At 43.1% G+C, this 72,089-nt stretch overlaps 1 protein-coding gene and 1 non-coding gene across 4 annotated transcripts; both read left to right on the plus strand.

Moving 5' to 3' along the window:
- Positions 1-16,929: 16,929 nt before the first annotated feature.
- HAUS6 (HAUS augmin like complex subunit 6) lies at positions 16,930-48,090 on the plus strand. Of its 3 annotated transcripts, none has more exons than XM_063455229.1 (17): positions 16,930-17,436; positions 18,686-18,781; positions 19,616-19,694; positions 19,806-19,932; positions 20,918-21,110; positions 21,444-21,506; positions 21,610-21,658; positions 21,769-21,942; positions 22,114-22,307; positions 22,916-23,033; positions 23,258-23,351; positions 23,647-23,746; positions 24,157-24,220; positions 33,354-33,530; positions 38,534-38,669; positions 45,494-46,450; positions 46,751-48,090. In XM_063455229.1, the coding sequence occupies exons 1-17, from the start codon at positions 17,297-17,299 to the stop codon at positions 46,837-46,839; spliced, it is 2,850 nt and encodes a 949-aa protein (XP_063311299.1). In that variant the 5' UTR covers positions 16,930-17,296; the 3' UTR covers positions 46,840-48,090. The 3 variants fall into 3 exon arrangements, with proteins under 3 accessions (XP_063311299.1, XP_063311300.1, XP_063311301.1); XM_063455230.1 differs by having other exon boundaries at positions 23,650-23,746; XM_063455231.1 differs by having other exon boundaries at positions 20,963-21,110.
- LOC134613182 (small Cajal body-specific RNA 8) lies at positions 22,496-22,624 on the plus strand. Its single transcript, XR_010091205.1, has one exon. It is a non-coding gene; the product is annotated as a small Cajal body-specific RNA 8 (non-coding RNA).
- Positions 48,091-72,089: the final 23,999 nt, after the last annotated feature.

The raw sequence follows: 72,089 nt of genomic DNA on the forward strand, positions 1-72,089 counted from the left end.
GAGGGGGGTAATGTGAGAGTGAGGGGGGTAATGTGAGAGTGAGGGGGTAATGTGAGAGTGAGGGGGTAATGTGGGAGTGAGGGGGGTAATGTGAGAGTGAGAGGGGGTAATGTGAGAGTGAGAGGGGGTAATGTGAGAGTGAGTAATGTGAGAGTGAGGGGGGTAATGTGAGAGTGAGGGGGTAATGTGAGAGTGAGGGGGTTAATGTGAGAGGGAGTAATGTGAGAGTGAGAGGGGGTAATGTGAGAGTGAGAGGGGGTAATGTGAGATTGAGAGGGGGGTAATGTGAGAGTGAGAGGGGGGTAATGTGAGAGTGAGAGGGGGTAATGTGAGGGGGTAATGTGAGAGTGAGAGGGGGTAATGTGAGGGGGTAATGTGAGAGTGAGAGGGGGTAATGTGAGAGTGAGAGGGGGTAATGTGAGAGTGAGAGGGGGTAATGTGAGAGTGAGAGGGGGTAATGTGAGGGTGAGAGGGGGTAATGTGAGGGTGAGAGGGGGGTAATGTGAGGGTGAGAGGGGGGTAATGTGAGAGTGGGGGGGGGTAATGTGAGAGTGGGGGGGTAATGTGGGGGGGGTAATGTGAGAGTGGGGGGGTAATGTGAGAGTGGGGGGGCTAATGTGAGAGTGGGGGGGCTAATGTGAGAGTGGGGGGCTAATGTGAGAGTGAGAGGGGGTAATGTGAGAGTGAGAGGGGGTAATGTGAGAGTGAGAAGGGGGTAATGTGAGAGTGAGAAGGGGGTAATGTGAGAGTGAGAAGGGGGTGATGTGAGAAGGAGGGGGTGATGTGAGAAGGAGGGGGTGATGGTGAGTGGGGGGAAGCTGAGGGTGGTGACGGAGGGTTATGCTGAGGGTGGTGATGCTGAGGGTGGTGGGGGGTAATGCTGAGGGTGGTGAGGGGTGATGCTGAGGGTGGTGGGGGGTGATGCTGAGGGTGGTGGGGGGTGATGCTGAGGGTGGTGGGGGTGATGCTGAGGGGGGTGATGCTGAAGGTGGTGGGGGGAGTAATGCTGAGGGGTGGTGAAGCTGAGGGTGGTGGGGGGTTATGGGGGATGGTGAGGCTGAGGGTGGTGGGGGGTGATGGTGGTGGGGGTGATGGTGGTGGGGGTGAGGCTGGTGGGGGTGATGGTAGTGGGGGGTGAAGCGGAGGGTGGGGTTGATGGTGGTGGGGGTGAGGCTGAGGGTGGGGAGATGGTGGTGGGGGTGAGGCTGAGGGTGGGGTGATGGTGGTGGGGTGAGGCTGAGGGTGGTGGGGGTGATGGTGGTGGGGGTGAGGCTGAGGGTGGTGGGGTTGATGGTGGTGGGGGGTGAAGCTGAGGTTGGTGGGGGTGAGGCTGAGGGTGGTGGGGGTGATGGTGGTGGGTGGTGAAGCTGAGGTTGGTGGGGGGTGAGGCTGAGGGTGGTGGGGGGTGATGCTGAGGGTGGTGGGGGTGATGGTGGTGGGGGTGAGGCTGAGGGTGGTGGGGTTGATGGTGGTGGGGGGTGAAGCTGAGGTTGGTGGGGGTGAGGCTGAGGGTGGTGGGGTGATGGTGGTGGGGGGTGAGGCTGAGGGTGGTGGGGTTGATGGTGGTGGGGGGTGAAGCTGAGGGGGGTGGGGGTGAGGCTGAGGGTGGTGGGGGTGAGGCTGGTGGGGGGTGAAGCTGAGGGTGTTGGGGGTGATGGTGGGGGGTGAGGCTGAGGGTGGTGGGGGGTGAGCCTGAGTGTGGTGGGGGGTGATGGGGAGGGAGAGCCTACCTTTCCCTGGTGGTCCAGTGGGCTCCCTGGTGGTCCGGTGGCCACTGCTCCCGGTCTGCAGCTCCACAGAGCTGCAGACCGTGTAATCTCGCGAGATTTCAGAGCGTTGCCGTGGTAACCCGCGGCAACGCTCTGATTGGCCAATTCTCGCGAGTCACATGGTCTGCAGCTCTGCACACTGCGGAGCTGCAGACCAGTGTCTGCGGTGGCCGGCCTGGCAGCCAGGAGGGGCCTCGCACCCGGCGGCATACCGGGCAAGCCGCCGGGCCCCCTCCTGGTGTCAGGTCCTCGGTCAGTGAACGAGGACCTGACACACTCTGCCAACAGGCGGTTTAGGCGGCCGCGAGGCCCCAGCCAGCGCGAGGCCTTAGGCGGCCGCCTAAACCGCCTAATTAGAGAGCCGCCTCTGCGGGAGGTGGTCGCCCATACATGATTTCAAAAGGAGAGAGGCCCATCCTTCTGGTAGGGGTACTGCGGATTCGCAATAAAGCTATGGGTAAGAGAACGTTCCACTTAAGTTGGGTTTCCTGACACATTTTAGCCAACTGATTCTTAATAGTTCTATTCATTCTCTCTACCTTACCAGAACTCTGGGGTCTATATGCTGTATGAAGCCTCCACTTTATACCAAGCATATGAGTCAGTTGTTGTAGGCACTGATGAACAAAAGCTGGACCATTGTCCGATCCTATAGAACAGGGTAGTCCATATCGGGGTATTATTTCTCGTAGCAGGAATCTCACAACTTCTCCTGCTTTCTCTGTACGAGTAGGACATGCTTCTACCCAGCCTGAATAGGTGCACACAATTACCAGCAGGTAACGATGTCCACCCGATTTAGGCATCACTGTAAAGTCAATTTGTAAATCGGACATGGGGAGTCCCCCCATAAACTGGACTCCTGGTGGCTTTACTGGTCCTTGTCTTGCATTATTTTTAGCACACGTTACACATCTTCGTACAATGGCCTGAGTCAAGTTGGACAATCTTGGTATGTAGAAATGTTTTCTGAGAGATTCTTCTGTGCTGTCTCTCCCAGAATGTGTCCCGTTGTGATAATTTTGGACAATTTCTACCGCTAGTGATGCTGGTATGACTATTCTTCCATCTTCTAGCTGATACCACTTGTTCTCCAAATACTTTCCTGGTTCAGTCTTTAACCACTCCTCTTCTTGAGCTGTATAAACTGGAGTCCATTGGGACAGTGGAGTTGGTATAAGAGCAGCTATATGCCCCACATATTCCTGTCTTCCTGATTCAGCAGCACGCTTAGCTGCACTATCTGCCATCCGATTTCCTTTGGTTACATCACCATCTCCTCTCAGATGCGCTCGACAATGTATGATACCGACTTCTTTCGGCTCCCACACTGCTTCCAATAGTTGTAGGATTTCAGCTGCGTACTTGATTTCTTTGCCTTCTGAATTCAGTAGTCCTCTTTCTTTATACAAAGCTCCGTGGGCATGAGTGGTTAAAAACGCATATTTGGAGTCCGTGTAGATGTTCACTCTTAAACCTTCAGCCAATTGTAACGCTCGTGTCAGTGCTATCAATTCTGCCTTTTGTGCTGGTGTTCCTTTCGCCAGTGGCCGAGCTTCTATCACCTTGTCTATTGTTGTCACTGCATATCCTGCATAGCGGATCCCTTCTTTCACATAACTACTGCCGTCGGTATAATATTGAACATCGGGGTTCTGGATGGGGAAATCACAAAGATCTGGTCTACTTGAGAATACTTCATCCATTACTTCCAAACAATCATGTTGACTTTCAGTAGGTTGTGGCAAAAGGGTAGCTGGATTTAAGGTGTTTACAGTCTCTAAATGCACTCTTGGGTTTTCACACAACATTGCTTGATACTTGGTCATACGGCTGTTACTAAACCAATGATTTCCTTTGTAATCCAACAACGTCTGTACTGCATGTGGGACTCGTACATAAAGTTCTTGACCCAGAGTGAGTTTATCGGCTTCAGCTACTAGCAGGGCGGCTGCAGCTACGGCTCTTAGACAAGGTGGAAGTCCGCTGGCCACTGCATCCAATTGCTTAGACATGTAGGCAACAGGTCTTTGCCATGATCCCAAGTACTGTGTCAATACTCCCACAGCCATTCTTCTTTGCTCATGTACATACAGGTAGAATGGTCGTGTGTGATCAGGTAGACCAAATGCTGGGGCACTCATCAAAGCCCTCTTCACATCTTCAAATGCCGTTTACTGTTCTTGGGTCCACAAGAAGGGGTCGTGCTCTGTACCTTTGATAGCTGCGTACAGAGGTTTTGCCAGTATCGCGTAGCTGGGAATCCATATCCTACAGAAGCCTGCTGCCCCCAAGAATTCTCGCACTTGTCTTCTATTCTTGGGTATCGGTATTTGGCACACAGCTTCTTTTCTCTCTGGCCCCATAATTCTTTGACCTTCAGAGATATGGAATCCCAGATATTTGACAGTTCGCAAACACAACTGAGCCTTCTTTCTAGACACCTTGTATCCTGCCTTCCAGAGAATGTGTAGTAGATCGTGCGTTGCTTGCTGACATATTTCTTTTGTAACTGCTGCTATCAACAAGTCATCTACATACTGTAACAATACACACTCTCCTGGGATGGACTCGAAATCCAGTAGATCTTGACTTAGAGCTGAACCAAATAGGGTAGGTGAATTTTTAAACCCTTGGGGCAGTCTTGTCCAGGTCATTTGGCGTTTTGAGCCCGTTACAGCGTTCTCCCATTGGAAAGCGAAAATACATTGACTTTCTGCGGCAATTCGGAGGCAAAAGAAGGCGTCTTTGAGGTCTAAGACTGTAAAGTAAGTAGCCCCGCCCGGAATTAAAGCAAGCAGGTTATATGGATTGGGTACAACTGGATGTATACTAACAACCGCATCATTGACTGCTCTCAAGTCCTGCACAGGTCGATACTCATCTGTACCGGGCTTTTGAACAGGCAGCAATGGGGTGTTCCAGGGGGAAGTACAGAATTTTACGATACCATACCGTATGAACTTATCCAGATAAGATTGGATGTTCTTCTTAGCCTTCTGCGGGATGTGGTATTGTCTTAGGCTTACTGGATAAACCCCAAGTTTTAGTTCAATTTTAATAGGTGGAATATTGCGGGCCAGTCCTGGTGGGTTGTTCTCTGCCCAAACTCCTGGTATGTTGAATAATGACTCATCACTCCTAGGGTTTTGGCTAGTCAACGCTGTATAAAGTCGCCACTCTTCTTCCTTTGGTACGGATAATGTCATAATACCTGAAGGTCCATTAAACTTTAAGGATGTTGTTCCATTTGGTAGGAACGTAATCTGCGCTTGTAACTTAGATAGCATATCACGTCCCAGCAATTGGACTGGACATTCAGGCATATAAAGGAATTGATGTTTTACTACGTGGCCTCCCAATGTACAGAGTCGACTTTTAAGAACCGTTTTTTCAGCACTTCTTCCAGTTGCTCCTATTACAGTAATAGTCCTTCCAGATGGAGGAGCAACTAGATTAGTCACCACTGAATGTTCCGCACCAGTGTCGATCATGAACCCACTCCTTTTTCCCCCTATTGATACATCGACCATAGGCTCCGCTCGACCAAGGGGGATGGAGCCCGGTCGGTATCAATAGTCCTCCATGACCGTGTCAGCCAATCCTACAAAGTCCCTGCCTTCTCTATCGCGGGACCTTTGCGCTGCTGGGATATACCTATCTTCCCTAACACTTCCTCTGTTCCCATTGCTCCCTCTATTACCATTACTCCCTCCGGGGCCTCCTCTACCTCTCGCTCTGCCTCTAAAGTTTCCGTAACCTGCCCTGGGTTGGTCTCTCTCGTACTGCTCTCTTTGTGGACATTCGTTCCTCCAATGCCCTTCTTCCTTGCAATACGCGCACTGATTCCTACTCAAGGGCTCCCTACTCCATCTACTATCGCCTCTATCTGGGCCCCGTCTATCTACGCCTGCGATCGCTACCGCTAGCATGTCTGCCTTTCTACGCATCTTGCGCTCTTCCTCTTTCTTTTTTTTTTTTTTTTATATTCTTTATTTTTCTTTGCAAGACAGCAGATACATATCATACATAAAAGCAACAACACAGAACGGAAATACGGTATGATGGTGTGCAACTATGTAATGTTAATGGTATTCCATGATAACCTCTTTCGTGACGACGCACTGTGCATGTGTGTCACATTCCAATGTCCATGCTCGTCCAATATGGTGTTGCCCATAATTTCCAGTCCTGATAAAGCGATCTTAAGTATCGCTGTACATCTCGCAAAGTGTTTTTAGTTTTTTTAAATCTTAAAACAACAAGATATAACAAGGAACTATCGTAATGTAGTCACAATACTATGCAACTAAGGGAGTTATGAATAATCGCATTTGCATCTCTAGCTGTGCGGCAAGCCCCCCATAACCCCGGCGGCTGCAAGTAAACCCTTATGCTGGTCTCATAAGATAGTTCAAAATATCGTGATTTCAAAGGTAGGAAAGAAGGTAAGTTTCCTCGAAGATTCGAGGAAAAGGAGATATGCAGATATAAAGAGGGGAGAAAAAGGAAAGGAGAAGGGGAAGGAAAAAAGGGAGGGAAGGCGAGTGGGGATGAGGCGGATTATGGGGAGGAGGTCGGTCCGAGCAGCACCTCTGTTCCAGTAGCGATAATAGGGAAGGGGGAGTGATCCCCCTCCACCAGCTATCTGTCCTAGGCGTCACTGTGAGCAATCGCTCTGCGACATAAGATACATGTGGGACGGTGGGAGTCCAAACCCCCCGACTTCGTTAGTGTGGCGGGGTTTTAATCAAGAACAATCTTGTCTGGTTACATCTCAGTCGTTAGCTATGCTGTTAACCCACGGGTCCCAGATCTTTTCGAATTTCCTGATAGTCCCCCTAACCTGAGCCGTCAGTTTATCCATCAGATATGTGTCCTTTATTTTATGTTTTGTGAATGCTAAGGTGGGGGTGTCGCTCTGTAGCCACGTTTGCGCTAAGGCTCGCCTTGCGGCTAGGGTTATTCTGTGGAGGAGGGTCTGTTCTGTTCGTGACCAATTCTCTAGGGATCTCGATAACAGGAATACCCACGGGTCTGGCTCCACCACCCTGTCAAATACATCTCCTAATAACGTCGCTATTTTCTTCCAGTATATCTGCACTATCGGGCATTCCCACCACATATGAATATACGTACCCTTCTGGCCGCAGCCTCTCCAGCATACGTCCGTCGGAACCTTTCCCATGCGGAAAAGTGTCGCCGGGGTGGCATACCATCGGAAAAGGGTCTTATACGATTGTTCTTGCAGGGTTACACACACTGAAGAGGCCGCGGCTGCTTCCCAAATTTCTTGCCACTCAGCTCCTTCTAACACTTCGTTTAAGTCCGCTTCCCATTGATCAGTGTATTTTATGGTCCCCCATTCCGAGGTGTGGGTACTCAGGTGTGCGTATATGCAGGAGATGAGTCCTCTCGGAAACTGTTCCCTGGAGCATATCTTCTCGAAGAACGTAAAGGGCATCTGTGCCGCTCGTTTGATCCTGGCAGCTCGGGCATAATCCCGAAGTTGAATATAACGGAAGTAGTCAAAGGGCTTCAGCGGGGTCCTGCCGTTCAAATCCTCGAAGGAGATCATAGACTGATTAACATATAGATGATGCAGTCTCTGCAGTCCCGCGGTTTCCAAGCCTTTAAAGTCTCGGGCCCGCATACCTGGAGGGAAATCTCTATTTCTCAAGTACGGAGTCATCGGGGATAAAGCGGCAGTCAGGTCATGCTTAAGGGCGTTCGTGTCCCAGACCTTCAAGGAGGTCTGAACCGCTTGGCACGGGACTCTGTCTAGGGGTCTAAATTCTTTTGGGGTCCATATGAGGAATTGGGGGAGGTCCGGGTTCAACAAAGAGGATTCTAAGTCCACCCACCGCCTCTCGTCAGGGGGTGTATGCCACAACGCAATCTGGGCTAATTGGGCCGCCACATAGTAATAATAAAGATTTGGCAGCCCCAGGCCCCCCCTCTCTTTCGCCCTGTAAAGTATATTTCGCGACGTCCTATGTTTCCTGTTGTGCCAGATAAACCTACCGATTGCCTGTTGGAGCGGCCCCAAGCTGGATTTGGTCAAGTGTATCGGGAGGGCTTGAAAGAGAAAAAGTATCCGAGGCAAGATATTCATTTTTACCGAATGAATCCTCCCGATCCACGAAATTGGTTTATCTACCCACACCTCCAGGTCACGCATTAATTGTCTAATTAGGGGCACGTAGTTCTGTTGGTGTAGCAGGGAGGGGTCGGCTGTTAGCCAGATGCCTAAGTATTTAATATGATCCCTCACCACTTGGACGTTAAATACTCTCCCGATGTGCGTAATCTCGGCATCGCTCATCCCTATGGGGAGTGCGGACGACTTGTGGAGGTTAACCTTGTAACCGGCCACCACGCCGTAATCTGCCAATATCCTCTGCAGGGCTGTCATTGACTTCAACGGAGCCGTCAATGACAGTAGTATGTCATCGGCGAAGCCCGAGATTACGTATTCCTGTCCCCGTATCGCGATGCCCTCGATCTCTGGGGTGGTGCGTATCTTTTGCATGAGAGGTTCCAATGATAGGACGAATAGCAGCGGCGACAGGGGACAGCCCTGTCTCGTGCCGTTGCTCAGCGGGAATGGGATCGACCTCGCTCCCGTTATCCTAACCTGTGCCCTGACATTAGTGTATAAGGCTTGTATTGTCGTGATAAAACGATCCGGCATCCCGAATTGACGCAGTGTTTCGAATAGGAACGGCCATTTAACTCTGTCGAACGCTTTTTCAGCGTCCAGTGATAGCATCAACGTCGGGATCTGTAGTCGAGCTTGTCTCTCTATGAGATCGATGTTTCGTCTCGTATTCTCGAACAACTGCCTCCCCGGCACGAAACCCACCTGGTCTGGATGGACCAGGCTAGTGAGGATCGGGTTCAATCTGATCGCTAACACCTTCGCTAGGATCTTGGAATCATGGTTAATTAAAGATATCGGGCGGAAATTCTCCGGGAGGGAGTCATCCTTTCCTGGTTTTGGCAGTAAGACAATATTCGCAAGGGACATATCTCGATCCGTGATCCCCCCGTCTTGGAGGTCATTAAACCATGACTCGAGGTGGGGTACCAGTTCTTCCCGGAAAGTCTTATAGTAGCTTCCGTCGAAGCCGTCCGGACCAGGTGCCTTATTGCTCTTCAGAGTTGATATCGCTGCGTCTATCTCCTCCGTCGATATCTGGCTACTAAGGGTGGTCGCATCGGCTTCGCTCAGTGTCGGGAGATGGATCCCCGATAGGAAACCACGAATCTCTTCCATACGTTTTTGAGGTTCTGTGTCTTCACCTCTGGAGTGGTTGTATAGGTCAGAGTAAAATTCTGAGAATATTTTGGCGATATCATTGGGATCCGTCCGGTATGCTCCCGCAGCATCTTTAATCCTTGTAATATGCGTGTTCCGCGGGCGCGGCCTGAGGGATCTTGCCAACAAGGTGTCCATTTTATTAGCCTTCTCATAAAAGGACCGCCGAGACCACAAGACAGCTCTCGTGGTATCCTCCATAAGTAAGTCGCGAATACTGTGCCTCAACTCTTGTACTGTGTCCAAGTTGGTCCGTGTGGGATCCGACTTGTGTCTCTGTTCCGCCGATCTCAGAGCGCTCAACTGCAATGCCAGCAATTGGGTTTTCCGGCGTTTCTTTAAGGTCGCTTCCCTGATGAGTATTCCCCGAATGACAGATTTATGTGCCGCCCATATTACGGCTTTAGATACCCCCGATGCGGCTTCTCTAAGGAAGTAGTCGGCCAGTTCCCTGCGTACAATTTCAACTATCTCCGGGTCCCTCAACAGGGAATTATTTAGTCTCCACGTCCATGGAGTTGCCGCGCTCAGTTTGTCCAGGGTAATGGAGACATCCGCGTGGTCCGACCAGGATATGGATCCCACCGTGGAGTCCACAATCCTAGAAACAGTCTGGGGGTTGACCAGGAACAAGTCGATCCTGGAATACGTGTTATGGGGCTGTGAATAAAACGTGTAGTCGTTCGTGTCCGGGTGCTGGGCTCTCCAGATGTCGATAAGGCCCGACTGTTGTATAAACGTATGAAGCAGCTTGTCCTGGCCTCCTCTTCTATGGGACCGTGGGAGTCCTCTGCATGGCCCCCTGTCTGCCGCCGGGGATGGGGCTGCATTAAAGTCTCCGCCCACTATCACCATACCATTCGGGAGTGTAGTGACAACTTTGGCGAGGTCTGCCCAAAACTCTTTGGAAGGGTCGTTAGGAGCGTAAACATTGGAGATGTGGATCGTGTGGGAGAACAGGGAACCTGACAGGTGTACGCTGCGTCCTGCTGGGTCTGTACTAACTCTATGGATGCTAATCGGGCATCTCCGATGCACTAGGATGGCGACGCCATTCCTCTTGTTGAGGGCTCTCGCTTCAAAGGTGGTGTTATAAGTGTGGTCTTTAAGTGCGAATTTGGCCGATCTGGGAAGATGTGTCTCCTGTATAAGAGCTATATCCGGGTCTAAACGTTTAAGTTCCCTAAATAAGAGCCGCCTTTTTTTGGGTGCGTTTAGGCCCTTTACATTAAGTGAAACCAGTTTAATGGGCATGTGTCAAACTATGGTGGACCGCTATGTATAGGCCGTGTCTCGTCCCCGTGTCTTGTCTATGATTTTGGACCGCCTCCTCCCGCCACCCCCTACGAGATAAAAGAGGGAGAAGGGGCAAGGGAGTGGAGAGTGGGGTAAAGGGAAAATAGAAGAGGGTTAGAGAAGGTGATAGAATAACTTTGTACAGAAATCGCCTGGTCTTACCCACAGCCAGGCCACGTTGGGGTAAATGTTCCATTCCCCCCAGCGCCTGGTAAGAAAGCCCTGGAGCAGAAGGGACATGGACCAGCCAATGCGGGCACTGTCCAGTGCCAGCTTGCATCTAAAGAGATAAACTCCTCACCCTGGGTGACAAGAGCCCATGCCCGAGGCCTCAGCCTGGCAAAAATGCAATTATTCATAAAAAACATATAAGATAGAGGCATATGACCCATAACCATGTGCGTTACTTTAAGGTATGCAGGAGAGGAAAATAAAGCATCAGTCATCCACATCTTTATACCAAACACATTCCAAACGCCACAACAGTATACATTTTTATAGCAGCGGAACGAGAAGGCCTGACATTCATGAAAACCGCTGCACATTTAAAGATTCGGTGCTTACAGCAGTACTCTAGACAAATCATGAGGCAGACATAATCTATAGCCGAAATGGGGAAAAAACATTCAGTGTTCAGTCCTGAAGGGACTGGACTAGATGGGAAATCACGTTATATTAATTGTGCTGCCAGTAATTCGCTAGCGTGGCGGAGGATCCACCGTTTAGGAGCGCAATCCCATGGAGCACAACCGAGCCGGCCAGTCATCCCCCACGCAAATTAGCATACGAGAAGCCTGCCGCCGGCTCAGCCGCCCAGGGAACAGCGCGTCCGGACACCAGCAGTAATACACACTTTGTTACGCATTCCCCTAGCGATCATTTTGAGGTCCCCGATCGGGGAGACAGACCTCTCGCGGCGGCGGTGGCAGCAGCGATTAAGCGATACAGGGGGACACGGTGATATCCGGAGACAGTGTATCTATACGTGATAGAGGGGAAACGCTTCAATCCCAAGTGCCCCGACCCCCCTGGACCGGCTTGCCCCTCAACCCTCCCCGTGACTCATAGGAAGCAGCTGCCCCCTAACGGACCCCCGTGTTAAAATTACAATCAGTATAATAAGGATCCGGGCCTGAAAAGCACCTCTTAGAAAACCGGCTCTAAGTTTGTTAGCCCGGGGTGTCAGGCCACTGCCCCCGCTCCCCGCTCCCCCACCCCCGGCCTGTGACCCCTTCGACTCGAATTCCACATGCCCCTTCCCCGAGAACCAAGCAGCGTTGGGAATACCCCAGCGCATCCCTTGAGGTTTGGGCCTGTTAAATGACCGCAAAAACTGCGTACTATCGAGCGTGAGAGCCCCAACTTCCGCTCGGTTGCTATCCTGCCCCCACCCGTCCGACGAAGGGAGAGGACAAGAGAATATACAAACCCAAAAAATACATACGTTAAACACGTTTAAACACTGAACAAGCATGAGCATAAACATGGTCGAAACATTGCAAGGGTGTAGAAACTTTGAAGTCTCAGTCTACTAACGACCCCCAGGCCTCCATACGTGGGGGCAGCCCGGCGGGAATAAAACCAGCGGGTGGAGGGGTCCCCCCACCGAGGCCTTCCCCCCCCCCCCCCCCCCCCAAAAAAGATGAAAAAGGTCGCTGCACCGGCCAGAGACCCTCCGACCCAAACAATGCCCCCCCGTGCAGGCAACCGGTAGCCTAAACTCTCACCCCTAACCCACCCAAAGACGGGCTCCGGCGGCCCTGGTGCGCCCCACCCATTTGCCAAGCGCCCCTCCTAAAAATAGCAAAAAAGGGGGAGAGAGTAAAAAAGAAAAAAAATATAAGTTGGCTCTCTACTCATTGGGGCCCCCCAGGCTTAGCCCGTCGCCCGCAAGAGCCCCCCCAACGGTCCTTCACCTACCCAGCCAATAATGCAGGCGGGATCTCACCGCCGACTGCTAACCCATCTGGCCTCGGTCGCCTGCCGAGTACCATTCTCGTGGGAGGGGTCGGAGCTCCTCTACCGCCGGGGGTAACGCCGCTGCCTCGAGGCCATCCTGGATCCCCACGCTCCGCAAGAAGGCAACCGGATCTCCTTCCGGGTACAGGGTTCTAGTGCGCCCGTCCCGGAATGCAAGTAGACGAAAAGGGAAGCCCCAAGCGTACCGCACTTTATTTTTCTGGAGGAGTTCTGTCACCGGCCGCCACCGCCTCCGTTTTTGCAGAGTCTCCGGTGTCAAATCCTGGTAAAGGGTAAGTTCAATACCGCCATGTCTGATGGGGGCCTCACGCCCGCGTCTCATAAGGGCTTCTTTCGTTTGAAAGAACATGAATTTAATGATAATGTCTCTGGGGCGTTTATCATCCGCACGTTGTTGCCTCAGTGCCCTATGTGCCCGCTCGATATGCCAGTGGGAGTCAGGGATCTCGGGGAGAAGCGGCCTCAGTATCTCCAGAACGACCTCCATGAGGGGGCCTTCACCCTCCTTCTCTGGCAGACCCCGCAGTCGAATATTGTTCCTGCGGGATCTGTTCCCCATGTCATCCAGGGCAGCTTCCGCCATAGACAGTCGCGAGGTCAGCGTGTTAATGTGAGCTGTAGCAGTGTTGTGAGCCAGGACCGTGGACTCAACCCGCGTTTCCAGCTCGGTCGTTCTCGCGCCCAGGGCGCATATTTCCGCTTTAATTTCTTTCGTGTTTCTGGCGATTTCGGTGGCTAGGTAGCTACGCACCTCCGCCAGATTTGCCAATATCTGTGCGGCACTAGTGTCTGAGACCTCCGACGTCGCCGCCATTCCAGGGCTGGAAGGTGAGTGGGACACTCGCGGGCTCACCCGTCCGCCATCTTGAGGCGTGGATCTCATGGCGCGGGAGGCCGCGAACATTTCAGAGACTGTGTTGCCCTGTTCCGTCTGCTTTTTGGGCTGTTTTTTCAGGGTCCGCTTCTCCATGTCCGTTTCCCCGGTAGCACCCCAGGTTTCTCTGTGAGTTTATGTGCTAAAATAAGCTATTGGCTGTGTGGTCCCAGCGGAGCTTCACATGGAGACGTCCATCTTGCTCCGGCTGTAAACCACGCCCCCCCTCTTTCTTACTTTCTGTTTCTCTATTCATATATACCTCATTCGCTACCTCCATTAGTTGGGTGATGGACATACCTGCAAACCCTTCTAACTTCTGTAGCTTGCGCTTAATATCTCCGTAAGCTTGGCTGACAAAGGCGGAGTTCACCATTCGGGAATTATCTGCGTCTTCCGGATTAAAGGGGGTATACAAGCGGTATGCCTCCAATAATCGGTCATAAAAGACACTGGGCGCTTCATCACTTTTCTGAATCACCTCAACTGTCTTCGACATATTAATGGCTTTCTTTCCTCCGGCTTTCATGCCAGCAATTATAGCGTCTCTATAGGCTCTGAGTTGAACCATATCAGCACCATTTACATTCCAATCGGGATCGGTGTTGGGATAATGTGTTGCGGCCCATGCTGATGGATTGGCTTGGTTTAAAGTACGGGCTTTATCCTCTAGCGCTTTAATGGCCGCTTGATTAATTCTTGTCCTTTCCTCATTGTTGAACAAAGTCATTAATAACTGCTGGCAATCAGCCCATGTCGGGTTATGTGTCTGTACTATTGAGGTGAACAGATCAGTCATAGCTTGTGGTTTCTCAGTATACGAGGAATTGTGGGTCTTCCAATTTAAGAGATCGGTTGTTGTGAACGGGACATATACAAAGACTGGGTCAGCATGTGCCATTTGGCCTGCGGCATCGATATAGGCTGACCCAGGATTCAGACGAAGAGGCATCTGATAGTGTTTTAATTGTTGGGTACCGGTCAGTTGTCGGGTTTGTATGGGGCTACGTGGAGGGGCGTCAGTCATAGGTTCCAGTCGGGGAGAAATAGGGTATGGGGATGTGGGAGCTTGGTTTTGGGAAAAGGTTGTAAATAAAACACTTCGAGTCAAGCTAGATGAAGCTTGACCGGAAGTCTGAAGTGGCGCCAAATCAGGATATTCGGATTTAATGGGGGTTGGTTCTGATTCCGGAAGGGGAGATTTAGTACGAGAGGGGGTGGATTCTGTACTGGAGGAGGAAGCGGAAGTGGATAAGGGCAATGAGGGAAGGGTTGCAGGACTTCCTGCATTTGCGTCACTTCCTCTTAACGGAAAGTAAGGGGGCGGCAAAGGGATCTCGGACTCAGGGGGCGTGTCCAAAATGGGCCTAACACCAGTCCTAGTGGACAAACAAGTCCTAGCTACCATGAGGCGACATTGCTCCTCGTGGCATGTCTGAAGCCATTTTGGCGAGTCATTTACGGCCTGTCTCCAACAATCAATATAAGGAAACTGGCCGTAAAGTTCAGGCCTACCCGATACAGCCACGTGTAAGCGCTGTACCAGAGTTGGATCCAAACTGCCACGTGGCGGCCATGTCGCAACCAAAGTAGGCCACTCCCTAGTACACAAAGTGACCAAACGTACAGGAGACATTTTAACCCCAAAATCACAAGTTTTGAATCCCTTTTTAAAATTCTTCACCATACAACCTAAGGGATCCGGAATCGTTGACTGCGACGCGCCCATACTTATCAATGGAACGTCGCTGACAACGAATACTATGCACGCGTACTATTCAACAGTCACACCCGTTTCCTCTGGCAACAGCACCACGTGGTACAGTTACCAAGTGAAACGTATACAATAACACAATAAACACTCAGGGAATTCCCGTACACACACAGCTGTTACACCAGTCACTAAATAATCAATATTATGCCCTTTGGCGAAACTATACAGTCACCCACGCTATAATTCTCTATATACGAATTACCCGTCTATAACACACCCCAGTAACATCGTCTTTTACAAATAGCGGTTACAGTACGGTTAGCATAGGTCAAAGCACAAGTTAAGGTCACAATACAATTATTAGTGGTTATGGTGTTAAACATGCAATGGACGACAATGATTAGTACTTATATACAGTGTCAGTAAATATACAGGGTTATGGTACCGTGCACTATAATACAGCAACACACTATTAACACTCTCGCTAGACGGCTGAGCTCGCGCTATCTAACAAGATATACACTTTACTAAACAATCTTTATCACATTTACAATTCCCAACTAAACTATTGGCCAGTACCTTGATGGACTACCTAAAACTATATACACCCGTTTTGGTTAGCCACACTGCCCAAGCACCACATATAGCGAGCTAGAGGACCGAATTTACACAGGCGCCTCTTAGTCGATTACTATCAAAAATCTAGTGGGTTCCAAATTTACACGCCTTCCCACTTAGCCAAGATAGGTTGAGAGCTAGCGAACCGAATTTACACAGGCGCCGCTTAGTCTCCCGGTCCCTCCGACCTAGCGAACGTAATATACACCCTAGAACGCTAGTCTAGACAAGACACCGGTGTCCGGCTAGGGCTATTTACACAGGACCCCGCCTGACTAACTAAATCAAACGGTCTGACTAAAGAGCGTTCGATTGAGCGGTGCGCCTTCGCTCCTTCCCTCCGACAGAGGGGGCAGATTCCATACACAAATAACCCCTTATGGGCCTACCGCACAATCGGTATACCCCTAGTGGGTCTGCCGTCTAAAACAGCAGTTGTCTTACCTCCTCGTTCCTGAACCTGAGTTCACACTCATCGACGGGGACACCCCAGCACTTCTCACGTAGAGGCCGATGATCTCCTGGACAACAGACCAGTGGCGCCGAGACGAAGGGAGGTCCACGCAGAAGTTCAGGGGTGCAGCCGTAGAGAACGTGGGCAAAGATAGACCGTCTCACGCCTCTGCCTCTCAGCTACCGTTGAACGATGAGCTTCCCGGCCAATGCACCAAATGATACCGGAGAAACTGACGGAAGCGAAGCACAGAGAGATGGACACAGGTTTCTTCAGGAAGGAAGAGATTCTTTATTGGATCACCGATCGGGACTCAGAGGGACTAGCGTCACCAAAATACCACAAGTTCTGAGCCCCGGACAATAGTGCAGGTTCCTTATATAGGCACATAACTCCTCCCATATTAAGCTCCACCCGCACATTCTCTTGACCAATCAATACAAATAAGAATTAACTTCCTGCTTGACCACATGGCTTGTCCAGCACAATGGAGGAGGGGAATACTACATCCTGTATTCTTGCACATGCTCCGTACACTACTGATCGTATCTTGCCTCGTGCAACCAACTGATCGATACGTCAGCATATGCACGTACACATGCCACGTGGTAATCTCGGCCTACTAAATTTATTTTTACCGAGATTCCACCACAATATTGTTTTTGTATTTTATTGTACCCTAATGTATCAATGCAATCTCAATGTATCTTTCCTGGTAAAATATTTTATAAATAAATATAAATAAATACATTAAATATTTTTTTTTCGCATTGTGCCTCCAGTAAAATGTCCGACACGTTACCAGGCTCCATTAGATTCTGGAGACATAACCAGAGCCGCGTTCCACCTCTAGCGTTTAGAACCTTCTGAATGCACGCGCCTTACACGGACTGCGCTGATAGGACAAAGCAAACAAGCTGTTTTGGCGGCTCCGGGTTAAAGATGGCGTCGCCCACCATATCCTCCTCTTCATCGGTCGCAACGGTAACATGAGCATAGCTGCTCACCTTTCAGGGGAAACCAGATCCAGGATCTAGACACCCTCGCAACCAGCTGCTACTACTGTAATCCTCACCGTGCCGGCTCCATCCGCTCGGTACCGGGGTTACCACAGCAGGCCGGGGCCGATAACCGGGCCTAAAGGGGGGAGTTGGGATCAGTCAATCGGTGGCCGGTATCAGTGAGTGGGTGGCCGGTAGCGGGCCCCGGCTAGCCGGTATCAGTGAGTGGGTAGCCGGTATCAGTGAGTTGGCGGTAGAAGGCGGCAGTCATGCAGAGCAGCTCGGCCCCTCGCCCTCAGCCCGGCTGGCACAAGGAGCACCTATGGCTGGCCCTGCAGGCTCTGGGCTTTGAGCCGGACTCGGAGGCGGCTTTGACTGGCAAGACCATGGCTCATGTAACGTTTGGAGTGTGAGTATGCTTTAGGGTCTCTTCGTATATATCTGTATAATATCTACAGTTTACCCGATATTTTCCTTTTATATCTAGCCCAGTATATAAATGTGCGTGTTTGTAATCATGTTGTTCGGTGGTATCTAACTGCAATGTAGACTGTAAGTATAACTTGGTGCATCTCCGTTGTATGAGAAGCTACGTATTACGTTCACTAAACAATTACTTTATAACATGTGACCGCGTATACCTTAAACTATAGTCTGTGTATACATACCGTATTAGACAATCATGCCATGTAACAAACCCTAATATTAAAGGTGAGCATTTTATAATTGTCTTCAGAGCCCTCAGATGGAACCCAGTACAGCTTTGTTAATAGCCACCAGCCTCCTTCATGTATGATAACCCCTTTAGGTTTGAGCCAATTGTACTGAAACAAAACCAAAAATCTGAGCTGTATACCTGTTCAACCATAATTTCCCCGTTCATATTAAAGGGACACCATAGTCACCACAATGACTTTAGCTTAATAAAGTAGGTTTGCTTTATAGATCATGCTCCTGCAGTCTCAATTCACTGCAATTTAGGAGTTAATTTTACAATGTTTATGCAGCCCTAGTCACAACTTCCTGTAAAGAGCCATCTAACGTTTACACTTCTGTTTAATTTAAAACTTTTTTATTTTATGCTGTTAAATTTGCTAGACCCTGCAGGAGCTCTGTATGTGATTAAACTTCAATTTACAGAGTAGGAAATACAAACTTTTTAAGTTATATCGAATTGAAAATGAACTATTTTTGTTTTAATGCACTGTTTCTGTCAGGGTAGGTGTGACTAGGGTTGCATAGAAAAGCTTGATTTAACGAGCTTTGCTTTCTTTGAGCTCCCCCTTTTTTTTTATTTTTTTTTTTTTTATTCTTGCATGCTTTCCTTGCATCCTGTACAATTGTCTTGCTTTTATTGCAATACCCATTATAGGATGCAATGGTCTGGAGAACCAAACAATCTATAATAGAAACAGATATTGTGTACTTTTTCCTGCTGAATCCACAAGGTATTGTATTTTCTAAGCTTTAGGAGCCTTCTGTATTTATTGAAGTGCTTCTTTAAATTCAATGATCTGCTTACACTTTTGAAAATCCAAATACAATGATGGTCTGCAACAATGAAGTATTGTCATTTTTAGTTATTCAGTAAATTAGTTTTGACTATTTCCACATCTGTGTGGCTTCATTTAACGTTTAATTTTTTTTCTGTTTACTAGGAGCATGTTTGACAAACCAAACAAGGATGCTTTTTATGTGGTTTTTCATTTTCTGTTTTCAAAGCTGGATAGTACTCGTTGTAAGGAAGCTTTCAGGTAAGATTGTTTATCCACATCTGAATATGTATTTTTGTGTTTTATTGGCGTCATGCTTGCTATGGAGATTTACTAATTCTTAAAGGACCACTATAGTGTCAGGAAAACAAAGCGGTTTTCCTGACACTATAGTGCCCTGAGGGTGCCCCCACCCACAGGGTCCCACTCCCATGGCGCAGAATGAGTTAAAACCCCTTCACTTTAATCCAGCACCGGGCTCCCTCTGCGCTGGTGACCTCTCCTCCCCGTCTGTCAGCTCCCCCATCCGACGTCAGTAGAGCCGAATGCGTGGCAAGTGTCGTGCGCATTCAAAGTGTCCATAGGAAATAATTTCTCAATGCTTTCCTATGGACTCAAAATTCGCATCCAGCGTCGCAAATGCCTCTAGCGGCTGTCCAGAAGACGGCCACTAGAGGCTGGATTAACCCCAAATGTAAAGAGAAACTGCTATGTTTACATCTGAAGGGTTAATACCTGAGGGACATTGCACCCATACCAGTTCATTGAGCTGAAGTGGTCTGGGTGACTATAGGGTTCCTTTAATGAAAATGTCAGAGTTCTTTGCTTTATACAGTATATTGAAAGAGGTTTTACTTTGAAAGTTCTCTGTAGATTCGTTTGGCTAACTATTTAAAGGGCACACCTCATAATACAGCCAAATATACACTTTAAATAAAATGAAAGACATGCTAAGAAAGACAAAGCAACAAGAAAACAATTTATTAAAGGTATTTTAGTTTTTTAAATCAGTATATACAGTTAAGCTGCATACTTATTAATCATAGTATTAATATTGGATGTCACTTGTATTGGTTTTTCTTTATTTTTTTCCAGATATTGTTGGCCCCCAGTGGATAAGAAACGGGATGCTGAATTCCGGAAAGTGTGCTGTGAGTGGCTGCGAAAGATTTCAGTAAGTGTTTAATGCCCCCCACTTATAGAATCTTGCATGATGTAAACATAGTTTCTTCCATCCTTAAAACTGTTATGGAAAATTATCTAATTTGTTTTGAACTTTCTGTAGGAAGATGCTGGTAATGGCTTTCCTCAAGTTGTGGCATCAATCTTTCTTTCACCTGGTGGGCCAAAGTTTGTGCATCTCTTGTACCACTTTGTACGATATGTTATGCTACAGCATATTAGAAAAGATGGTGAGTTTTATGAACTGCTCATTGCTCTATGAGCAAGTAAACAGCCTATTAGGCTTACAAAGTTTTTCATGAAACAGTTTGTGAAAAATGTTAGAGAAAACTATTGAGGCCATTTTGGTTAATAAAAGAGGTATTTGACTGAATTTACAATTTCCTCCTAACATATACATTTACAAGTTGCCTCTGAATCGATTTGCCTTGTATGAACCTCTAGTGCAAACTGATTTAAAGTAATTTTGTTTTGTAGTTTTTTTTTTTCTCCTGTATAGCTCACTGTCTGAATCTTACTGAGCAGAAAATACATAAAGAATGGAGGGACTTTTACTTATGTGTAGCAGTCAGGTTGACAAAATGACAATAGGCGGAGCTTAAAGTAAAGCTTGGTTTTATTTGCCAAGCAGATTTTAACCACCATGCATTGCTAATCAGTCCCACAGTGTATAAGCAGAAGGTCAAACTGTGTATTGTCACTCAGTATAAACTTTACTCATGCTCAATATAGTGGGTTTAAATGAAAATAGTATAAAATAAGGCAAGTCTTTTTTTTTTTTTTTATAGAAACACTCTACTAGCAGATAAAAACTTCTATTATGTTTATGTGCAAAAACATACATTTAAAATATCCAGTAAGCACCATAACCACTTTAGTTGCTGATCAAATTATACTGCATGAATCTGGTCTGTGAAGCATTCATCTTATGCTGCCAGTTCTATTTGAGATTTTTATTGGCAGGGTACTCTAGCTCTGACACCTGTAAATTGCTCGGCTAGAAGCTCAGGATCAAGTTGATATAGCTAGCAAACAATTTTGTGCACAAAAGCTTGGCGATCTCCCTGGAGAAGGGTCTAACGGAGCACAACTTTTCAGTGAGCTTGACACAGCCCAGTTAACAAAACAATGAGACGTCTAAATTATAAATGACTTACCGTGTGTATCTAGAAATATTTATCTACAGCTTGTTATACCTAGCATTCCTTTGTCTAGATCTTGTTCCAGTATATCTTAATAACCCTGACTATTCTATGGCAGGTTCTAATTCATATGTCACAGAAGCACTGCAAGTTAGGATTCAGGATCCTCAAAAAGCGTTGGCAAGAAACATGGGTGCACGTTACAGATACTTACAGGTTTTGCAGAGGGAGAACTTTGTGATAACAGAGTACCAGCGAAAAGCCCAGTGAGTGTATATCTATGTATTTTCTTTTTTGTGTATTCTAAACACTTGTATAAATGTCTCGTGATAAATGTTTCTATAGTGCTTCTGACATGACAAAGAAAGGCACACACTAAATACAAGCACGTTGTGGTTGTGTAGGTTTTATTGAATTTGACGGTTTGACTTCTTTGGATTTTAATCCTCCTGGTATAAAATGCCATTCATTACAAAGTAATACATTTTTATAGTCTCTTGAAACAAAAAATGAGATCTATTGGAAGGGGCTCTAACATATGACTTTAAATCACTTTGTACATTTTTATTTTTGAACTTTTTTTTTTTCTTTAATTCTAGAATTCTTGTGAAACAAATCAGGGAACTGCGTTCAGATTGTGTGGCATTGGAAAACCAGAACAGGTAAATCGCTATTCTTGACGGCATAATTCATTTTGTTTGTGTATTTCTATCTACTGCTGTTACCTGTATTTTCTCTTAATTAGTGACTTTTTTACGTTAACAGATCAGGAAATGTAAGCACAGACAGGTGCAGAAATGAGAAAGTGGAGAAGGTGAGATTGTACAGACTTTAAAAAAAAAAATTTAAAATACACACTGAAAGTGTATTTGGCAGGTTTATGTCCAACAAAAGGTTATAATCCTTTTCTGTATTTTCTTGAAGATACGATACATGTGGAATGTAATTATGCAGAGCTTGAAAACAATTGAGAAGGAAGTGGAAGTTGTTGACTCGGTGATTAAGGGAAACGTCGATCAGTACTGTTTAGATGGATCCAATGTTACTTTAAACATTCCAGATACACTAGTGGCCAGAATTGAAAATGAAATGTACAGGGTAAGAGTCCATAACCTTAAAACTGTCTGAAGACTTCTTGTCCCATGCTGCAGCCTCATGAGCTAAATTCTCCTCCTCCCTGTTTGATTGGAGAGTGCCTCATTTTTAAAACTTACTGAACTACCTTGAAGATTAACTTTTCATTTTAAATCAAGATACTCTTTACTACAGTTACAGATGGAGAATGTGTATGAAGCTGGCAAGGTGAACCTCATAACTGTTATCCAGCTTTTAAATGAAGCTCTAATGATTGTGAAACAGGAACGCTGCAAACAAAACTGCAAAGGTGTACCTCTAGATTTGCAGTATCTTGCTGGGAAAGCAAAATTTGAGATGGATATTCTAACAAGACTGATGAACATAAGGTAGAACGATCCTCTGACAATTTATTTGTGTAAATTAAACTGGTTATGAATTTGTAGAAAAAAATTTAGCCTTAACATTTAAGGAAGTTGTGCACAAATGTGTATATATAAACATTTTTTTAATGACAAAGCTGTACTGACTTCTTTCCCTCCATATGTTATATGTATTTTTATTTAGGTAGCAATTGTGGGCGATTGATACTCAGGCAGAGGAAACATGCTCTGTTTGCCACTAAATCTCCCTATAATAACACTGCCTTCTGATGACCGGGGCGAGTTGAGAGAAATCGTAACGGACAGATACGAGGCAGACACCCTTTTTTTTTTTTTTTTGAATTTTTTTTATGGGGTTCTTTCCCTTCTAGTTCAGGAAACATTGTACTTTAGTTTTATCGCATATGTTGCCTCAACTCTCCATTGTAATCTTTAGATTGTAACTCACTGGTTATCTAGTAAAGTACTGTATCAAAACGTCAATGGCTCACTGGCAGGGGTCCTCTTTACCTCTATTTCAACCTTCCCCCTTACTCCCCCACTCTAAAGCACTTCAGAATGTTGACACTTGATGAATGTCAGTAATATGGTAACAATTCTAACATTTATTGCAGGCACAAAATAAAAAGAGAAAATATTGTAGCAATAGATAAGGTGATTGCTGAAACAGAAAAAGAATGGGAGAAAAAATGGACAAAGGTCCTTGGCAAGTCTCCTTTTGGCGTCTATAAGGTAACAAATCTATTGATTGGGATTATAGACTGCTGATATGCATAACCTGGCAGGCTACAGTATTTGTAATACTGGGAATCCACCCCTAATTTGAACAGGAAGGTTTTTTCTTCCACCTTAAAATGGTTTATTTAATATTATGAAGGTAATGGTTCAACTTATGTTTACTATGCAGCTGCAAGGCATATGCAAACTTATGTATGTCAATTTTATTTTGTATTTAGATTCTTGATCTGCAGCCTTCTACCTTTTCCCATCAACCTGCTTTAGAAGAGGAATTCAGCAGTATTTTGGGCCAGTTTGCTCCATGTTTACCAGGTGAGAGATGTTGCTGCGCTTTGAGTGCATATGGTTTTGTGGGATTTCTTAGGTTTTAAATTATGAGTCTGCACCCAATGTAAGATGTAGACTATATATTTCCTGGAACCTCTTCTCCCTCTCTCGTTCAAACATATATTTCGCTTCTTGCATCGATCTTACTCTTACATCTATACCCACTCATGTCTCGTCTGTCATCTCTGTAGCGAGATGTTATTAGTTATTGAAAACGTACACCGGCTCCAGGTGACTTTAAAACAATTTAAATTCTTAATTTACTTTTTTTGATTTCCAGAAGAGCTCTCAAAAGAAACTCCCACAAAGCCCCTAACCAGAGAAGATGGTGCATTACGGAAGAGTTTTGTAGATGCGTCAATATTTACACCCACTGGAAGGTATATTCCTCAGTAAACATGCCATAAAGGAACATGTCTCACTCACACACCCCTTAAGTGCATTTGATATATTTTGTCTTGTTGATGTATGCGTTCTCTGTGGCTTTTTTTTTGTGTATTTTAAATAAACACTTACACTGTGTATCTCAGCCAATGAGAAATCCGTGTAAGCTGAGCTGCTGGCTTGGCTGTATCCCTATCATCACCACTGAGATTAGGTAATTTGAAAACGAAGTGCATGCTCAGCCAGCGCTGCTATTTTTTTTTTTTTTTTGAAGGTTGGCTGTGAGAACAGAGTTTGACTCTTCTGGGGAGGGAAACTTTTATAAGATTACTTTACATTAAATGGCTAGATTGAAATTTATAAATGCTAGTGCAACTACTCATCCTGTTTTTTTTTTTTTTTTTAGGAATCCCCTTTCTTTACGTGGCCAGACTCCTATTCTTAAACGCAGAATGTCTTTAAATGAGCAGGTAAGCTTTCTTTTTCACCTTTTCATCTGACTGCTTAAACTGACACTCCGCTATCCAAATACTAAATTACTGTTTAGTAGATATCCCCTAATACATGTATTGAATTATGCATGTATTCACTGGGGACACGTCTAAAAAGCTGCAGATAATTTATCTGAAGCCTCTGCAAGCCTTTTTCTGCCCATCCCAGATGTTCTGTTGCTTTCCAATCAGACTTATATTATTTTTTTAAATTGCAAGCTACAGAGCTCAATCTGCTGCTTCCCTGTCATGAGTCTTCTAGAGGTCAATATTACAAACTTGTATGGCATAGGATCATTTCACTTTATTTTACTCACCCTGTACACTTTATTTAGGTTTTCCCCTTTTTTGTTTTTTTTCTAAACTATAACCTGTGATGGTTTTATACTTGTTTGTTCTGGGCACATTTTCTTCTCACCTTTTGTCTTGTCCATTATGCTAAAGCTTAGTTTACCAGCCCTGCTCCATATATTTGGCCTGTTATTTGTTCCCCCTGCATGCATACCTCCTGTCTTATCTAATTTCTGCCACTTACACCTCCATTATTTTGATAAACACCCAAATGTTTGTTTTGCCTGAATAGCCCTCACATCTGTACATAGATGCATCTCCTCCTTTATTGCAGGCCTATCTGACCCTAACATATCTCTATTCTAAAAATCCTATGTTAAGACTTTCATCTCCAGACCTGCAAGCTAGTTTCCTTAGCACCCACCTTTAGTCTACATTAAAGTTTTATATTAACTTAGATTTGTTAAGCTTAACTTAAAGGACCACTATACTGTCAATTCCAACTTAAAAACCTAGTCTGCTGCCGCCTCTTTTTTAAACCAGATGCTAAGGAACTTGTCCATGCTCTAGTAATTTCCTGCATGGATTATTGTAACCCTCTCCTGATTGGTCTTCCCAAAAGCCGTATTGCCCCGCTACAGTCTGTAATGAATGCTGCCACCAGACTGATTTTCTTCTCTAGTCAGTCCTTTCACACCTCACCATTCTCTGTCCTTACATTGGCTCCCTGTATCCTATAGGAGTCAATTCAAAGTGCTAACCCATACATTTAAAGCACTGAACAATTCTATCCCCTCTTATATCGCTTTACAGATCCATAGGTATGCCCCTCCTCATTCCCTCCGCTCTGCCCATCACCACCTCCTGGTCGCTACTCACTCCCGTATGGCCATCTTGCGCTTGCAGGACTTGACGGGTGGCTCCCTTCCTATGGAATAGTCTGCCTACCCCATCAGACTCTCTCTCCTTGTCTTCAATCCTTGAAGTGCCTTAAAACAATCTCTTTAGGAAAGCTTATTGCCTCCCAGAGTAACCTCTACCTTACACACTTACTATAGTACCCAGACTTAAGCTCAATGAAGTGGTCTGGGTGCCAGGTTCCCCATAGTTTTAACCCTGCAGGTGCAAACATAGCAGTTTTAGAAAAACTAAGTCTAATCCCAGGTCTAGACACTGGAACTGTATTTTTCAGTCCCAGTTTGGAATCTGCATGCTCTGCTGAGTAAAGTGAGTCAAAGGGGCACATCTGCCTTGGGTTATACTCATTCAAATGGACCAGTTTAGAGTTTTATTGTGAACAATCACACTGCATACAGACTATGGTGAAATACATGCACAAAACAATGAGAAGCCCAATATTTCAAATGACATAAACCCATACTCTGGCCTCCTACTTTTTAAACTCTTCATCAATGATCTACCTAATGTCTGCAAAGCCGCAACTGTACATGGATGACAGTCTACAATGGCAATCCAAAGGGACCTGGGACAATGAGCTGAAGTGGTCTTGGTGCCTATTGTGTCCCTTTTAATACTATCATTTGTTCTGCAGCTTTGTGCTACAATGTAATTCCATAACCCATCATTGACATGTTAAGAGTAACTGGCTGTCGCTGAAATCCAGATGCACTACATCTTTCAAGCCTTGTGTTTTTTAAAAGCTTTTCTGGGAAGCTCCCGCCCAATCTGAGTAGAATGCTCTCTCAGACTGCTCCTGCCTCCTATAAACTCAAGTCCAGCACTTTATTAAAGTACGAGCACTTTATTTAGTATACTGCATGATAAGAAACTGACTATTTACTCCTTTTACTATTTGACCACCACAATTATGAAACTACGTCAGACTCCATTAAATCTTGCATCACTCTAAAATACTTTGAGATCCCTATCAACATTTCTGTACAGAATGCACCTGTAATCATGGTTAACTCTATTACTACTTCTGTGTTAAATGTACATATGTGTATTGAGTCCAGGACCTAATTGAAAACTAGAGAAATCTCAATTTCTTCCTGGGATTTTTTAAAATATTTTTTTTGCATGTTAAAAGTGGGGGCTTGCGCAGAAGACAAATAACAAACATTTTGCATTGTTCGGGTTACTGAAAGGTTATAGTGAGCATTACATACAGTGCAAAATACTTTTATAACATTGGAGTTATGCCCTGTCAGTTGTGGTTTTTTGTTTTGGGTTTTTTTCCCCCTCTTCAGTGGGGTTAACATAAATGGGGTAAATATATACAAGGGTAAAGAAAAATATACAATTCAAGAACTTGCAGAAGTGAGGTCCTGTATGTGAGTGAGCCCCATTGTCTACTGGTAATAAGAGTTGGGTTTTTCATGGGTGTTAAAGGGTCCTCCCCATGAAAGTGTAAGCGGTTTCATAGTGGGAGGGTATGTCTAGTGTCTGTGGGTTTTTTTTTTTTTTTTTTAAACACCGACGGTGTGAGTGCCTCCCCACTCTCCTCCCATAGTACCCTCGTGCTTTGGTGTGGATCATTCTTCAAATTGTTCCAACAGTGCCCATAACTTCTGAAAAGTGGCAGTAGTTTTGCAGACTTGAGCAGTCATTTTGTCCATCAGGTAGTTGTCCCTGATTTTGGCCAAGACCAGGGAGAGTGGGGATGTCTCTGGCTTTATCCAGTGTTGGGCTAATGCTCTTCGAGCTGCCAATTAGAGCATATTCAGTAGTCTCTGGTCGTGTTTGTCTAGTCTAATTCTTCTTGACCTCTCAGCGGCCTTTGACACCGTTGATCATGCTCTCCTTCTTCAAACTCTTCAATCGCTTGGTCTCTGTGACTCTGTCCTCTCGTGGTTTTCCTCTTATCTCTCCCAACGCTCATTCAGTGTCTCCTTTTCTAATGATACCTCCTCCCCTTGCCCTGTCTCGGTTGGAGTTCCCCAAGGCTCCGTCCTTGGTCCCCTTCTATTTTCTCTTTATACTGCCTCTCTTGGCAAACTTATTACCTCTTTTGGATTTCACTACCACCTGTACGCTGATGACACCCAGCTATATCTCTCCTCCCCGGACCTCTCCCCTGCCGTCCTGCAACGTGTCACTGCTTGCCTTTCTTCCATCTCTGACTGGATGTCCTCCCACTTTCTGAAACTCAATCTCTCAAAAACTGAGCTCCTTGTCTTTCCTCCTCCTAATACTGATCCTCCTCTTTCGCTCTCCCTCCAAGTTTGTGGTACCAACATCAGTCCATCCTTGCAAGCGCGCTGTCTTGGCGTCATACTTGACTCTGGTCTCACCTTTGAGCCTCACATCCAGCATGTTGCCAAATCCTGTAGATTCCATCTTAAAAACATAGCCCGCATCCGCCCCTTTCTTGCACCAGATACTACCAAGGAGCTTGTCCATGCTCTAGTAATTTCACGCATGGATTATTGTAACCCTCTCCTGATTGGTCTCCCCAATAGCCGTACTGCACCCTTACAGTCCGTAATGAATGCTGCTGCTAGATTGATTTTCCTCTCTAGTCGTTTCTCTCACACCTCACCCCTCTGCCAGTCCTTACATTGGCTTCCTGTATGCTATAGGAGTCAATTCAAGGTACTAACTCACACCTATAAAGCACTGAACAACTCTAGCCCCTCTTATATCTCCTCACAGATCCATAGGTATGTCCCTTCTCGGTCTCTCCGCTCTGCCCGTGACCACCTCCTGTCCGTTGTCCGCACTCGTACGGCCAACTCGCGCTTGCAGGACTTCTCGCGGGCGGCTCCCTTCCTATGGAATAGCCTGCCTACCGCCATCAGACTCTCCCCTAGTCTTGCATCTTTTAAGAAGTGCCTTAAAACCCATCTCTTTAGGAAAGCTTATGGCCTCCAAGACTAACCCTTACCTCACATACCTGTCTCTTGCCCTCTCCTAAAGGGCAGCCCACCTTATTTGATTGTAAATTCCTGTCCTAATGTGTTTTACACCCCACCTCCTATAGAATGTAAGCTCGTTTGAGCAGGGTCCTCTTCAACCTATTCCTGTAAGTTTATTTGTAATTGTCCTATTTATAGTTAAATCCCCCTCTCATAATATTGTAAAGCGCTACGGAATCTGTTGGCGCTATATAAATGGCAATAATAAATAAATAAAAAATAGTCTCTGTGGGTCAAGACAGTAAGCATGCCCAGGGATCATGTGTCAGTCTCCTTTGTAGGATTCGGAGTTTATGTCCACCACCCTCCCCCAGAACTTATTAAAGGACCACTATAGTGCCAGGAAAACACTTGTTTTCCTGGCACTATAGTATTAATAGGTCCCACTCCCGCCAGGCTGAAGTGGGAGGAAGGGGCTAAACACTCACCTTTCTCCAGCGCTGGGTACTCTCCTCCACATTTGGATGTCATTGGCTGCGCATGCGCGGCAAGAGCCGCATGCACATTCAGTCAGTCCATAGGAAAGCATTCTCAATGCTTTCCTATGGACGCTGGCGTCTTCTCACTGAAAATCATACTAGGTCAAAGGACTTTCGACAACTACAAACCTTTAGACAGTCTTCTGGCCCACTCACGTAAAAGTGACATGAGAAAAATATTATGTAGTCTCTTTACGGTCTTAAAGGAAAGCAAGACCATAACTAATCCTATTGCCCTTGTTGAAATTGCTGATCACATATTTTGCTCGGTGCCTTAATAATAAAACACAAAGTTTATTAAATCCTTATATGTGTAGATAAGTCACAAAATATTAAAGTAAAGCTGTCAATGTGCAAATCAGGAAAGCAAAAATGAATAAAATGAGTTGATTAAAATAGAACCAACTGTCAAGGCTTCAATGGAACATCCAATATTAAACCCACACTTGGAATATGGACACACTAGCTAGTAGACCCAATAGTGTTGCAATGATTAAAGGTACTAAGCGGTGTCTAGCTTTAGGGGTAGTTTGGAATATCTTATCCAGGAGGGGCAGTATGAAATTATCTGTATGATATAGGGTATAGTTGACAAATGAATTAGAATTAAAAAAAGTCTTAGTCGTATTGCTCAAAAGGCACTCTTAAGCAGGAGAATGAATAGTCTCTAATGTAGATATAGCAGATATATGGGGCAAATTCAGCGCAGCATATCCCAAATTGAGACTAACAATTGGGGTGCTAGTGATGGAGGAAAGGAGCCCAATCTGAAATGTGCTGGATTAATGCTGTAAAAATTTGCAGACCCGGACCGTAATCTGCTTTGCTAGTGTAGAGTGCTGGAACTTGGTTAAATGTAGCAGCAGGAAACTAAATAAGATGATAGAGCACAATAGCTTGTTGCATTTACCACACTAAGGATACACAGTACAATATGAACTAGTAATCAAAGAGCAGTACTAGACAGATTAAATTGAGACCACTGTTTTTTGTATGGTCGTTGGAGTTATCCACGAATCACATCAAAGTGGGCGGTTTATTTTCGAGTGGCTTGAATTGATGGATTATGGAGGGAGAAATTAACTCCTCCAGTGCCAAACGATAGTCACTTGCAATCGTTGTTGAAATCCAATTTATGAGATCCTGGTAGGGGATAGTGTTTACAATTAAAATAAATGTTTCAAAAGGAGAATAATTTTATCTTCTAAAAAGCAAGATAATTACATTAATTTGAACAGGTAAATTAAAGTGGCCAACGGGAACAGTTCTTTCAAAATTATTTAGAAGTTATGCCCTTGGGGACCAACCAATATACATTCTGTTGCAAAATTAAAGTAACGATATGTCCATAAGACAAGTTATGTAATTTAGTATAGATCTGAGTTAAATGAACGGTGCAAAAATAGAAGCCTTCATTCAAACAATTCAGTTGAAATGTCTTCAGCCGATAGGTTCCTTAGACAGCGTGTTTCTGGATCTCAGTCACTTTTTCTTTTGTCATGTGTCACCAGTTCCAACCCACAAAAACTAAGCCCTTTAAAGTCACTTGAATGGTGTTCCCTCAAGGGCCGGCCAATGGGGCTCTCTATGGTTGGCTTAGGAGACCTTAACATGTTTCTTAATCCTTTGAAAGGACGAAAGGTTTTTCCGACATTTTAAATCCCATTCACAGGTTAGGAGATAAACCAGACCTGCAGTATTGCAATTAAAGAATGAGGTAATGTTAAATTGTCTTCACTGTCAGGTTTTTTTTTTTTTGCGTTTGAATTTGCAGGCAACACATTGTCCGCACTTGAACCCATAAGGGAGTAGTAAGCCAAGTATGTTATGGTACGCTGGGGTTGAAAATGACTGGGGACCAAGAGGTCTCGGATTAAAACAAATTTAAAAAAAAAAATAGAATATCTCCCCTACATTAACCTTGGGACCGAGGGAGGATGTGTATCATCTGGTAAGAGGGGCCAAAATTTCAAATTTGTCCAGCTATATGGGTGGTATTGTTGTCCTCCAGTAACAACACAAGGGTCATTAGGCAATCATAGTCTTTGCTTGGCAGGCCTAGATCTTTTTGGCTTTCCTCCCAGTCTGAAGTTGGTTGTATTTATATAGGGTGAGTTTTCTAGCAAATAGATATAGATCTTTGATCCATACAAATTTATTGTAAGCTAGGATTGGTACGAATGATACCTTTTTTTTCAAAACATTAATTTTGTGGTGATTTAAAGGTTTGGCCTGATTCACCATTTGAGTAGTGTTGTTCATGTGAGTTTTCAAAATCTCCTTCTTCCCCTCGCCCCCCCTTCCCATGTTGTGGGTATGATGCATCGTTTGCTGGTACTCTCTCTCAAACAAATGTACCCCCTTTTTTTTCAGGATTTCCCTAGAGTTCCGGTTGGTGGTGGTAGGGTTGTGAGTCGGTCTGGCTTTTGTTCCTGTTCGTCTATTGTCCTTTTCAGAGTTGGTTATCCTTTCACGAGAAAACATAGGTACACATTGTCTGTTTGATAATCCTTGCGGTCACAGACAAATTTATGGTGTTCCTAAATTTTATTGATACATGTCGAGGTTCTGTTTTAGTTTGGTTTCTAATTGGTGAACTGAAGGATCTGACGAACTGATAACTTTTTTTGATTTCTGACTTCTAGTTAGTTTCTTGGAGTTAAATTGTTTTCATATTTACAGATTATCTCCATAAATGTTTTGGAACAGGTACCGGATGCTGTTTCCCATTCTTTCACCAGGTTGGGGTTATCGGTGGGATTAAATTCTCTGCGTCTCTGCACCAGATGGTGCTGTGTAGTTTATTTGAGAGCACGACATAGCAGGCAGTACTAGACTATCAAACTATGTACAACTTACCATATCTAGTAGAGTATAAGACGAGTTTTTCAGCACATTTTTCGTGCTGAAAAAGCCCCACTCGTCTTATACTCGGGTCAGTGTTTGTATTAAGGCAACTTACATTGCCATAATACAGACCAGGACCGCCGGGCTCATTATAAGCCTGGTGGTCTTGTTGGGGGCTGGGAGCAAGCTGTTACTTACCTTTACTTAAGCTCCCTTCTCCTCCGTGCTGTTCAGCTCCAGTGTAAGTCTCACGAGAGCCGCGGCCGTCAGAGCGTTGCCGCGGGTTACCATGGCAACGCTCCGTGCGGCACGCAGACTCCAAGACTTAAACTGGAGCTGAACGGCACGGAGGAGAAGGGAGCTGAACGGAGCTGCTGTAAAAGTAACGGCTTGCTCCCAGCCCCCTCCTGCACAGCTCATCCACTGGACCACCAGGGAATAATATAGCCCCCCTCCCTGGCCAGGCAACAAGCAGGGAGGGGGGACAAAAATTCAAATACAAATTCTAATCTAAAAAATGTATAATATAAAAAAATTAACAATAAATAAAACAAATGCCCACCCCACCATGGTTACGTGCTCTGCATCCCATACACAAACGCGCTGCAAATATATATTCAATTAATATTTTTTTTAGGATCTAACTTTATTTAGAAATTTACCAGTAGCTGCTGCATTTCCCACCCTAGTCTTATACTCAAGTCAATAAGTTTTCCCAGTTCTTTGGGGTAAAATTAGGGGCTTCGACTTGTATTCGGTCGTATACAGTAGGTATTGAAACCTAAAATAAATACAAAGTCTTGTCGAGAGACTGACGCCAAGTTTGTAGTGGTTATGGGGTTATTAGGGCATAACCCAACGTAAAGATACGAAGAGATTCTGCTTGTGTCTATATTCCAAGTGTGGGTTTAATATTGGATGTTCCATTGAAGCCTTGACAGTTGGTTCTATTTTAATCAACTCATTTTATTCATTTTTGCTTTCCTGATTTGCACATTATTTTGATAGCTTTACTTTAATATTTTGTGACTTATCTACACATATAAGGATTTAATAAACTTTGTGTTTGATTACCGTATTTATCGGCGTATAACACGCACTTTTTCTCCCTGAAAATAGGGGGAAAATGATGTGTGCGTGTTATACGCCGATATACCATATTTACTTGCCTGTCTTGAAGCGTGGGCCGGTGTTCAGCACGCACCGTGGTACTGGAACTTCAATTTCAGGTTCCGGTTTCCGGCGGGACTGAAAGGCCGGCCCACGCTGCAAGACAGGTAAGTAATTATGGGACATGGGGAGGGAAAGTGCACTAGGGGACACTATGGGAGGGGGTGGTGAATACTATGGGTGGGGGGGAAAATTTCCTGGAATTTCCTTCTGAAAATGAGGTGTGTTATACGCCGCTAAATACGGTAATTAAGTCACCGAGCCAAATATGTGATCAGCAATTTCAACAAGGGTAATAGGATTAGTATTGGGCTTGCTTTCTGCAAGCCCCCTCTAATCTTTCTTAGTAATCTAAAACCCCTCTGACTACACAAGGCGATTTGGTTACTGTCTGGATTTTTTTTTTTTTTGGCATTCCCATTTAATGTTGCTCCTTTATTTATGCAGGACTTCCGAACACCTTCTCCTTATGCAAAAGATGGTTTTCTGGAGCTTACTCCAAAGTCTGCAGGGAATAAAAGACTATCTGACACAAGTTGGAAAGTTGGAAGTAGTTTGCTGGCAATATCTCCATCACCATGTAAAGATCCGATGAGTGCAGCACGTCATCAGCTTGCACAGCAGGTTGGTGATTAACTACTTAGATTTTTTTTTAAGTCTATTTTCTCTAAAAGTTTTCACTTTGCAACATATCATACGAACGTATACATGGATATTGGGGATGCAGGGCACGTTTTCAGCTAGACAGTACTTTTTTTTTTTTTTTTTTTTTTTTTTTTTCTCCTCTCCCTCTTCTGTGATTAATCAGGGTGTTTCTGCTTGTGCCATACAAGGTCAGTTTTGCTGTTCACATATTTAGATGTTTGGTCTAATCATGGAAAATCAGAAAGGATTTGTTTTTGATTTAGTGATAAACTCCATATTCCCCTTTGAGACAGATGTGAAGATTGCGGAGCAGCAGAAATTTACTCTATAATCTGAGTAAACTAAAATGTTAGGCGTAGGGGATCATACTGGGTAAGATCTTAAGAGTACATATTTTACAAATGTGTTTTCAGTACTTCTTAAATGGGAACTTTCCTCTCCCATTTTAATTTTTCTTATTTCTATATTTAAAGGGACACTATAGTCACACAAACTGCTTCAGCTTAATAAAGCCATTTTGGTTATAGATCAATGCCCCTGAAGTCTCACTGCTCAATTCTCTGCCATTTAGGAGTTAAATAATTTAGTCAAATGCAGGGAGGTGTGAGTAGGGCTGCATAAACACAGCCTTCCTACACACTTCCTGTAAAGAGCCATCTAATGTTTACACTTCGTTTATTGTAAATTCTGTTTAATTTCGAATCTCCTGCTCTATTAAACCCTTAGGTGTTCTATGCCATCCTGCATTATGCCGCCGCAATGGCTTTGAGCCCATGGAGATCCGGTGGACTTACCTCCGCTGCGATCCTCTTCTTGAGGGCTGCCTGACAGCCCAGGCAGCCCTCCTGCATATATGCCCCCCCCCTCTAGCTGGCTGTGGATTGCCAGCAGAGGGACAGTCCCCCTGCTGGTGGGTATGGTAAGAAAAAAGTGTGTGTGTTTAAAGGAACAGCGGAGCCTCTTGGCTACCCTGCTAGGATGTCATAGAGCACTGGCATACCTGATATTAGGCTCATAAAGCTTAAAAATTTCCTCGATAGGGGGCAAACCATGAGAGGCCCGGGACAAGGTTAGAATTGGGAATACCGTTATGTTTGACTCCGAATATGTATGATTGTCTCATGTACAACGAGTTGGCTTCTGCGTAGGCATCACAGTTGAAGTATACTTGCTCTACCAGCAATATACCAGACGAGTATAAATGGAGAATTAAAAAAAACATAATCCTCGATGGGAGGCAGGTTGTATAGAAATTATAAAGTGGCTTAATCTCGTTTGATGTCAATTATTGTATTTACAAGACTGATCTTTTTGTATTCTGGCTTTTGCGCAAGCCTCATAGTTGTAATATTCTTGCCTTACCTGTCGTGTGCAAAAATAAAGAATTTAAAAAAAAAAAAATTAAAATATTACATTAGTATACCCGTAGAATTTAAATACCTATAAGTGTGTTTATATTATATTTATATTACATGTATAGTTAAGTAATCTTTTAACATAATGTGACTTGATTAATTAAAATTTGATTGACATGCGTGGCAACAAAAGGAGAATGCAGAGACTTTAATTTGCAAGCACTATATTTGACCCTGTAACTCTACAAGACACCATAAAACCTGTACATAGGGGGTACTGTTTTACTCGGGAGACTTCGCTGAACTCAAATATTAGTGTTTCAAACTGGTAAATTGTATTACAACGATATTTTAAGTAAAAGTGACGTTTTTTGAATTTTTTACAAACTAACGGCACTTTAATGGACTATTATTGTTGTAATATGTTTTACTGTTTTAAAACACTAATTGTGTTTAGTGAAGTCTTCCGAGAATAACAGTACCCCCCATGTACAGGTTTTAAGGTGTTTTGGAAAGTTAGTCACATAAGGCTTGCATTTCATTTTTATGACATTGAAATTTGCCAGATTGGTTATGTTGCCTTTGATAGCGTATGGTAGCCCAGGAATGAGAATTACCCCTATGATTGCATACCATTTGCAAAAGTAGACAACCAGAGGTATTGCAAGTGGGGTATGTCCAGTCTTTCTTAGTAGCCACCTAATCACACACACTGGCCAAATATTAGTTTTGGGTTTTTTTCACACAAACAAATAGTCACAAACACTGGCCAAGAAGTGGCTACTAAAAAAGACTAAACCCTTTCAATCCCTTGGGTAGTCTACTTTTTCAAATGCTATGCTATGCTATTATGGGGGCAATTCGCATTCCTGGGCTTCCACACAGTCTCAAAGGTAACATTACTAATCTGGCAAATTTCAATTTGAAAATGGAATGTTCTATATTTGAGCCTGTAACTTTCCAAAACACCATAAAACCTGTTAATGGGGGGTATTGTTGTACTCGTGAGACATCACTGATTGTCAATACTGTTAGGTCTTACTGCAAAAAAAATTGCACATATTTGTATTCACAGCTAAAATGTCAGATGGAAATACAAATTAAAAAAAAAATGTTTTAATTGTTTTTATTCATAATAAATTGTTCAATAAGTGTGGATGCACTTAATGTGACAGCGGTGAATTACGGTTGAGCAGACAGTGCAAATTCCAGTTTTTGTTTACGTTTCGTTTTGATCAGAGCAGGCACTATTGACTCTGTCCTGAAGGACCCTACATGAGCCTCCTGTATGTGATTAAAGGACCACTCTAGGCACCCAGACGACTTCAGCTTAATGAAGTGGTCTGGGTGCCAGGTACCTCTAGGATTAACCCTTTTTTTTATAAACATAGCAGTTTCAGAGAAACTGCTATGTTTATAATGAGGGTTAATCCAGCCTCCAAATCCTCTAGTGGCTGTCTCATTGACAGCCGCTAGAGGCGCTTGCGTGATTCTCACTGTGAAAATCACAGTGAGAGCACGCAAGCGTCCATAGGAAAGCATTGTAAATGCTTTCCTATGCGACCGGCTGAATGCGAGCGCGGCTCCTGCCGCGCATGCGCATTCAGCCGATGACGTCGCGATCAAGATGGAGAGGAGGAGGAAAGCTCCCCGCCCGGCGCTGGAAAAAGAGGTAAATTTAACCCCTTCCTCTCTCCAGAGCCCGGCGGGAGGGGGTCCCTGAGGGTGGGGGCACCCTCAGGGTACTCTAGTGCCAGGAAAACGAGTGTTTTCCTGGCACTAGAGTGGTCCTTTAAAGGTTTCTCATGCTCTGTAAATTGAACCTTTAAGTTACATAGGATTATGAAACTATTTTTGTCTTCATGGAAGCGGTGTCTGTCACAGACAAGGGAGGTGTATCTAGAGCCCTGATCACAATCTAGGATGCTGTGACAATGTTTAAAAAGTATTGTAATATATTACTATCTTATGGGTCACTGAACAAATGTTGAAATTAAGGAGGTGGTTTATAAGCTTTTGCCATGTACATTTTTTGGGTCCCTAATAAAAGGGTTAAACAATGCAGCAGGTTTATAGTGCAATTATACTCTACTACATATGGTATTTGTAGTATACAATGAAGCATAGCTTTTCACACAAAGGACAGACATTTTCTGTGGAATTGTGAATTGATTCAGAACTGGAATTAATTCTTATGAATGCCTTCTTCCTCATGTAGTTTAGAAGATTCATCCTACTGCCACTGAATCTCCCTAGATTAAATCTGAAGTTATTTGAATAGAATCCTATGGAGACCAAGCCCCCTGCAATGTAGTCTTGTACTGTTGATATAGGCATCCTGATTGCATAAGCACTCCTTAACCCCTTAAGGACACGTGACATGTGTGACATGTCATGATTCCCTTTTATTCCAAAAGTTTGGTCCTTAATGGGTTAAAGAGACACTTCGTGCACCAATACAACAAAATCCTTTTTGATTTTTGGGCCTCAATATGCTGTAGTATGTTTGCATGCTCAGATCTTTAGAGTTTTTGCATAAAATGCATTACAGTAGAATTGGTGCCCAGTGTAACTTAAGTCCTTGGACATTATCTATATTCACATAATGTGTCCTTCATAGTCTGTGCAATTATCCCTTTTAAAGTATTTCTATCTTTAATATATAATATCCTATGAACTATCTCTTTGCAATATCACTGGCACCCATTCCCTACATGTTACAATGTGCTCCCTGCTAGGTAGGCATGTGACTCTTATGCTGAAAATGGCTTCTTCAAAATGCTGCCTTGTTTAATGTAGCATTTGATATCCTTCTGAAAAGTCAGTAGCTTAACATGGAGTGTAATCACATTCCAGATGTGATTTGGGACCATATCGGGTTTTATCTGCTTTTATTTCCTTCTCCTGCATGTACCAAGTGTTTATGTAAATAGAGGTCCCCACCCTCCCATTTCTGCATGTGTGTGCAGGAAAAGGAGTTTAACTTGCCTAAACCGTTCTCTTGCGCGATCCTTTTCTATAAATGGAGCCGCTGGGGATTGACATCTAGAAGTGTCAGGCGTAAGAAAAATACTGAGACAAAGTAGTCCCTGCTGGGTTTGAATTTCCATGAAATTCAAAATGTCAGTATGAGCAACTGTTTATGGTTTTATATATATATATATATATATATATATATATATATATATATATATATATATATATATATATATACACACACACCATGGTAGGTTTTTCTCCAGATGCTTAAAATTGTAGTTTGCGCGTTACACAATCATTCCTGAGCTCCTACTGTATATTACCGATGTTACATCTTCATACTAGCACGCCATTTGAGTCAGGCCCAGAACTATTCTACATTCCCATTGTAATATCTGGGTAAAGTTTATTGCAGGAACAGAAAGTTGCAATGTTTGTTGCTGGTCTCCCTTCTCTTACCATATTCAGGGGCCTGCTTTAAAATCAGTTATTAAAGCAAATGTATTTCTTTAACATGTTTTCAATAACACAATGTATATACACTTTGACGCTATCATACTTTTGGTAGTGAATGGGCTAACTGGTGGGAGGACTCTTATTCATAAGAATTATCGTAAACTAAGCAATTTTATTTGGTATGTACCACAGGTTGCAGACTTAATTGCTTCAGAATCTCCAAGAACTTCAGAAGGGAGAGCTGGAGAGTTGGAGGATTTACTTGGCATGTTATCTTCTGATCCTTTCCTATCTAAAAAGGAGATCCCACGGACACCTGAGAACTTGCGTAAGTTGCCGTTGATGCTGTCGTATTTTGAATGCCTTTATCCATCCTTGTTAACTGACTGTCCTATGTAGTGTTTGTCACCCCCCCCTCTGTTTTTATAGTGGGTTACACCTGGGTGTTTTGCTGAATAAATTCCTTAAATCTGATTTATCTTCTAGCTACCAGCTGGTATAGGGAAAACTCTCCTACCATCACTATAAAAACTCCTTACCCAACAGTTCTTGATGTCCTGTGTGTGGGGGCTGGATAGGTAGCAGATTGGACAGGCAGATGTTGCTGTCACAGCTGCAGCATGCTTAGCAACCTTGAGTCAGCTAAAAACCTTAAGGGGGGGCGGCTTCAATACTAACTGCTTACCCAAGATTCGCTGGTCCAGGTGGTTGCAGCACGAAATAACAAGGTAGACTATTATACCTGTGGTTGCGTTTGCATGCCACTGCTTCATGGTGCGCTACAGAGCATGCACGAACAGTTAAAGCTAAAGTACACCACTTTTTTTTTATCTATATTGTAAAAGAATGGGAAAATATTCCCATGGCTCAGCTAGCTAAGAAAAAATACCTTTCAATTGGGAAAACACAACAAGAATACGTGATCCTATAGATAAGAAAGCAGAAACGTCTTCAAGGCTCATGTAACTGGGAGCTGCAGCTCAAGCTATGATTTTAAGAGTCTGTATGTAGAGCTCAATAAATTTGTGTAATGATGCCGGGAGCTGGAATATGGCGTCATTCCAGCCCTGGCATCACTGCAGGAAGATCACTGCTCCCTCGCACCCAGAAATATCAGCCCCACTGGACCCCAGGGAAAGTCCACTCTGCTCTCCCAAAGGTAGGCAGGCTGGGTCGATTAGAATTAAAAAAGATAAGTGTGAAGGTACCTGCCCCCCTACTATCACAATTGGTGTTTTTTTTTTAAAACTTTTTTTTCCCCCCCCCCCCCCCCAAGGCCGTGCTTATTTTGCTGTTGCTTGTCCTGCCTCCATAGCTGAGATCTTAATGATCTCCGCTAAGCAAATGCTTTCCCATATGGGGGGGTGGCGGGGATTAATAGACAAAGATCATATAACTTTAGAGAATAGTTTTCACTCATTTAGAATACGCAAACTGAAGAAATGCTTAATCCTCCTAGAAGAGTTTTGATGCAGGAAGAAAGGAGGCAGATTGCAATTTTTTTTATTAATGGCCAAGAACTACAGAAGATGCATGGGTGTTGTGTATTAGCAAACGTTACAAAATTTTATTTGCTGAAAAAGCGTAAACCGCTTAAGATAAAACAAAGATAAATAACCATGAGTCTCAACAGCAATAGTAATAGATGTGCCCACAAAAGTTCAAAGGAGTATATCCTTTCCAGTTCACATATTGACCTTTTGGTATCTCTTTTGCTTCATGAAACCTTTTCAAAGATCGAGATTATTTTGTAGGCACACCCAAGAGCTTGTGCAGTAATTCCTTCTCTGGTTTCTTAAAGCAAATGATTAAAAAAAAATATACCTTCAATTCAGATTTTCTTTTTTGTGTTTTTTTTTAATTTTTTTATTGTGCACGAAGTGACAATAGGCATGCAGGCTTTTATATAACATTTTAGCATTTGAAAGCGTGGCAGAGTAAACAGCACATTTTTTTTGTATAGAAAGCACATACAAACATTCTGATTTTTAACATTGGTAAATTAGTTTAAACATGTTGCGTTAGGCAGTCTTAAAATTAGTTGTTCTCGTTTAAGGTTAATACGTTTTTTTTTTGTCGTTTCGTAGATCTACCTGTCATTAAGACAGTGTGCTATAAGGCAGTGAATGACAATAAAAGTAAAAAGTACGAAAAGAAAGTTGGTCTGTATGGCAAAACTTTAGACTATAGGTGATAATGGTAGGTATACTCCAGGATAGCCTGTCTTATTGATGCGTGTAGTGAACATGTCAGTCAAACTATCAACTACAGGCTAACCTGTAGAGTAACGCAGAGTAATTAAGAGGCAATTCAATGCCGGTTGTGATGTAAAACAAAACGTTTGCATAGTACAGATTAAGTTTAGAGTTACGCCATGTGCCATGCCGTCTCTATGACCTGTGAACGGTGTGTACCATGCACATATTGGGTGGGTATTGGAGTTAGCTTTGTGCGTGGTGTCGCCTAAGTTATGTATGAAAATGCCTTGCGCCAATAAAAAAGTGGTATTATACTGACTTCAAGCTGTAATGCACGCCAATAATGCCTCTGGAGACTAAATTAAAGGAACAAGAGAAAATGAGAAATAAAACATAAGAACATTCACATAACATGCTGGGACAAAGTACCCCTACAGTATTCTGTGTGACGGGAGCTGTGTAAAGAGTTTACGAGTACATTTTTGTTCATTATTGTTAGAAACGTTATATTGTGTTGTTGGGTACACATAGGTACTAGTCGGTTCGGTAGTCAATGTTAATGTTAATGTTCTGGGCCGTAGGTTGCGATCAACGGTAACAATGTCCCGGCTGGTGTACAATGCAGAGGCTGGGGCCCTGCACCGTGTGTTTTACTCGTCGGCTCTAGCAGCTTATGCCCACCGGGCGGGAAGGCCCATCCAGCTTGGGGGTGACCTTTATAGATGTGGTTGGAGAAAGTCTCGGTCTAAAAAGTGTGAGGCCGAAGTGGGCAGGGGGGTGATGTGCCAGTAGAGGAGATGGAAGAAGCACCCCCGGCGGATCGTTCAGGAGTCACCTGTACCTCCGGCTGTTCCGATCAATCTTCTGGGGATAAATTCCGCTGTGCTGGCTGTGTCCCAGTTCGGTGGGTTGCCGGTACGTTCTGATGTTCCTTGCTGTATTAACGAGTCCGTGGGGAGACCTAGCTTTCCTAGTTCTCCGGTGCCTCATAAATGTGTTGCGCTGTCATTGTGGTGCCGCCTTTAGTGATCAGCAAGATATGGGCAGAGGCCCAGCGGTAGTGAATGTGTTGGGCCCGCAGGAGAGATGTTAATTGGCGCAGGGATCGTCTCCATGCCAGCGTTGCCCCAGAGAGATCTGCATAGAATGAGACATCTCCTCAAAGAAATAATTCGGGTGGTTTCTAGCAGCCGGTAGTACTACTGATCTGTCCTTTAGGGTCTGGAATTGTATGATCACTTCCCTTGTGGCTGCGGTAGGGGCTTAGGTACCCGGAAAATGCCATCTAGTGTTATGGCTTTGGCTATCTTGGGAGTCAATAAAGCTGTGAGGAGCCGCCGTGTGACATGAGGGAGCTCAGTGTCAGGTAGGTTGTCGGCAATGCCTCTTACCTTGAGGTGTGTGAGGCGGCGCTTGTCTTCAAACCCATTTTTAGGTCGTTTTGAAGGAATCGCTGTTTTATCTCTTGCATCTCTTTTTGCAGCCTTTGGATTTGGCTGGTATGTGTGCTGGAGGTGTTTTCCACTGCTCCTAGACGTCCTGTTATGCCCTGCAGAGTGTCCTTAATTGAGGCAACCTCAGCCGAGATCTTATTGCGGTGTTCCGCCATGAGTTCCCTAATGGTCTCCATGCTCACCGCTGTGGGGGCAGCGGGTGGCGGCGGCTGTTGTGATTGTGCTGGCAGGGAGTTATGTCTTGCCGGGTAAGGGCTCTCCCTCTCTTCGTCCGACGTCTCGGCATTGAAGTCCGAGCAGCCTCCGTGTAAAGATGCCATGTTGGCGCTTGAGGCTCCTCGGTCCTGCCGCCACATTTCATCGATGCTCATGCCCATCGTGGGCTTTTCAGGCTGGAGTTTTTTTTACTTTTCCTCCCCATCGGGCTTATAGTGCTGTTGTAATCCCCCACGGGTGATTTCAACCCTTGAAAGGGGGTAATTTGTGGGTTTTCTCGTTGGTTTGCTCGGAGCTCAGCCGGCATGCGACCGATCTCTTCCGTAGCTAAGCGCCGCCCCAATTCAGATTATTTTCAATAACGATATTCTGTATATTTTATGTTGTGAAAAAACAATTTCTTCACAAATGTTTACATTTTTTATATTTTTTCAAATCTTTTTTTAAAATGGTAAATGCACAATAAATACGTGTCAGATTTTAAAAATATATTTTCAAGAATATTTAGTCTCTCCCTCTCCCTTGGTGTACACTTCCTGTCATGTCCCTTGGTGTACACTTCCTGTCATGTCCCGCTGGCTACAGGAAACTGGAGCTCCTGTACCGCGGTCAGCTCTGCTCGACCATGCTACTTTAAGTGACTGGTAGGTGGAGCACATTCAATTTTTCTGTTTTTTTTTCGCATTGAAATTTGCCAGATTAGTAATGTTACCTTTTGGGACCGTGTAGTAGCCCAGGAATGAGACTTACCCCCCACGATGGCATTCCATTTGCAAAAGTAGACTACCCAAGGTATTGCAAGTGGGGTATGTCCAATCTTTTGTAGTAGCCACTTGGTCACAAACACTGGCCAAAGTTAGCATTCATATTGTTTTTGTGTGGGGGGAAAAAGCAAAAAATAAATTTTTGGCCAGTGTTTGTGACTAAGTGGCTACTAAAAATGACTGGACATACCCCATTTGTAAAACCTTGGGTTGTTGACTTTTGCAAATGGTATGCCATCATGGGGGCAATTCTTATTCCTGGGCTACCATACAGTCTCAAAAGGCAACATAACCAATCTTGCACATTTCAATGTGGGGAAAAAATGAAATGCAAGCCTTATATTTGATTCTCTAACATTCCAAAACACCATAAAAACTGTACGTGGGGAGGGGGGTACTGTTATACTTAAGAGATTTCACTGAAAACAAAAATAAGTGTTTTAAAACAAACCTATTACAATATCGTCCATAAGTTTGTGTGAAAAATCACTTTTACTCAAAATATCATTGTTGTAATAAAAGTTATCATTTTGAAACACTAATATTTGTGTTCAGAGAAGTCTCCCGAGTAAAACAGTACCCCCCCACATACAGGTTTAAGGGTGTTTTGGAAAGTTAAAGGGTTAAATTTAGTGCTTGCAATTCAAATTCTCTGCACTTTCTGCCTGGGTTTTCAGGCATGTCAATCAAATTTTAATTCACATAATTATGTTTAAATGTAGACTTACAATTCTACTTGTATATTTAAGTAATATTTTAATATGTACCCTTATGTAGTTATTTGTATTTTATATATAGACTGTCATTCTAAGTGTATTTTATTAGATATAGATATATACAAAATACAGTTAAAATGAAATTACATATGTATAAAATTTATTTTTAAATATTTTATTTATTTTAATTATACGTGTATATATAAATATATTGTATATAATTAACTTCATTCGAAGTATATTTTAATACTAATAAATATAATTAACATTAAAATACACTAGGGGCATAAATTCTCGGGATGAAAATATAACTTTGCCTATTTATAAATCGCTGGTAAGACCACACCTTGAATAGGCTGTGCAATTTTGGGCGCCTGTTCTAAAGAAGGATATTATGGCACTAGAAAAGTGCAGAGACTAGCTACAAAATTTTAAAGGAATGGAGCATATTTTAGTTATGAAGAAAGGTTAAACAAATTAAATCTTAGTTTGGAAAAACGGCGCCTGAGAGGGGATATGATATCTTTATACAAATATATTCGGGGCCAGTACAAACCTTTATCTGGAAATCTATTCATAAACAGGGCTATACATGGGACACTAGGTCACACATTTAGACTGGAAGAAAGGAGATTTCATCTAAGGCAAAGAAAAGGTTTTTGTACATTAAGGGCAATAAGGATATGGAATTATCTGCCTGAAGAGGTGGTTTTGTCAGTCATTACAGATGTTTAAACTGCAATTGGATAAATACTTACAAAAACATAACCTACAGAGAATTTCTAATTAGTGGGGTAATAGCAGTTAGATGTCTCCTTGGATCAAGCAGCTATTTTGGGGTCAAGAAGGATTTTTTTTTTTCCTAGTTTGTGGCAAAATTGGAAGCGCTTCAGACTAGGTTTTTTTGCCTTCTTTTGGATCAACAGCAAAAACATGTGAGGAAGGCTGAACTTGATGGATGCAAGTCTCTTTTCAACTATGTAACTGTGTATATATATATTTTAACCCCTTAAGGACACATGACGTGTGTGACATGTCATGATTCCATTTTATTCCAGAAGTTTGGTCCTTAAGGGGTTAAACATGTTTCTATAATTTTTCTTACATTTCCCACCAGCAGGGGGACTGTCTGTTTCAGACAGACCCCCTGCTGGCAGATCTGCAGCCAGCTATAGGGGGCCATGTGATCGCTCTTTGAGAGCGATCACATGGCCCCCGGGGGCCTGATTTGCCGGGTGAGGGCTGCCTGGACTGTTAGGCAGTCCTCCTGAAGAGGATCGAGGCAGAGGTAAGTGAATGTTACCTCCTGGGGCTTAAGCCATTCTATGCCACCGCAACGACTTTAAAGCCCATTTAAATGGGGACGGCATAGAACGCCGTAACGTTGTTAAGGGGTTAAAGATAAAACACTACATATCAATGCAACATACAACACACAATTACACCTTTTGGGGCTTTTGTATGGCCTTAAACTATCACTAAAATGTGAAGATAAAATATATTTTATCAACTTTTTGTTCAGGTAATGCTACCCTGTCTCCATATTCTCTCCAACCAATATTTCCCTAACTCCAAATTTTATGTTTTGGCGTAAATAATGGTCACCTGTTTTAAGTGTAGTTTGCAATATAGTTGCTCTACATGCATATTTTGGAACGTGACAAGTATATGCTTGTATCTTTTTGTAGAGGTGGGTTTTTTCCTCTTCCTTTCAGAAAAATTGTACCCTTACCAATTATTGATGTAGTTAACAATTAATCTAGCCATGTCTGTGTGAATACAATGTGTTAACTTTATTTTGCAGTTTCTGATATCCGAAGTTCCTGGCGAAAAGCCATTGAGTCAGAATCTTCAGATGTTGTGGCTAGTTCCTTGGAGGCTCCGTGTTTGGATTCCCCATCAGAGCTTGATTCTGCTCACTGCAGTCAGATAGATCTGAGCATGGCCTGCTTTATGTCCACCTCTCACATTTCAGACCATAATGATTCTTTGGATGCCCGGTTTCTTCCAAGCACTGGAACACCTGTACAACAGCAACTTTTAACCACTATCCACAACACAAATGGGACTAATACTTTGGAGAAAGGACTCTCTCTTCCCATAAAGAAAAGTGTTTCAGAGTCATTAACACTACCTGTGGACAAAAGTAAAATTTGTGTGTTCAAGATTGAGTCTCCTAACATGTCAGTGAACAACCCTTTGCTTATCTCTGTTCCCAGAGATGAAAATACTTCTGAACATGTGCTTTCATGGGATTCCTCCAAAATGGTAGGCAATGGTGAAGACAGCTCTGAAGTAATCCAATTTGGCATTTTGCATGAAACACTTCCAGATAAGTTGGGAAACCTAAGTTTTAATAGCGACACAAGTGCAGAGACCAATGAAATTGTACAGACCCGGATGCCAGATCTCCTATTGGACAAAACACAGATTTTGACTCCTGAGCGTAAAATGGACATACAATCAATACGCAGCCGCTATGAAGCGCTTAAAAGCACTCTCCTTACCTCTCTGACAGAGAGTGGGAAAAGTGACCAGCACACTCCCAGCAGGTTCACAAAGCAAAAATCTGAATCTAGTCTTTTACTTGACTCTGGCAGTGTGTTTAGTCCTGCAGACAGAGGTTTAACATTGGACTTGGAATACCTGATGACTCCATCAAATGACAGAAAGCTCTCTCTCCCACAGCTGATATCCTTTTCTCCAACCGAAGATATACACCTAAACAAGGATGAGTTTGTGGATGTGTTTGAGTCCCAGGGTAATGAATTTTCACTTTTTTCAAATTTATACCTGAGCATTAATGTATGACCTATTCCAAAAAAACTTGTCCTACAATTTATTTGCATTTGAATATTTGCCTGTGGATCCATTTTGACTAGTTTGCTTTATTGCATTTTTTTGTATTTACCCAAAAACCTAGATGTAACTTCCCTGGTAATTTTCCGATTTAGGTCTGTGCTCCTAGTCTCATGTTTAATGTGGTGAAAAGTGTAACTTCTATAATTTTTTTTTCTTTTTAAATAAAAAAATTTCCCTTCTCTCTCTCCTCCCTCTGCAGCAGTAGCAAGCATGAACAAGACATTTGAATTTGCATCAGATCCTCTAAAAAGCACAGACGAAGGGCTGGGGCAACTCATACAACTGTAAAACTATAAAATATATATTTTGTATGTAAGGTGTTTTGAAAAATGTAAGTAAGACGAACAAATAGGTTATTTTTTGTAAATGTACACTGTTTACAATGCTAAATGTTGCACTAAATTAAAGCTTAAAACAAGCATCTGATCTTGTTATAAAATGTGTAGAGGTCTTATGTAATTTGTAAATTTAACAATTGTGCTGTATCTTTTGTTTTATAATTGTGCCCTATATTGAGTCTTTCATAATAGAACTTAATTTTTAAGGAAGGAAAAAACTTACCGCCTGCGTTCCTTTGTGCTATCCTTAAACTGTCCAGCTGAAAGATTTCATCTTCACGCTTTGCTTGGGCCACTGAACTGTGCAACCAAATATATAGCAGTTTGTGCAAAACTATTCTGAGCTACAATTTATTTTGACTTGGTTTTGTTTAGTATGCTTACTACTGTCCCTTTAGTTTGTATTTCTTCTCTCCTCATTTCATTTCATCCTTCTGAGTGGTATAACTAAATGATCACTACAACTTGATTCAAATCTTGTCTTTAGAGAATGGGGCAGGCTGCTCAAGTCTAGGTCAGTAATTGCTAAAACTATCAACCATTTGAAAGCAACATGACTTGCAGTAACACATAAATAGCACATTGATAAGATTTTTGCCTCACTAGTTCAGCCTGTTCTGCTTCTCAACAAATGTCAGACAGCACACATTATTTAACCCACCTAGTGCCACACAGTCCAGAGTATCACAGCTATCAACAGAATGTTACAGGTATTCAAATGGATTTTTTTTATCAATACTGTCAACTGGCTTGACTGTTGCCATATGTGTTTATATATGTAAATATAATTATTTTAACGTATTTACCTATTGAATGCGTTGACCCTTTTGCCATATACTTTTAATTTAAAAACTTTTTTTTCTCTTGCCATCCTATCGATACAGTCTCACCAGTGCATAAAGTCCTTGCTGGTTCATACATATTTCAGTTAGGTTTCCTTTGATTTTCTCAAACCGCAAATTCTTTGTGTTAAACGGTTTCTGGTTGTGCATTTGCCATAGACCAACTTTGGTCTCACTTATCTGTACATTTTCCTTGCTTTCTTGAACTTTTGTCAGCCAATTATCACATGTTTTGTTCTTTTAAATGGCAATGTTAACTGGTATGACCATATGAAATTGTAAATAAATGTTCAGAAAGAATGTGTTCTAAAACTAAAGTTTGTGTAATCTGCTTCCTAAAATTATACCTGATCAATTCCTGGAATGTGGTCATCTAATTGTGAAGGCACATTCTCCCCCCTCCCAACAACTTTTCAAATGAGTTTCTTGGATTGCTGAGAAACTCTTAACTATGAATCTTAATTTTATGCGAAGGAGATGTGTGACTGCAATAAAATTCCTGTCCTAAGAACCTAAACAATAGTGTTGCATATTACAAACTGCAAAACAAACCTATTCCTATGACATTTCTTTAATAAAACAAAACAGGCAGGTAAAGCAAATGGGAGAATTGGTAATCCAAAGAAAATATTTGATAATTATTTGTCGATCCGTACACTAGACTGGGCCAAATGTAAAGGCACTGGAATAGAATATCCTTGTTTCAAAGAGATTAGAGACTTGACTATCTTCCCTGAAGGAGTGTCTACTTGAAGTAAATGAAGATCTTGCTGTACAACTGTTTCCTGTAGCTACCACTCATAACATGCAGATAGTATATATGCCTTTTTTTTTTTTTGCAACCATTGAAAGACCAAGTGATTTGTTAAATCACTTTGTTTTTATTTTGTTAATGCATCCCTAGCCACACCTCCCCTGGCTGTGACTGAAATGGTTTTAATTTTCAATCAGATGTTAAATGGCTATGATATGAAGGTTTTTTTTTTAAATCTGCTCTGCAAATTTAATTTAAATTACACACAGGTGCCTCCTGCAGCTAATAGAGCATGAGTTGGAAAATGCTTTAACAGAATGTGCAGTAAAGGAAGTTGAAACAGTAGATCGCCCTTTACAGGAAGTATAAGTCACATGCAGGGAAGTGATTAGGGCTGTATAAACAAAGTGTTTTCACTCCTAAATGTCTGAGAATTGAGCAGTGAGACTGCAAGGGCATGATATAGAAAAACTGATTCATTAAGCTAAAGTGAGTTTGGTGCCTATAGTGTCACTTTAAGTTTTGGTTTTTATAAATCCTGTGTGAAGAGACAGATTTATATAGAAATATATACATTTTTAATCAAAATTCTTGCTGTATTTTCAGGTTTTTTGTTTTATGGCATTCCCAAGTATAATGCAGGTTTATCAACATTTCAGTCTAAAGACTTATCAAGAAAATGAGGCTGTACATAAAATACTTTATACAAAAGTTTCTTTAATATTTTCAATATCTAAAGCGGAATTTAAGTTACAGAATTAACTGGCTCATGTAAAAAAAAAAGCAAGCGGTTTTAAATTGCTAAATGTAGTAACATAGTAACTACCATAAGAGGGCATTTGCATACCTTTAAAACATATCTTTATTCGATCTAAACATTGATACTCTTACAAATTCTAACTCTATATCTTGACTTTCATTAAACATCTAATATAGGTGGGCAGGGTCCATTGTGTGACGTGTAGGTCTGAAAAAAGTAGGTGGGTGTGTGTGGGGGGTATATAGCAGTCTATTTGGGTATGCATCCCTTTCCCCCTTCCCTGAGCTAACTGTGCGGGTGGGGTCAGTTAAGGTCCATGTCAACCCATTCGGGTTACTGCCTATTCCCTAAATCTGGTCTCTGTCAGCTTGCATATCCCTAAACTCACCAGCTGTGCCCACTACTCTCCCCCAGCTATAACATCTCTTATTGGAGTTGCAGTGGGCCATGAATTGCAGCCATACTTGTTCAGTTAATGTCCGATTCAATGTTAGAAAAGTAGGATGAAATAGAGAAAACAAGGTGTGAGGGGTAAGGTGAACTCAGTAGGTGTAAAGATTGACTAATCAAGGTGATAGGGCACTCTCTGTGGGCTCCCTCTCCCATGCTCACAGGGCCCTCTGGTTACCCAGATATAGGAACCACGGCTGGCAGTGTGCTTGCCACTTGTTTGTAAGTGATGCTAGCTGCCTTAATCTTTCCACCCTATCCATCCTGTTGTTTCCAAAGCGCTGGGATCAAGGATTGTGCTGCATTCAGGTGTCTAAGTACCGATTTCTTATAGTTGTCGATTTGATAAAGGTGTAGAGTGTAGTAACATGTTGACTATGTCCAATGGGACATCCTCCCCCAGAATGTCTTTGATCTGACCCCTGATCGCTTCTAAGAATGGTCTGATACCATATACATTCCCACCACAGGTGCTTCACCGTGTCTTCTGCTTCGTGGCATCTCCAACACATAGCTTATACCGTTGGAAAAAAAATCCTGTGCAAGAGGTGTGCTGTACCAGAAGGAGAGTAGTTTGTAGTTCACCTCTTGGTACCGGAAACTCAGGGAACTCTTGTGATGGAGGATTAGTGTTTTGTTTTTTTTCCCTCACGGAGAAGGATGTCTCCGTTCTTCCTACTGCCTTTTGAATGTCCACTTGTTGTCAAGGCCACCCACCAGGAGATGTTGGTACAGCGTCGCTATAGCTTTGGGGAGGCTTTCTTGCTGAATGAATAACTCCGCAAACCATGTCGTGTCCCGGTGCGATCCCCGCAATGTCCATAGAAGTGTTGGAGTTGTGTGTAGTAAAACCTCTGCATCGTGGAGGGTCTGCAATTATTCATGAGCACGTCCAGGGACACCCGTTCAGAGGTCCCCAAGGTACAATCCACCAGGTTGAAAGCCTTCTCTGCATCGGTCGAGAGAAGCAATAAGGATAAATGTTGGATGGTCATTAGTCGCAGGGTGCTATCCCTCGCATCGCGGAATGAATCCTGTCATGTCTGGGTGTATAGAGTTTGGTAGGAACCGGCACAACCTGGTGAAGAGGACCTTCTTGAGTAGCTTGACATCCAGGCTCAGGAGTGCGATCAGACTTTCTCAGGGTCTTCAGGGATAGCTATTGTGGCCGCAAGTGATTCCGGACATAATTGACACCAGTCTATCAAGTGGGTAAAAGCTTTGGTCAGTCGCAGGATTTCTCCATATTTCTTATAGTATTCTGTCAGGCCGTCCGGTCCAGGCGCTCTGCCCATCTTCGTGGTTTTGGTTGCTAGTTTGACTTCCTCATCAGAAATAGGGAATTCCAGCTGTTCTGCATCCGCTGGGGGGAATTCGTTTAGGTATTGCTGTATTTGTTGAGTCACGTCTTGAGGGTTGCCACGATCTTCGTCAACTCGTAGGTTGTATAAGGATGAGTAGACATGCTCAAATTCTTTCGCGATTTCTGTAGGGAGTTGTGATGTTCCACCGGAACGCATCTTAGTATGTGTACATGGTTCAGCGTTTGTTGGCCACGCAGCATGGAAGCGAGGAGTTTACTCCCTTGTTGGCGTGGATGTAATAAGTTTTTTTTTTTTTTTAAAAAAAACAAACCTGTATGGCTTTTGGTAGTGTTGCTGGGTGAGGAGCATCACCAGTTGTTGCCTAGCGTCAAGTAACTCCTTATATGCATATAGAAAGAATCCCAGGCACTCACTGTGATTGTTCTTCAAGCAGGTTTATTGCAACGTTTCGACCTCAATGAGGTCTTTTTCAAGCTTGAAAAAGACCTCATTGAGGTCGAAACGTTGCAATAAACCTGCTTGAAGAACAATCACAGTGAGTGCCTGGGATTCTTTCTATATGCATACATTTCTTGGGGTTTTTTTGCTGACCCTTGCCCAGTAGCACCCTGTGTTTAAATTGATGTGATTGAGTGCGACCCTATCTCCTTTTTTAAGTAACTCCTTATAGACCTGAACCAAGCCGGACCTTTTGTGTTGAGCCTCAAGTTTGGATATGGTGTCGATCAGTGAGTTTAACAGTAATTCTGAATCTTTATTTTTTTTTGGAGGCCTGGTGGATCAGCGTGCCCCGTATAGCTGGTTTGTGTGCCTCCCAAATAGTTACATTAGAGTTATTGTCTGAAGTATTTTCCAGGAAGTAGGCCGAAAGCTTTTGTTTAATCTGTTCATCAAGGTCTAGCAATAAACATAGAATGTAACGGCAGATAAAAACCATTCGGCACATCTAGTCTGCCCAATTTTAAAATACTTTCATTATTCACTGGCCTTATCTTCTGGTTAGGACAGCCTAATGCATATCCCATGCATTCTTAAATTCATTTACTGTGTTAAGCGCTACCACTTCAGCTGGAAGGCATCCATTACCCTCTCAGTAAAGTAATACTTCCTGATATTATTTTTAAACCTTTGCCCCTCTAATTTAAGACCATGTCCTCTTGTTGTGGTAGTTTTTCTTCTTTTAAATATGGTCTCCTCCTTTACTGTGTTGATTCCCTTTATGTATTTAAATGTTTCTATCATACATCCCCTCCCCCCCCCCCCCCCGTCTCGTCTTTCCTCCAAGCTATACATGTTAAGATCCTTTTAACCTTTCCTGCAATCCATGAAACCGTTTAGTAGCCCTTCTCTGAACTCTCTGTAAAGTATCAATATCCTTCTGGAGATACGGTTTCCAGTACTGCATACAATACTCCAAGTGAAACAATTAAAATAATTCACACCCACTTAGAAAAATATACAGAGTAAAAAGGATATACCACCTATTGCAGATATAGATATGGTGGTTACATCTGTAAAACAAATGAGACATACATAGTGTTTTCCATATAGGTAAAAACAAACAATTGTATCATATGAGGATTGAACTCACAAGGATGGAGCCTCTTAGGCTCTATGTACTTCGCTCTCGGGTGCCTATTCAGGCTTTCGATAATTTTCAGTTGAAGACCCAGACTCCACGAATTCAAGAGTAAATAAGGGTTTATTAATTGATAAAATATTATATTAAAATATGAATAATATAGGACAAAAATAGGCAGATATATGTATAAAATACAGCGTGGTATGGTACTGCAATAATGGCCAAAATTAAAAGCAGCAAAGCACCACAGCATATACACAAAATAACAATACCGCCAAATGAAAGTCCCAGTAAAAAGTCCAGTAAAGTGCAAACGCGTTTCAGCCCTAGATAGGGCCTTCCTCAGTGCTAAATTCCTGGAGAACCTTCAGGGCTTAAGTTGCCCCCTTGATAAGTCCAACTGCATCCAGCTGTGCTTCAGAAATCCCGCCAGCCATATCACTTCCGGTTTTGGAAAAAAAAATAAAAATTTTTTTTTTTTTTTTTAATATTTATTTAAAAAACATGTGACTTCCGGTTGGATGCGGTCATGTGATGTATTTGTGTTCCACCATGCGTTCCACACTCGGGCATGGTGGAATTGACTACAGAAAGTGTTCATATTGAAAGAGGGCATTTGCCCAAACAAATAATACAATAATATAGTAGAATAAATAAACAAATTGAGTAAGCTGTGAATAAATAAATCGGAATAGAAATATAAAATACAAAATATTTGTTAATATAGGTACATATAAAACATCATATATAAAATAGAAGAAATGTAACTCAGGGGGATGTGGAAGGGAGAGGAAACGTCCTAGAAGAAAAGTATTAATATAAAAATGTAAATATAATATTTAAAAAATACATAAAATATTATATTGTAAAAAATGGACTAACTCAAAATCTATGTTGAGACCTTTAGGGCACATAGTGTCCAAAGTGAAAATCCATTTACCCTCTAACTTACTAAGTTCTCGGACATTATCCTCTCCTCTCCAATTCATCCGCTTCTTCCCAATAACCATAAAACTTAAGAGAGAAGTGTCACCATTATGAAATTCAATAAAATGTGCTGACACACTATGTTTAGTGTATCCCCTCCGTATGTTCCCCATGTGCTCCATAATGCGAGTTTGTAAAATTTAGTCTCCTTAATTAGCAATTTTTCTAGTTTTTTACAAGCAAAATCTAGATTTTCTTCTGATTGAATAATGGGGCCTTGTATATTGTCAAATCTACTAGCAACCATATTCTGCCAGTTCTCTCTGGCTTCAAATAATTCCATTATTAATAGATCTCGAATAAATGGATCAGAGGTAAATTTACAAATATGAGCAGCCCACAACTTTAAGGGATAATGAAATAGCAAACAAAATATACACAAGGTGTATAGTTGTGTAGGCGCTTCCAACTTAAAATAGACAATAAAAGTAAGTGTGACAGAAAGGTGTAATCCCTTAACACCTAAAGGTAAAGTGAAACAATTAAAATAATTCACACCCACTTAGAAAAATATACAGAGTAAAAAGGATATACCACCTATTGCAGATATAGATATGGTGGTTACATCTGTAAAACAAATGAGACATACATAGTGTTTTCCATATAGGTAAAAACAAACAATTGTATCATATGAGGATTGAACTCGCAAGGATTAAAGATCACTTGGTTAAAAGCTTTATTAATTGCAAACAGGGAGACAAGAATGTTTTTAACCAAAGACCAGGTTTTTATCCATGTAAAATGTGCTTACCGTGCAAGAATACTACTTTTAAGAAAGATACACAGAGCACGTTTAAATCCAATGTTACAGGAACTAGTTTTAAAATACGTGATGTCACATGCCACTCCACTAATGTGGTGTATCTCCTCTGGTGTCCCTGTGGGCTCCAGTATGTCGGCATGACCACTAGAAGCCTAAAAACTCGCATTATGGAGCACATGGGGAACATACGGAGGGGATACACTAAACATAGTGTGTCAGCACATTTTATTGAATTTCATAATGGTGACACTTCTCTCTTAAGTTTTATGGTTATTGGGAAGAAGCGGATGAATTGGAGAGGAGAGGATAATGTCCGAGAACTTAGTAAGTTAGAGGGTAAATGGATTTTCACTTTGGACACTATGTGCCCTAAAGGTCTCAACATAGATTTTGAGTTAGTCCATTTTTTATAATATAATATTTTATGTATTTTTTAAATATTATATTTACATTTTTATATTAATACTTTTCTTCTAGGACGTTTCCTCTCCCTTCCACATCCCCCTGAGTTACATTTCTTCTATTTTATATATGATGTTTTATATGTACCTATATTAACAAATATTTTGTATTTTATATTTCTATTCCGATTTATTTATTCACAGCTTACTCAATTTGTTTATTTATTCTACTATATTATTGTATTATTTGTTTGGGCAAATGCCCTCTTTCAATATGAACACTTTCTGTAGTCAATTCCACCATGCCAGAGTGTGGAACGCATGGTGGAACACAAATACATCACATGACCGCATCCAACCGGAAGTCACATGTTTTTTAAATAAATAAAAAAAATTTTTTTTTTTTTTTTTTTTTCCAAAACCGGAAGTGATATGGCTGGCGGGATTTCTGAAGCACAGCTGGATGCAGTTGGACTTATCAAGGGGGCTACTTAAGCCCTGAAGGTTCTCCAGGAATTTAGCACTGAGGAAGGCCCTATCTAGGGCTGAAACGCGTTTGCACTTTACTGGACTTTTTACTGGGACTTTCATTTGGCGGTATTGTTATTTTGTGTATATGCTGTGGTGCTTTGCTGCTTTTAATTTTGGCCATTATTGCAGTACCATACCACGCTGTATTTTATACATATATCTGCCTATTTTTGTCCTATATTATTAATATTTTAATATAATATTTTATCAATTAATAAACCCTTATTTACTCTTGAATTCGTGGAGTCTGGGTCTTCAACTGAAAATTATCGAAAGCCTGAATAAGCACCCGAGAGCGAAGTACATAGAGCCTAAGAGGCTCCATCCTTGTGAGTTCAATCCTCATATGATACAATTGTTTGTTTTTACCTATATGGAAAACACTATGTATGTCTCATTTGTTTTACAGATGTAACCACCATATCTATATCTGCAATAGGTGGTATATCCTTTTTACTCTGTATATTTTTCTAAGTGGGTGTGAATTATTTTAATTGTTTCACTTTACCTTTAGGTGTTAAGGGATTACACCTTTCTGTCACACTTACTTTTATTGTCTATTTTAAGTTGGAAGCGCCTACACAACTATACACCTTGTGTATATTTTGTTTAATACTCCAAGTGAGGTCTCACCAGTGTTCTGTACAATGGTATGAGCACTTCCCTCTTTCTACCTCTCCCTATTCAGCCAAGCATTCTGCTAGCATTTCCCGCTGCTCTATTACATTGTCTGCCTACCTTTAAGTAATCGGAAATAATCACCCCTAAATCCCTTTCTTCAGATGTTGTTAGGATTCTATACTGTGCCCTTGGGTTTTTATGTCCAAGATGCATTATCTTGCACTTATTCACATTAAATGTCAGTTGCCACAACTCTGACCATTTTTCTAGTTTACTTAAATCATTTGCCATTTGGCTTATCCCTCCTGGAACATCAACCCTGTTACATATACTTAGTACATATCTTAGTATCATCATCATCAAGACCTATAATATCACTAATAAAATATTAAAGAGAATGGGTCCAAGTACAGATCCCTTAAGTACCCCACTGGTGACAAGGTCATGCTTCGAATATACTCCATTGACTACAACCCTCTGTTGCCTGTCACTCAGCCACTGCCTTACCCATTCAACAATATTGGAATCCAAACGTGAACATTGCAGTTTATTGATAAGCCTTCTATGTGCAACAGTGTCAAAAGCCTTACTGAAATGTAGGTAAGCAATGTCTACTGCACCACTCTGATCAATTATTTTAGTTACCCAGTCAAAATTTTATTAGATTAGTTTGGCATGATTTCCCTGAAGTAAATCCATGTTGTCTCTGATCTTGAAATCCATGTGTTTTTAGATGTTCAACAATCCTATCCTTTAACATGGTTTCCATTACTTTCCCTACTACTGAAGTAAGGCTTACTGGCCTATAGTTTCCCGACTCCTCCCTACTACCTTTTTTGTGAATGGGCACAACATTCGCTAACTTCCAATCTTCTGGGACTACTCCTGTTAATGATTGGTTAAATAAATCTGTTAATGGTTTTGCTAGTACACCACTAAGATCTTAATAACTTTGGGTGTATTCCATCAGGTCCCATTGACTTATTTGTCTTTACTTTTGACAGTTAAAATAGAACCTCTTCCTCTGTAAACTCACTTGTAACAAATTACTTATTTGTCATTTTTCCTAACTGAGGCCCCTTTCCTTCATTTTCATCTGTAAATACTGAGCAAAAATATCAATTGAGGCAGTCAGCCAGACCTTTTATCCTCTTCTTTTTTTTTTTAATTCTTTATTTTTATTGCGCAGGTGTGTACAGTATCGTTGACAAACGCCACAACAGCATACATTTGCATACAAAATAGGTTTTACAGTGGCATTGATGAGAGCGCTTTTTTAAATTATAAATGAATACAGGCTTAATTAAAGAGTGGGGTAACAACGTTTAGAGGTACAGGTAAATAAGCTATGTGCCTCAGGATTGAAGTAAGTAGCAATGCTATAGTTATGCCTATATTTCAACATACCAGTAATAATAAGGTACATGCTGGAGTGAGGTATGTTGCTTCTTTAAGAACAATAAAGCAGTGTGAGGCTTTCGCTTATATGCATATTATGCATCATAATAGTGGAAGGAAAACGTGTGATTATCACCCTGGTGGATCGGGGCACCCCGAACTGCCTCCGTGGGAGAGGGTCGGTATCTCAGTGAGTCCAAGACTATTCATAGAGGTGCAGTCCTGTTTTACCCTGATACCTGCTCTGTGGTGTCTGTGTAGTGGGAAGCAAGCGTCTTGTAGAGCAGGGGTAGTCAGAGTGTAAGTCTGATCCTGTCAAAGGCTGAGTAGTAAGCGGGTACAGGGTTGGTCCACTTCCAGAGGTGTCTTGCTGGGTGGATGGTCGACGCTGGATAACCGGTCTCCTCGGTGTCGCTGCTGTCACCCGCACCTTCCATGCGCCAGTTGCTTGCGTTGGTGGTTTGTGTGGTAGCGGGGATTAGCCCGAGCATTGCTGCTTCTCCTTGTGGCGGTATATGCTAACAAGAGCTGTGTCGTGGGTAGTGGACGCCAGGAGGGAGGTTTGCCCTGCATGCATTCGGCGCACGTGGCGCCCGCCATCTTGGAGGCGGCGATCAGGTTCCCCGGCCCCAGATGTGGAATCTCGCTTGTGGCCACTGGGTGTGGACCGGGATCACCCCCCCGGTCCATAGGGGGGGGAACGGAGCCAGGTCCGCGCCGATCATAGCTTTTGGCCGGGCTCTGTGGTGCAGGATAGCGAGGCAGCGGCCGTCTGCCTCGCTCACCGCTGGAGAAGGCCCGGGTTAGGGCACCGCGTCCCTCTCCCCTGGGGGACTGTAGCTCAGCGAGCCAGCCTCTCCCCAGGTCCAGTTGTGCCTCGGCACTGGGCATCTGAGCTGTCGGTTCGTATTTGATGCAAAAATACCGGTTTTGAGCGTGTTTGCAATGATATGTTGCCGGAGCCGCTCTGACTTGCGACCGACCAGCACGGCGGCCCGGCCCCGCCCCCCTTTTATCCTCTTCTACATACCTTCCTTATTTTGTTTTTAATCTAACTAATCCTTGTTTTACTTTCCTTTTCTCATTTATGTATCTAAAAAAATGTTTTGTCCCTTCTTTTTACTGACTGTGCTATTTTCTCTTCTGTGTGTGATTTGGAAGCTCTTATAACTTGCTTAGCCTCTTTCTGCCTAATCTTATAGATCATTCTGCCTTACACTTTTTTTTTTATAATTAATAAATGCCAACGTTTAGTTTTTTACTATTTTGGCCACATCTGCGGAGCACCACAGTGGTCTCTTGAATTTTTTGCTTTTACTGACAAGCCGAATGCAATTTTCTGTTGCAGAGTCCTCCAGCAGTCCACTAAGCAGAGGTTGCGTACAGCCTTGTGTTCTTTGAAGAAGCTAAAAGAGTGTCCAAGGGGACATTAAAGTCTCCTCCCAATATGAGAATCACTTCCGTGAACGCAGCCAGGAGGGCAAGGGTGCGACGCAGAAATTGAGCTTGGTTATGGTTCGGCGCGTACAGAGTCGCTAGTGTGAATCGTCTGCCCGAAACATCTCCCTTCAAGAAGAGATACCTTCCACCTGGGTCGGTTTCGCTTTTCCGTTCGGTAAAGCCAAGAGAGTTCTCCTGCAGTATTGCAACTCCCGCCCTCTGGGCAGTGGGATGGTTGCTAACCCATGTCTTCGGATAGTATTTGCTTTTCAAGACGGGGCAGATTTTCCCATAAAATGGGTCTCCTGCAGGAATGCAACAGATGTTTTTGCGATGGAGTTCTTTAAGCAGAAATGACCTGCGTTCTGGGATGTTGAGCCCTTTACTGTTTCGGGAAAGAACTGTGATAGAAACCGGCCAGTAGGCCAAGCCCCCAAATGTGGTCACTCAGGAGAGCGCCCCTCACTGAGAGTACAGAGCAGAAAGATAGACCGGGTTGTCAACCGTGTCAAAAATATCTCTGGGGGGAACAGAGCAAGATCCCGTGGATAGACTAGGAGAGCGGCTCGTTCCCATAGGGAGAATGGCCGAAATGATCGAGTTGTTGAATCCTTGCAGAGGAAACTATGTTGCATTTTGGATCTAGACCGCCTTTTTGGCTGGGATTAGTCTGATATGCAAATTGCCCTGGTTCTTTTTGTAATGCACAAGATGAGCTAAAATCAGCTTGAGATCTGAGCGGGGACCCACAGAAGGGCAAGCTATTTGAGCTGTTGTCCGTTCACAGTACTCTCTTGCATCTCGTTTTTATGTTCTCCCTAAGTAACAGAAGTAATTGAAATACCATCAACTCTTATACAAGCTAGTGATGATACACAACTGGGACATAACAAAATAAACAGGTAGGATAAATGCAAATAGTTTACTGCAGACTAGTGATGACGCGAACATAAAATTTTCGGTTTGCGAACTTCCGCAAACGTTCGCGAACCGGGCGAACTGCCATAGACTTCAATGGGCAGGCGAATTTTAAAACCCACAGGGACTCTTTCTGACCACAATAGTGATGGAAAAGTTGTTTCAATGGGACTAACACCTGGACTGTGGCATGCTGGACGGGGATCCATGGCAAACCTCCCATGGAAAATTACACAGTTGATGCAGAGTCTGGTTTTAATCCATGAAAGGCATAAATCACCTAACATTCCTAAATCACAATGGATATGGATTGACACCTGACATATGACATATTGACACCTTGACATATGGATTGACACCTGTCCTCAGGGACCCTGATACACACTGACACAGAGCAGAATAGGGACTGTTCCCCCTACATAGGGTCACTTGGCAGATATGGATTGACACCTTGTAGCGGAATGCAGTAAGCCTGTCCTGTAATATGCCTAGGTGACTGTGTTCAGTGTGTTATGCCTATGTTAATTTTCACATTGCTATAATTCTATGTACTAATCGTATGTTATTCGGAAAACATGAACATAACTTGGGCATGACTGAACATGGACTGGGTATACAAACTAAAACAAGACAAGATAACATAGGCAAAACAAGAGGAGAAATAACTAAATACTACATATGGAAATCATGGGGATTTAGTCACACTATATGATCATATATTGCATAAGCCTGCCAACAACGCCAATGTACCCCATATCTGGCAGGTCCTACACTGCCTAATGTAAGCTAAAACAACCACAGATTCAGAACACATATATAGCACTTACCTGCAAGAAAGGACAGAAGCAGTGAGCAGCTGCCTGCAGGAACACTGAAACATAATGAAAGATGGAAACAAACGGGTGTGGCAAATAAAACAAACATTTAAAGGAAACCTGGAGACTGGGAAATCCAGGGACGAACTATAGGAATGAACCCAGAAATCCCAGCATAAAGAAAACCAGACATAGAATAGAAAACCCAAAAACCAAGAAAAACTAAGCAAGAATAGCAAAAAGAGTACTGGATACCAGAAGCCAAGTCCAGACACCAGAACAGAGCAGAGCAGGACGTGACAACCAGATATGAGTGGCACTGTGCACTGGAGGTTGGCAGAGTGCACGCTGTAAAAAATTTTTTGTTTTTAAATGCAAGCTATTGTGAACCAGATATGAGTGGTGGCACTGGGCAAGTGTGCACAGTATCCACTGTGAGTCTGACACAGAAGCTGGCAGGCAGGCAGGCAACTGCAATTAGATTACACACACACAAAAAAAGCAGACTGATGTTCTAGCCCTAAAAAGGGCTTTTTGGGGTGCTGTCCTTACAGCAGAGATCAGATGAGTCCTTCAGGACTGTAGTGGACACTGAATACATTAGCCTAGCTATACATTTCCCTATCAAATGAGCATCAGCTACACTTCCCTCCTCTATCTAAGAATGCAGCTTCAGAATGAATCTAAATGGATGCTGTACAGGAGGTGGGAGGGTCTGGAAGGGAGGGTCTGCTGCTGATTGGCTGGAATGTGTCTGCTGACTGTGAGGCACAGGGTCAAAGTTTAGTCAATGATGACGAATAGGGGGCGGATCGAACCGCGCATGTGTTCGCCCGCCGTGGCGAACGCGAACACGCTATGTTCGCCAGGAACTATTCGCCGGCGAACAGTTCGGTACATCACTACTGCAGACCTGTGTTACACTGGCAAATGGGTATTGTAAACAAACCATGAAAACCAAATATGTTTAACCCTTTAAGTCTGGAGGGCGTACATTTACGTCCTTTTTAAAGCGGCTCTAAACGCCGCAGGACGTAAATGTACGCCCTCCGGTTTTCATTTACTTACCCGGTCGCCGGCGATCCCATGCCGGCGATCGCGGTTGGGGGGACTCCCAGGGAACCCCCCGCGGCACCTCCGTCCTCTTCAGCCCCCCCCCCCCCCGGGCCATGTGAGAGTGAGGTCCTTGCGAGGACCTCACAATCACATGGCCGGGATAGCTGGCTGGTGCAATGCCAGCAGGGGGACTAACTGTAATGACAGTTAGTCCCCCTGCTGGCTGAAATCAAATAAAAATAAAATAAGTGTAAAAAAAATATATATATATACTTAGATCATATATATATATATATATATATATATATGATCTAAGTATATATATATATACACATATACATACACTGTCTAGGTGTATTCTAATATTAATATATATATAATTATATATATATATTAATATCAAATTACACGTAGACTGATACTGATTAAATATATATAATTATTGTTATATTTATATATAATATAAAAAAATAAATATGTAAATACGTAAAAAAATAAAATAAAAAAATAATTGAAAATAAAATATTAAAAAATATATAGATGAAGGGGCGTGGCCTAACCACTGGAGCAGATAGTCGCATGGCCTCAGAGCTCCGGCGAAACGACGAGATTAAACCCCCAAAAACCGAGACTAAGGGCACCCAAAAGACCCTAATATAGCTTAAATGGGCAAGAAGACGAAAAGACTAAAACCCGACAGACCCCAACAGGGGCGAAGTATCGGGGACCTATGGCTGCAAGCACGAGGCGCCCAGGAGGCCGCAATGGCATCCCTTCATGGAGGCTGCTCCGACTTCTCCGACGGAGTCTCGGATGAAGAGGACGGAGACCTCATACAGGCAACAAAGCGGCAGCCAACAACGAGGACGGAGCCCCCACTCAAGGCACCCGATGTCGCTCCAGTGACACTGGCAGCCATCAGGGAGATCATGGCGGACTTCCACTCGAAAATCTCGGCGGATGTGGCCTTGCTCCGACAAGACCTGCGGGGACTGACAGACCGTCTCGGTGAGATGGAAACTACGACTCAGACCCACACAACACAAATCTCAGAACTGCAGCAGAAAGTTGAAGAGCTCACACAACAGAGCCGCAACCAAGAGATAAAGTTTGATACGCTAGAAGACAAACGCCGGCAGAAAAACCTAAAAATCAGGGGAGTGGGGATCTCGGTACCGCCAGACGAACTCCCACATTTTGCCAGGCGACTCCTGACGGCCATACTTGTGCCGAAGCAAGCCAAAGCGACACAAATCGAGGGAATATTCCGTCTCCCAACACCTGCCAAAGCACCACCTACAGCACCGGGCGACATAGTGCTACAGTTCCAAAGCATTAAGGACAAAGCAGCCTTGCTGGCGGCCACCAGGGGACATACCCCATACAACTTCGAGGGAATGGCTCTAACCTTCGCGGATTTATCCGGGGGAACCCTCGCTTGGAGGCAGTCTCTCCGACCCCTCACCTCCCAACTACGTGAGAAGAATATCAGCTACCGCTGGAGCCAAGCCCGGGCACTTATAATACCGCACGGGGAAACGGTCCTCACCATTCATGACCTGTCAGAAGCAGCACATCACCTGCAGACGTTGGGACTGCCACTGGACTTGTTACGTCCAACGAACCCACACGGCTGGAATCCCGAAGCCACACGGGACTTTGTACCCAGGGTCAAGGCCCTCACCTCTCGGACTGAAGCCGCGTCCTGAACACAGAAGACCAACACGGCAAAACCGGGATGCACCTTAACAACCCCTGGCCCCCAGCACACCTGGACCCCGTCCATCATGTTGGACCCGAACTGACAGTGCGCCCAATACCCAGAGCACACGGAAGTATAATACTCAAGCCTCTGCCACTGGAGCTGAGACAACGCTCTGACCCACCATTTACCATGGAACTGCTCTCCCACCACTTGTTGCCCCACTAACGGGAACTTTTACTTACGGTGTACGGAACCGGCCAACTCAGCTCACCTATACCCGATACCGGCACCCTGGCCACAGAACACTTACGGACGATTCCCACACGACAAAAAAAGGGACTCATATCTAAGTATTGCATTCCGATTTTATTTTTCTATAGTTACACTACCCCATTAGCTTGGAATTAGTTTATTTTTAGTCGGCTCCATAGTATACCAGGCATGGGCCACAGGGCTCAATCCACTCTCTAGTATGCTCCAATCGAGCTAATAATACTTAACCTGATTCATAAAAATAACACTTTGTTTTGATTGCACCCACAACTGTATATTCCTTTATTGTACCAGCACAGTTTGACTATCTTATATTATTTTATTAAGCCTTGTAGACCCCCCTGAGAATCTAAAAGTAGTATCGGCTGTATTAACATAAGGCCAAGCATAGCAACGTAGCCAGAAATCCTCGAAAGGCTTGTTTTGTTTGTATACACCCACCGCAAGCCCATTACTACAACGGGGCTCTTCTCGGCACGTCTCCCCACGAGGTGTCATGTAATCGCTACATTACGGTATTTACTCTTCTGTCTAGTTAGAACTGTCTGTCTACCAATTGTGTTTAACATGTATATAGTTCGTAATTTATTGCCGAGTAACAGCTACATCGATAGGCACTGTTTCACTAATCAATGGGGAATGCTATGGCGCCCCAACCTGCTTAAAATCTTTGGAGGAAACGAGGGCTTACCCGTCAGTACACCAGACGGACAGTATACTCATCAGTAGGTGCTTGCCAACTCTCGAATTAATCATAATATTATAATATCATACACTGTAACCGCTATGTCACAGCAGAGGCTAAGCTAATTTTCCACAGGCTGTTTATTACCAGACTTAACCGTATATATATATATAAAAATTGTGCTAGTATTGTATTGTACCATGACGTTATAATGTTTGAAATGTGCTCGAGGATCACCTTTGGGGTACCTCACGAGCAATTGTTGTAAACTCACGCACTACAAAAATAAATAATTAAAAAATATATATATAGATGTGTTTTATTTCGTTCTAACTGTATTGTGATATTAATATATATATATTTATATCAAAATAAACGTAGAACGAAATAATATATATATCTATATACATAAATATATACGTATATATCACTATATATATATACCTATATGTAAATAAAAATATTTAAAAAAAATTATATATATATATACGTATATATACACATATGTGTATATATATACATATATTAATTCTAAACATATATTTATGTAATAATTTTACATAATTAGGTATCCTAATTAATTACAATTACCGGGACCTGCCTGACAACCCATGCCGAAAGTATAGGGAATTTAATTTGCTAGCACTATATTTAACCCTATAACTTTCCAAGACACCATAAAACCTGTACATCGGGGGTACTGTTTTACTCGGGAGACTTCGCTGAACACAAATATTAGTGTTTCAAAACAGTAAAATGTATTACAACGATGATATCGCCAGTAAAAGTGACGTTTTTTGCATTTTTCACGCACAAACAGCACTTACACGGACGATATTATTGCTGCAATACTTTTTACTGTTTTGAAACACAAATATTTGTGTTCAGCGAAGTCTCCCGAGTACAACAGTACCCCTCATGTACAGGTTTTATGGTGTTTTCAAAAATTACAGCGTCAAATATAAGGCTTGTGTTTCATTTTTTTCACATTAAAATTCGCCAGATTGCTTACGTTGCCTTTATGACCCCATGGTAGCCCAAGAATGAAAATTACCCCTATGATGGCATACTATTTGCAATAGTAGACAACCCAAGGTATTGCAAATGGGGTATGTCCAGTCTTTTTTAGTAGCCACTTAGTCACAAACACTGGCCAAAATTGGCGTTTTTTGCATTTTTCACACACAAACAAATACTAACGCTAACTTTGGCCAGTGTTTGTGACAAAATGGCTACTAAAAAGACTGGACATACCCCATTTGCAATACCTTGGGTCGTCTACTATTGCAAATGGTATGCCATTATGGGTGTAAATTTATTTCCTGGGCTACTATACAGTCTCAAAGGCAACGTAACCAATCTGGCGAATTTTAATTTCAAATGTAACACGCTATATTTGACCCTGTAACTTCCCAAAACACCATAAAACCTGTACATAGGGGGTACTGTTTTACACGTGAGACTTTGCTGAATACAAATATGTGTATTTTATTGCAGTAAAAGCAAACAGTATTATGACATTGACCGTTAAAATGTCATGTAGAACTAAAAAAATTTAAAAATTCTTATTTTCTCCCATTTTTTTCATATTAAATTATGTTTCATAGCTAAATATTTGATATTAAATGAAAGCCCTGTTTCCCCTGAATAAAATGATATATAATAAGGGGGGGGGTGCATTTAATATGAAAGAGGTGAATTACGGTTGGACAGACATGTAGCGCAAATGCCAGGTTTTGTTTACATTTTGTTTCGTTCACAACTTGTACATTTGGCTGCGGTCTTAAGGGGTTAAACTAGAGGTTTCCTTATGCATCCCATAAATAATGTTAATATCCTTCAGGACAGATTTTAGGGCAGAACTCCAAACATTAAAAGTGGTACACCTAGGGAGCAATCTTTAACATTGATGCGTATCTCCAACAAGAGAAGCAAAGTTTACACAAAATATAGGGTAAGCACACGTTTTCAGGCTCTTCCCATTCAAAACAAAGCAGGGACTGGGTACTGGCATAAAGTTAAGTACAGATTTTTTGTTCGATTCTGTATGATCCTTGATAGAGGCTCATACAGAGCCAAAATGATGTTTGTTCCTTCTCTATAAACCTGCACTTAACTTTATGCCCATGCTCAGTCCTTGCTTTGTTATGTATGGAAAGGGGCTGACTTTTTCACAAAGTGTCCTGATGACCATAAAATAAAACAGTAATCCTTAAAAAAGTAAAAACTGACTGTTACGAACGCACACTACTACAAGTGTGCTCATGACTTGGTTCTTGAAGTCCTGAAAATCAATAATAATCTGAGGTAGCAAAATAATATTTAAAAACAGGCAATACCTCCCTCCTGCTGGTCACTTTGTGTAGTATAGACTCACAGACCTTCAGAACTTCTTTGTCCTCTACATGGTCTGCGAGGGAGATGCTTGCTGTGACTGATGCAGCGATCTGCTCCCTCTCAGACCAGTTAAAGGATAAAGAAGATCATCTACGATGGTTTGTGAGCCCACTCTACAAGAAGGGTGAGGTGGTAGACACAAAGTAGTGAATAAGAGACACAAAGGGGGGAGTAATTGACACAAAGGAAATTGAAGTCATCACTGCTGAAGCCTCCAATAACAACTCACTACATACCTTGATTGTGGAGGGATATTGGTATATATTGATAGATCTGGATATAGGGGTGACAGACATGTGATTGCTGGTGCTGGCTGTCTGACCTCCAGAAAGATTTTCTAACTTGTTTTACTTGTTAAACATCCAAATAAGTGCAGTCTCACTGGCCACAGCAAGGTAGGTGTTTAGATATCTAAATGTCACTAGGTGCAAAAATACAATGGATTTACACAATAGGTCTGTAATCATTAAAGTGTTAACTGGGTTGTTCAATAAAATGCAGTGTCAAAAATTCACCAGGGAATTGAAAACTTTAGGTCACAAGAGCCAGACTAGAAAAATGCAGCTACATTACAGCTCACCTACTGTCAGTGGAAGAACACCACGTGTCGCTAAGGTCATGAATGCGACTGAGCCCTCTTGAGTTCCTCCTGTCACAGGCAGTGGCGTACATGCCAGGATCGCGTCTGCGACCGGGCCCGGCCCACCAGGGGGCCCTGGCCGCTCCTGCGACCCGGTATGTACGCACTGGGCCAGCCTCTTCTCCTTGGGGGGCCCAGGAGCCGGCCACCTCCGGGCCCCCCGAGGCTGGCCCTGCTTACACCCGGCAGGCAGTCAGGCTGGCCGGTGCGCGTGGGAGCACTCTCCCCTGAGTGCTTCCTCTTCAGCTCCCTCGCGCACCGCAATGATACCGGCGCCGGTATCAGTACGCGGCGCGCGAGGGAGCTGAATCGGAAGCACTCAGGGGAGAGTGCTCCCTCGCGCGCCCGCCAGCCTGACTACCCGCCGGGTGACCGGCCCCCCAGGAGCCTAGCAGCACCACTGGACCCCAGGGAATCCCCTCAGCACTCCAAAAGGTAAGGAGGCTGGGGGGATTAAATAAAAATAAAAATGTGTTAGTGTTACTGTGAGTGTTAGTGTGTGTGTGTGTGTGTGTGTGTTAGTGTTATTACTGTGAGTGTTAGTGTTACTGTGTGTGTTAGTGTTACTGTGTGTGTTACTGTTACTGTGAGTGTTACTTGTGTGTTACTGTGTGTGTTAGTGTTACTGTGAGTGTTACTGTGAGTGTTAGTGTGTGTGTTACTGTGTGTGTCTGTTACTGAGTGTGTTTGTGTTAGTGAGTCTGTTTGATATCTGTTAGTGAGTGTGTGTTTGTCAGTGAGAGTGTATGTTTTGTAAGTGATTGTGTATGTATTTCTGTTGCTGAGTGTGTCTGTCAGTAAATGTGTGTGTCTGTTAGCTAGTGTGTATGCGTCTGTTCATGAGAGTGTTTGTGTGTCTTCAGCACTTACCTTTCTCCAGCGCCGGACTCCCTTGGCGCTGGGGATCCCTCCGCCGCTCAGCCCTGAATGCGCATGCACGGCAAGAGCAGTGCGCGCATTCAAACCGCCCATAGGAAAGCATTACCCAATGCTTTCCTAAGGACGTTCAGGGTCTTAGAATCGCAGAAGCTTCTCTAGCGGCTGTCAGTGAGACAGCCGCTAGAGGCTGGATTAACCCTCAGTGAAACATAGCAGTTTCTCTGAAACTGCTATACTTTTAGCTGCAGGGTTAAAACTAGAGGGACCTGACACCCAGACCACTTCATTGAGCTGATGTGATCTGGGTGTCTGTAGTGGTCCTTTAAGTGTGTGTGCATCTGCATGCACTGGTGTACATACCGCGGTCGCAGGGGTCGCAACCCTGCGACCAGGTGCCCGCCACCATGTGTTGCGGCCCCGGCCTGCGCAGAGTAAGCATGCGGGGGGGCCCACGGATCAATTTTCGCACCGGGGCCCCATAGGTCATGTGTACGCCACTGGTCACAGGGGGCCTAAAAGATGGTCGGTTGGCCACCTTAGGTCACCTATGCTGAAGGAGGCTATGCACTAAGGCACCTACTTAACCTGACGACAGCTGCCCACTCTGCTAAAATATATTGTGTGAGGAGGAACGGAGGGGGGCGGCAAGCAAGCTCAGATCTTCGTGTCCTTCCTGCATCATAGCTCCCTTGTAAAAAAAAAAAAAAAAAAAAAGAAGCCATGCTGTGACTAGCTTAGTTGGAGAATTGTTCCAGCTAAGTTAAGTTTACCGGGGTGTTGTCATTCATATTTAATTAGCAAAATTTCTGAGTTTCGTGATTTACCCTGTTCATTTATTTAATTGCTGGCTGAGAACAGACAAAGCTACATATACTGTCACTCCATTAAATGTCCACTAGGTGGCAAAACTTGGCCACAATAGTCAAAGTGTACCACTGCACATTGCTCCATAGTCTTTATTATTGTTCATAAGGAACTGTAATCATTTTGCTGTAGTCAGTGATGTAAACTGTACAGACACTACTAGAAAAGTTACAATAAATGTGTTAATGACTACGTACTGAAGTTGCATATGTATGTTTTGCCATCCAAATAATCTTCTATAAATCATGACTTCTATAAGTCATAAAAAATGTATTCCTTTAAACAATTTAGTAGACATACCGCAGAGGAAAAGATGCATGCAAATCTTTTTTGAAGGTCTTCTTTGGGGGTATATAAACTCTTAACTTTCAATAGCTTCAGATCTAGTAACTGCAGCTACTGCATGTACTCTCCCCTTCTTCCCCAGCACAAACTTTATCATCTGTGCCGGGGAATGACTAAATAGAGGCTTGAGAAGTTGGCAGACCAGTCATGTGTGTGGGATAATTGGACACATGGAGAGGCTGGGGAGGGGGAATGGGGCACATGGAGAGGCTGGGAAGGGGCATGGGGCACATGGAGAGGCTGTGGAGGGGGATGGGATACATGGAGAGGCTGGGAAGGGGGGGTGGAGAAAATGGGACACATGGAGAGGCTGGGTGGGGAATATTGGGACACATGGAGAGGCTGGGGAGCGGGAATGGGACACATGGAGAGGCTGGGAAGGGGGGTTGGAATGGGATACATGGAGAGGCTGGGAAGGGTGTGTGGAGAAAATGGGACACATGGAGAGGCTGGGTGGGGAATATTGGGACACATGGAGAGGCTGGGGAGCGGGAATGGGACACATGGAGAGGCTGGGAAGGGGGGTTGGAATAAGACACATGGAGAGGCTGGGGGGGAGAAACGGGACACATGGAAAGACTGGGTATGGAGGAATGGGACACATGTAGAGGCTGGGAGGGAGAATAGGACACATGGAGAGGCTGGGAAGGGGGGCTTGGAATATGACACATAGAGAGGCTGGGGGGAATGGGACACATGGAGAGGCTGGGGGGTGAGACACATGGAGAGGCTGGGGAGGGGAAATGGGACACATGGAGAGGCTGGGGAGAGGGGCTTGAAACATGACACATGGAGAGGCTGTGGGGAAATGGGCACATGGAGGGGCTAGGAAGGGGGGGGGGCTGGAATGGGACACATGGAGAGGCTGGGAAAGGGGGGGCGGCGGAATGGGACACATGAAAAGTCACTCAGTGAGGGGCTAAAAAGTGAAAGAAAAGATTAGCCATTTGCACTCCAGATATGTAGATAAGAAGGACTCCAATAAGTCCATAGTGTCACGAACACACCCTACTTTAAGAGTGTGCGTGACGTAGTTGTGGTGGTGAAAGGGTTAAAGTTCACTATTTGTCTGCACTAGACCGGAAATAATGACAAAATCCGACCTTAACATCCACCCACACTAAAACATAATAATATATCCATTACTATTTTAACGCTGCCGCCACCAGGACAATGTGTAAATGGGGTGACTTGGTCCCCCAGGTAAATCAATAATAAAAACCCACCAAATACAACTTAGCACAATATCTAAGCAATTGCAAAACACTAATTAGTCTCTTCAGGTAACGTGATTCTTTTACCAGATAAAGGCAAAACTTAATAAATTAATATTTATTATGAGCAATAAGAATAGTCACAGTCCTAAATAACTTTGGTTTTCAAAGTAAAACTTCTGCCCAGGGGTCGCTGGCAAAGAGGATGGTGACTTACTTCAAAATTAGATCTTGGCCTCAAGATAGTACAAAGCACACTTCAGTTTCCTTAGAGATATACCCTCTGGATTACCACGCCTCACTCAGCAGTGGAGTTAAGGCTTATCTACAGAGACACTAAGGGACCACCCCCTGGGTCCAGACCCCCATCAATCCAAATGGAAACATTTGGCTCTATTTTCTCTTATGTACCTGCCACAGAAATAATACTTGCATCTATGAATTTGTTATTATTTTCCCATTCAATAGATACGTACTTGCGACCCAATATGGCGGACACCACAATTCCTTCCCCTATGGTAAAGTTACGCAACCCATGTTTGGGCTTGATTAGAAGATTGTGCTGGTCACATTTCAAATGTAACAACAATGAGGCTTAATTATTATTCTGTAAGTAAATATTCTTTCTTTTGGATATGATACTGGAACCAGGCTAATTAACATATCACAGAGATGACTTATCAATTACAAGGTACAGCCAAATGTCTGAAGTCAGCTAGACATTCAGGTTTTTAAAAGTGTAGGGTCTCAAACCCTGCAGAGCCTTGATTAATTCACATCCATATGGTAAAATAATTTTCACAGTCCTGTGCCATTCAGACTACCCCTTCTGTCATCTGATCTCTGTGTGGGTCCCAGCTTCAAAAGTTGTAACCCCTTTTGACCTCCATACAATCAAATGAACCCCTTTTGACTTTGACAATGCCATCTCTGCCAGGCCGGCAGGTCCTTAATGCACTACTCAAATTACATTAAAGGATAATATTGCAATAATAAATTATGCACCCTTGACGTGACACTTAGTACAACAACAAAAAGTTGAAGATTATCTACAATAAAAAAACAGAACAGAAAGAAAAATCATATGGAAATATTGTACACAAAATAATATAAGTAGGAATGAATTAAAATCACTCACAAACCAATATTTTTTTTGTAGGCACATCAAATAAAACAAATAATCCAACGTGATGTCTTCTTAACATAAGAAGGACGTGTAGAGGTAAGGAAAAATGGACATAGTGCAGAGCTTCTCTATGCAAATACAGCTTTGATACAAATTACACTTACAAAAAAACCCGTCACAAATAGGCAGAGGCACGTCACATAGAAAGGGAAGTCGCAGCCGTGTCTTCAGCAGTCCAGGTAAAAAGCACTTCCTCCTACAAAATGCATTCTAATATGCAATACAATAAAATAAAAAAGCAATCATAGATAGCTCTAACGATATGATACATGTCTTTCCTATGCAATCAAATTACATGATTTTGCTATTACATGATGAAAAGTCATGATTTTATTAAAGACACAGAGGCGAGTATCGCATGTCCCTTTC

This window comes from Pelobates fuscus, chromosome 5, assembly GCF_036172605.1.
Source record: "Pelobates fuscus isolate aPelFus1 chromosome 5, aPelFus1.pri, whole genome shotgun sequence".
In the NCBI taxonomy this organism is placed as follows: domain Eukaryota; kingdom Metazoa; phylum Chordata; class Amphibia; order Anura; family Pelobatidae; genus Pelobates; species Pelobates fuscus.

Coding starts and splice junctions, on each gene's coding strand:
- HAUS6 (XM_063455229.1), top strand. CDS start 17,297: ATGCAGAGCAGCTCGGCCCCTCGCCCTCAGCCCGGCTGGCACAAGGAG. Junction 23,352..23,646: donor GTTTGCTCCATGTTTACCAG/GTGAGAGATGTT, acceptor TTTGATTTCCAG/AAGAGCTCTCAAAAGAAACT. Junction 23,747..24,156: donor ATATTTACACCCACTGGAAG/GTATATTCCTCA, acceptor TTTTTTTTTTAG/GAATCCCCTTTCTTTACGTG.